The 72,089-nt window shown below is 42.8% G+C and overlaps 2 protein-coding genes across 3 annotated transcripts in view; both read right to left on the minus strand.

Annotated features, from left to right (window-relative positions):
• Window positions 1–1,367: 1,367 nt before the first annotated feature.
• On the minus strand, window positions 1,368–37,214 carry jcada (junctional cadherin 5 associated a). 2 transcript variants are annotated; one of them, XM_035414927.1, is made up of 4 exons: window positions 37,079–37,213; window positions 17,306–17,712; window positions 5,514–9,934; window positions 1,368–3,793 (listed from the first exon to the last, which is right to left on the minus strand). In XM_035414927.1, the coding sequence occupies exons 2-4, from the start codon at window positions 17,605–17,607 to the stop codon at window positions 3,759–3,761; spliced, it is 4,758 nt and encodes a 1,585-aa protein (XP_035270818.1). In that variant the 5' UTR covers window positions 17,608–17,712; window positions 37,079–37,213; the 3' UTR covers window positions 1,368–3,758. The 2 variants fall into 2 exon arrangements, with proteins under 2 accessions (XP_035270818.1, XP_035270819.1); XM_035414928.1 differs by lacking the exon at window positions 17,306–17,712 and having other exon boundaries at window positions 37,079–37,214.
• Window positions 37,215–66,174: 28,960 nt separating this feature from the next.
• Window positions 66,175–72,089, minus strand: part of mtpap (mitochondrial poly(A) polymerase) — an 18,981-nt gene continuing 13,066 nt past the window's right edge. Inside the window, exons 6-9 of the mRNA XM_035412115.1 lie at window positions 71,422–71,648; window positions 69,688–69,780; window positions 69,512–69,585; window positions 66,175–66,981 (exon numbers count right to left, since the gene is read on the minus strand). Of these exons, the coding sequence (XP_035268006.1) occupies window positions 66,640–66,981; window positions 69,512–69,585; window positions 69,688–69,780; window positions 71,422–71,648 (736 nt within the window). The 3' untranslated portion in view covers window positions 66,175–66,639. The remainder of the gene's footprint in view (window positions 66,982–69,511; window positions 69,586–69,687; window positions 69,781–71,421; window positions 71,649–72,089) is intronic.

Consider the following 72,089-nt stretch of genomic DNA (forward strand, 5'->3'; position numbering starts at 1 on the left):
GCCTTGTAGTACTATAACCAGAATTGTCTAGATTTGTTCCTGTACCAGGGAAAATTAACCAATGAAAACCTGTTTTATATAACTATGCTTTGGCTCAAAATGTATAAAAATGTGCTATGGACAAACAATTTTTGGAACAAATCCCCCGGTTCTATCTGAGAGCAGCTGGATTTCTTCCCTTGAGATCTAAATAAAGAGAACACTTTGTTTCATCGCACTCTGCCTTGTGGAAATCTTTTATAAGGAATATAGTTTAGTGTAATTTCCACAACAGGGCGCTTTCAGGTTACAGTTCTTGCCTTGTGCTCTAGCATGGGCTTGTTGAGGTCATGAGCCTTGGGAACAAAAATTGTTTTCTTTATTCTCAACTTCCAGGCTATTCTCAATTTTAATTAATATTTTGTGCATTCATTCAGAAAGATCTACATACTAAAATTTCAGGAAAAGACCCTTCTTCAAATGCCACTGAGGCTCACAAACTGAGAAGCTTTCAGTTGCTTGCTATCTTATTTGCAAACAGACTTTAAAAGATGAACAATTTTGTGATAGAAAAAAAGACTTGATATCTGTAAACAGCAACGGCTCAGTTTGAAAACTCCAATCCAGCATAACGAACATCCTTTTTTGCTCAAACTGTAGCACAGCCTAACAACTGAAATTCAGAAGGCACACACCAAAAGAAAAATTTGATTTACTAAATTAGATATAATTTGGTTACACAGAAAAATCTAATCAGGGATCTTTGCTCATGAGTAACCATGGAGCCTCTCCACTTCAAAGAATTCAGCAGTAATTAAGGAGGGTGAGCTTGACGGTGTAATGATTGAACCTCTATCACATTGAAGCATCCTGTAATTAGAAAGGGGAGGGAATGGTTGCGTCTCTGAACAATATCCTGTTTTCTGGAAATAGCACTGTCATTGGCATAGATACTGTATCCAACACCAATGTGAGGACTCCACTTTGTTGCTGTATCAAACCTGCATTGAACACCGCAGACACCCCACCGGATTCAGGGTGATGGACTCAGACAGCTGTGCACTTCCTCCATAACAGCCCGGCCTTTGTGCGAGAGACCTGGCTGAGTGGCTAATGTACATCGCAGTGGAGGGGGTGGGCAATGCCACCCAAAAACCCAGAGCACCCTGAAGTTAAGCTTACGAGGTAATGCTATGCCTCTCTACATGCTGGGTAAGCCCTTTGATTTGATAGACAGACAGCTCTCTGCCTGCACCAAAATCAACAGCAGGGAAACACGGACAGAACTGAGACACACATGAACAGACACACATTATCAGGCAGAAACGTATCACACAAACTGACAGTGGAAGGTGGCTTTCATTCTGAGAAAAAAAATATCACAAATGAAACTTTCATGCAAATGGTTTATTTATGAACTGTCAGCAGAATTATACAACGGTAGCACACTCATACCTCTGTATTTCATGGTCAATTTCATATCCATAAATACAGAGTTCCCTTTAAAATACTCTAAAAATAGCTTGTTTTGATTTAAATACTTGGCATAGTTTTGAAAATAAAAATATGCTATATGAAATATAATGGTTGAATACTGTGTAGAGTACCAAATGCAATTATATGCAAACACCTTTATTTCTCCTCCGCCCATCTCTCTCATCTAATGCAAGGAGGGAAGAAATGCCTATGTGTACAAAAAGCATTTAAAGTCCATATGAAAATAGAAAATATTACAACAGCAGTGTGCAGAATTATTCATGATGCACATAAAACCTCCAATACAAAAGATTCACACACCTAGTTACAAGTCCTCTAGGCATACGCTAAGCCAAGAGAGGGAGTTTGGGGAGTCAATGAGCACCCCTTTCCTCTACAACACTTGGAAAACATGTCAGCAAAGTAATCCCAGCCACATATAAAAACCGTCAAAGCCAGTCACCACCTTTCGCTGACCAACTGCTTTAGTGTCTCAGATTGATCGTGACTTGCTGGACACAACTCCAGAACATTCTATTGGCTGATCGCACTACTGTTGGGACCTGGAAAATGTGACAAGGTTTTTTTTTTTTATTACTTCAGGATAGAAAAGTTTGTATAATAAACTGTATGATCAACACCAAAGAAATGTAACTTTCAATAGATAACTTTCAGATATAGGAATCAATTTAAAAATAAAAAAGAATCCATGAACCAATATTCGACATAGCAATCACACGCTTGCATATAGTATAATGTAATGAATGCAATTAGTTAATGACCAAAAAATATAAAAAGTATAAATCTATACTGAGATGGTAATTAGCAATGTGCAAGGCAGTCAAGTAAAGACAAAATAGATAACAAATCAATTATACCGCTTTTGTTCCAGCTTATAAAGTGTATATATATAAAACTACGGCTAATTAGAGTAAATTGAATAACCACAAAACACAAACCAGAGTAGCTGCTTCATTGCTAATGTGTCTTGTCTATTTATTGTATATGTAACATACTATTATTGCCAAGTCTGCTTTCAGACATGAAATATTATTTTTCTTAGTTCGTAAAATGTATTATTCAATGGCTAAACTTAAAAGTAATCGTGTTTCAGACAGATATAAATCCAATACAACAAACCTTATCCTTCATAAACAAAATAGTGTGTGTTCTCGGCACACTGAATTCGAACTTCAATATATTTCATTCTTTGACACAATTTTTATAAAATAATATATATTCTTGTGGTAATATACAGTTATAATGCACTTCAAGTTTAATTGAAGTGGGAAAATAAAATTGAATGGTTAAATACAAAATATCTCTTAAAATACATTTAAAATATACTTTTTTACATTATGTAGATTAACATGTCAATGAAATAACAAAAATAAATATTTTGTGAAATATTATCTTTGCAATGCATGTTCAGAATGCTGTTTTGATGGGAAAAAATCTGGCTTATTTATCAAATTTTTGTCATGGAGGAACAGTAGGAACCCCTATTAAAGCCAGGATCTGTTAAGGACTCCTGTTCACCACCACAAACCGCCTTTGAAGAATCCCAAGCAAAGGGAATATAAAAATATTGCTCTGGCTCACTCAAATAAAATAACCAAAGGGTTCTTTATCTGGCCCCACCTGATCATCTACACCTTCAAAGATACCCCCACTGTACATCTAAGAGCTTTATGTATTGGTAATAACGCAAAGCATGACTGTTATTGAGATCAATGGCTGAAGTTCCTTGGCCCAAGGCAATGAAGTCCTCTTCAGCATAAGATTCATAAAACACTGAATGGTATAAATTTACTGCTGGTAACGCGGCTAATATCTGCAACAGAACAGGTCTGTGTCAATCTCAGACTCGCCTGCCTGTCTGTTAGTGCCATACAAGCACTTACATTCAAACATTCAATAGCTGTACCCTTAAGCTAACCCTAAACAGGTGTGTGATCAATAATGGCCCGGTTGGGTTACATATTAGGCGTGGTCAGAAAGGTGGGAGCACAATGCAGAATTGCATAACGTCCGTAAGAGGAAAGCCAAAGCAAGGTCAAGAGGAAGATGAGGGTGGTGAGGAAGACCAGAGGAGGGAGGAGAGCTGCACCCCGTTGTGGGCCACGCCCCTCTGGCAGTGGAACGGCGCTTGCAGCACGGCGGCGGACGTCCACGTAAACAATGCTTGCGTCGAAGTAGAAGGCCATTTCAGTGTGGTCTGGGATGAGATGAAGGCATCTGTAGTGGGAGGCCAGGGACACAGTGTAGCAAACTGATTCTCAGATGGAGAGGAAGCTCTCGCTCTACACTCTTTCAACTCGACTGGGGTCGTAGGAATCTGGAGGGGAGGGAAAAGAGAGAAATGGAAAACGGCTCTCATTCCTTTCTTAATGTGACAGTACAAAATGCATTTTAAGCTCTCTCTCTCTCTCTCTCTGTATCTCTTTGTCCCTCTCTCTCTCTGAATGCTTGAAGTAACTTGCACACCAGAATTTCTGGCCTCCACCCACCCCTGTACTCTTTCTCAGGCAGACTTCACACACCTGCTTGACACTACATTTCAGAAAAACACAATGAGCCATCTAAACAACAAGCACTTGGTTTCCACTGCAAGTTCCAGCTGTTTTTTTTTTCTTAGAGGGTGTGAATTACTGGGTGCAGGTCCCTGGGGCCAGACTGAAATTTTTTGCCAAGAATTGTTTCAGTCAAATTACTATCTACAGGAAACTTAACTGAAAACAGTCTCCAGACAGATCACTTTGGAGTACTCATCTTGAACTCAAATGCAAATATTCATATTTAAAATTTTCTATCTGATATATGTAAATGTAATCCTTGCACCACAACCTTGGATCATGTTCACATTTTTGAAACAAGAGCTCCCTCTTGTGGTAAAGCAAGTTTACTTACAGTGAAGAAATGCTTATTGCATGGTAACAGTGGATTATATAGAGAGGACTCAAAAACAGCTGTTTCTGTAAAATGTAAAACATACATGCAGGCAAATGCTGTAAATAAAAGCCGATTGCATGTGCAATTTTGTGTCATGCTTATCTTTTGATCTCAAATTCAAATTCCCTAATTACAAGAAAAAATAACAAATTTCATTCTACCATTACCATACACAGCGTGCGCATGCACACACACACACATTTTATGTGTATGATCCAAGAGAGCAGAACAGTGTCACTTCGCTTTTCTCACATGTATTACTGCTAATAAACACTAAATAAGATGGAAGTACTGATTAAATTTAAGTGACCAAGAAGGGATCTTTTCATAAAAATGCCTGAGGATATTAGATATCAGATTCTTGCAAAATGGCTGAGGATATTAGCTTTCATATTTCCTCTTATCTGAATATCAGTTTTTTCCTGTTCTTTCCAACGGGATAAGATTCACCTGTACCTCATTATAGCCTCACAACTTTAGTGAACCCACAATATCTCAGTACAGGACTTTAAGATTGGCAGACATACTTAAAATATAACGCCAAAAGTCTGCAGGCAGAAGTGTTCAATCCTGTTCTTCATTTTGCCAATATTCCATGGATTATTTTCCAGCTTAATATCTCATACAGTGATACAGGCAACTTTCTGAAGGAAAGGTCTCATGATGGTAAGTATACTGGGAATGCTCCTCAAATATTATTATCACCCTAGTTATGGATAACATATTATGGATTATGGATAACATAATATATTATATATTACATATATATTTTGTTGGCCTCCTACAGTAATTACAAAATTCCTTTGAATGTGTTTATTATAACACACATACACATAAAGTTTCTAATCTCACCTAACATATATAATAAGTACATTTCGATTCCCTGCCAACCTGTAACATGACACATGGAATACCTACCATTACAATATATATTTATATATACATATATGTACCATGTACATATGTATTTATATGTACCATATACAAAAATCGTATAATATATTATTAATAATAATATAATATAATAATATTTCCTCATATAATAAAATAATGTAATTATGTACACAACATCGGTCCCAGAATTTGTGTCTCCCCTATTGACTGACCTGAGAAGGGAAGCACCTCCTCCTCCTCATCCAGGTACTCTGCCTCATGAGAGTACTCACTGAGGTCCAGGGGCAGTGTGATCTCCCTCTTTGCCACAGTGGCATTGCGAGGCTGCGTGGGTAGCGTAGAATGGAGTGTGTCACTTGGGCCAAACTGTGGTATGGAGTTTCCATTGCCCTGCATGTTCCACTCCTCCTCGTCCTTGCTCTCCTCCCCTGAATCTAGGCTCCTAATGATGAGGTCCTCCATGTGGGATACGGAGCCCCTCTCCTTTGGCTGGAGGACAAGGTTCTCCATTGCCTCTTGACAATACAAGTTGGCCATCCCAACTGGTGGGGCCTCAACCTCCAGGGTCTGAAGCTCCAGGGCCTCTGCCTCTGGGACCTCTGCCTCCAAGTCCTCCTTTTCTGGGACTTCAGGCTCAAGAGCCATACCCTCCAGGGTCTCTGCCTCCAGAGCCTTAAGTTCCAGGGCCACAGCCTCCAGGGCTGCAGCCTCCATGACCTCAGCTGCCAGGGCCTCAGACTCCAAGGACACATCATTCAGGGCCTCAGCCTCCAGGGCCTCAACCTCCAGGGCCACAGCTTCCAGGGCCTCAGCCTCTAGGGCCTCAGCATCCAGGGTCACAGGTTTCAGGGCTGCAACCTCCAGGGTTTCAGCCTCTAGGGCCTCAGCCTCCAGGGTCACAGCTTCCAGGGCCTCAGCCTCCAAGGCCACAGCCTCTAGGGCCTCAGCATCCAGGTCCACAGGTTCCAGGGCTGCAACCTCCAGGGTCTCAACCTCTAGGGCCTCAGCCTCCAGGGTCACAGCTTCCAGGGCCTCAGCCTCCATGACAATAGCCTCTAGGGCCTCATTCTCTAAGGTCACAGCCTCCAGGACCTCAGCCTCCAGGGCCACAGGATCTGGGGAAGCACCACATCTCTGCATGTCACCACTCACATTCCGAGACACCTTGTCGTCGCTGCTACTGACAGCCACCGACAAGAGCAGCCTTTCCAATGTCCCACTCAGGCGGGCATCGTATCCAGGCTCCGCCAACTCTTCCTCCTCCTGCCTCGATCCATTTGGATCCACAGGCTCCTCACTAACTTCTTCATACTGGCTTTGCACTTGCAATGACTTTCTACTGGCTTTACTTTCCCATGGTACTTGTGTCATCACAGGCTCTGGTTCTATTGCCACTACAGGCTCAGCAGTGTCTGTCCCAGGCTTCTGGTCCCCTACAGCAAGCGACTCTGCAGGGACCTCTATTCCCAGGATCCTAGCAGCCCGTTCCTCAATCGACTCCTTCTCAGGGATCCCCTCTGCACATTGCACTTCATACAGATTGCTCAGGTCCTCCTTTGGTAGACTGTTGGCCTTTTCATTAATCAGCAGCTCCTCTAGGTGCTTCTCTGCTAATGACAGCTGCTTCTGCCAATCAAAATGATCAGAAGCCTCCTCGTCCGACACTGATGCCACTTCTTCATTAATTCTTCCATCTGCTGAAGGCTTGGACTTGACAAAATCAGCCTGTTCCCTTTGAAAATAAATCTTGTCACCTTGACCTTTAACCTCAATGATGTTCTCCCCACTATACCCGAATGCCAAGTTCTTTTTCTTTACCTTTCTCTCAGTCTCAGCTCTGGAGAGTGAGGGATCCTGTTGCACTGGATCCACCCCAAGTCCGAATGTCCTGAAGGAACTGTGTGGAGTCACGTCCATATTTCTTGCCTTGTACTCCGCTGCTTCTGCTCTCTCGTGTGACAGTAGTAAAGTTTGATATACATCCTCATAGTCAGGGGGGCTGGTGAGTGTGGAGACGTCCAGTGTAGACAGCCTGGGCCCCTCCGGCACTTCAGTGTAAACCGTCAGGCCCACATCTCTAAGCAGGGACTCCTTCAGCACAGGGATGTCTGAGCTTGGGACCACGCAGTCATCTACCACATCTGGTGAAATCTGGGAGAGGAGGCCACAGTCTCTAAAGCCAGGCTCGTTTGGTAGCTTCTGGAAGCTTACAGTCTTTGCCGGTGGCCTGGAGAAAGCACTCCTCACCTTCCCATACTCAGGTTCACTGTTCCAGTTCTCAAAGTCATGCTGGATTTTGTTGGGTTTTCTGGGGGGCACTTTCACTGGGTTGCAATCAAGGTTTTCTGCCTTACCATTTTCATGGTTGTCACTGGTTGTGCTTAGCTCTAAAATGTCCCTGTAGGCCTGGTCCAGGTCCTCGATGCACTGGTCCACGCTGGGCCTTTTGCTGATTTGCAACTGCAGCTCGTTGTTGAAGGACTCCAGCTCCTCAATGGCATCCCAGGGCCGTCTGCTGACAGGCTTCAGCAGGAACTGGCCAAAGGCCTCCTGACCATTGCCAGGCGACGGTTTTGCTGCACTCCTCTGAGCCAGGGGGCTGCCTGAGGGAGCTGGTGGCTCCTCTTTGGGCTTAGAAAGCTTACTGGGGAAGTTGGCAGTCCTGGAGAAAGCGCTGTTGCTGGATGGGTTCAGGCTCTTCTGCCCCTTCATAGGGTACCCAAATGCACTGCAGTCACCACCCACACCATTGTCAGCAATGATGTCAGTGGCAGAAGGGCCTTGTACATGTGCTTGCTGGTGTGGAAGGCCCTGAGGCCCTTTTGTGGCTGCGGGGCAGCTGGTCTGGGTCTCTTGATCTCGATACTGGTCCCCAGGCCAGGATCCAGAGTACAGCAGCTCCTTGTGGTTATTTGGATGAAGGGGCTGTGACTCTTTTCCAGGTGGGGGCCTCTTCGGGCCCGTGTCTTTCATCCTGTTTACAGTAAGTGTCTGCAGCTCAAGGTCGGTTAAGGATGTGCTCAACTGGGACTGGCTATGCGTGTCCTCTCTGCTCTGAGCGGAGCTCCCCTGATCCGGATTAGACTGATCCGGTTTCTGGTTGTTGTTCTGATCGCAGCTCTCTCTGTTTGGCTGCAGGTGTATGGGTACTGACACCAGGCAGAATATGGTCTCGTTGACCCTTCTCTTCGAGCTCTGCTTTCTCTCCCCTTCCATTCCAGGTTCTATTTTTTTCACCTGCGTAATGGTTTCAGGGAGCACCTTGTCCAGATTTGTGCTCTGCCCGGACAATCTTGTCTGAACTGTGGGAGATAGGTCTCTTTGATACTCATTACAGCTTTGGTTGGAAGCTAAGGAGTTGCCACTCTCTTTGTGCACACCACTGTACCATCTATTGCCATTGTTATGCTCATTAAGAGACCTTTTGTCAGTTTCAGTACTGACGTACTGTCCCTGTGTAGGGGGAAAGGCACTGTCGTGTGTTGATTGTTCCAACACTTTAGCACTTGGAAGCTCTTTGTTGATGTGTCTAATTTTGTCGGCATCGGTCAGAGCACTCCCACAGGGCCCTCCTGAGATGTGTCTCACTCGCGGATCATCAAAAGGCAGGTACTGGACCCACCCCACATTGTTCGGCGAGAGACCCGGGAGACCTTGTTTCCTGCAGGGCGCGCTCCTGTCCCTCGGCTGTTCCAGCCAAGAGCCTCCTGTTGGTCTAGAAACCCACCTCCCGGACTCCATGCCATGAGGCACCTGCTGAAAGGGTGCCCCTTTTAGTCTGAAGTCCGACATGTCACTGTAGTTCTGTTGGGCTCCCCTATGTAACAGAGGCCTCTCATAGGACGGAGGAGGTATGTACCCCGGAGGCTCCATGCCAGACCCAACAGACTCGGGTGCAAAAGAGTCCTGCCTGGGGACACAAGACCCCTTGTCTTTTGGGTGGGGCCCCTGGTCTCCAGCGAGCATCTCTGAACTGCCCCGTGTCTGTTGGTGAGCCTCGTAGGACGGAGGCTTGAGTGGCCTGCTGAACTTAGGCTTTGGTAAAAGTGCTCCGTGGCCGCCGGGCCAGTGCCCATTCTCAGCCCACCAATCCCTGCTGTGGTGCTTGTGGGGAGGCCTGTGGGAAAGGCTGCCGTTGAGCCGCTGGGCACCATAGGCACATTGGCTGTGCGTAGACACATCCACGTACTGCAGGCTCTCCGGTAGCAGCACACGAGGAAGGGACAGAGACTTTCCCTTGGTCCTGGAGTCAACGCCCCCATCCGGCGCAGTGATTCTCGACTGACCCTGGGTCCTCCGCACACTCTCGTTGTCTGACAGCTGCCGCCCCAGGGCCACTGCTGGTCTCCACTCCTCCATTCCCAGGCTCTGGCATTTCCTATCCCCGGTCGCCCTCCACTGGTCCCTCCCCGCCTCCCACTCTACCTCGTCCCAACACTGCCTCTCACGCCCACGCTCCTCCCCCAAAGATATCCACGCCCCCTCTGTAGGCCTGGTGAAGCCACTCCCCCTGAGCTCTCTGCAGTCTGCATAATCCAGCAAGACACTGAAGTCCTGGCCCCTTCTCCTCCAGTAGGACACGTCCCTCTCGCCCCTGGGCTGCGACTGCATTCCCCTGGTCCTGTCATATAATCTGCAACAAAAAATACAGCAATAAAGGCACAAAACAATAACAAACAAATACAATAACTGCCTTAATAATCCTTTTCTTTCCAACAGCTGATGTGTAATGGGTGTCTGAACACAAAATATAAATATATAAAGCACCTTTAGTTCTGGATATGAAAACCAATGTAAATAAATTCAATCGAGTACCAATTGTATAGTTACATATAATTCACATAAAATCTTTACATACACTTTTCCTATCTGCATTGTTTATAGGATCAGAGGATGTCACAGTCACAGATAGGTACCTCAAAATTTCCCTTCCTGATTGACATCCATCAACTGACCTTTGACTGAAGTCCTTGGCATTTATGCTTTTGAGTCAGTGCCACTACAGTTTTAAAAAGCTCAAAACAGATATTCGTCGGTTTGTCTGTCACAGTGTGACAGCTTGTGAACAGATAGTGAGTTTACGAATGAAAAAAGCATAAATTACTGAGGGCTTCAGTATGTTTTTTGTTCAAATTTTTTCTAATATTCCATCTTCCATTCTTTTACTGGGAACTGGACGCTTTTTCCAGGTCTCACATGAGTGTGATTTTGTCACTGACAACGTGTTTGAGCCATGCACTGGCTGGCAAAACCAAGTAATTATGGAAATTATGTAGTCATATCGTAAAGCCTCTCCTTGTTATATAACACAGGGAATTTACAAAAACTGCATGTCAAATTCAAAGGGAAAATGGATTTTTGTCGAACTGTATGTTGTTCAAACCTCTGAGTTTTCATTTAAAATACCCACAGTCACACTTTATTGGATGTAAAAAAAAAAAAAAACAGCAGACCAATGTTAATTCCAAAGTTTATTTGCCAGTGGTTGCGCTAGGTGACGGAATACTGCATCTTTGGAAGGCAGGACATTTTGAAATATGTGTTTTATAGTAATTCACTTACGTTCTGATAAAAATAACAATTTTCATAAATAACTATGTAAGTATAATATGCTAACTCACAATAACAACACAATAAATTAATGTTATTCATGATTTTATTATAATACAGAAGTGTGATGAAATAGTAGGATTAAAGTAATGAAATAAACTACAAATAATGTTTTGGCGTTCTGATCAAAACTCATTTTTGCCACATAGGCTAATAATATATATATTTTTTAAACTCTAGGAGTGATTTCTGTTTTAATTTACCCATGTTCAGTAAGCTTGCCAAGGTGTGACATCACTTCTTTGTCTTTTCATTCAAATTAAGAGCTTTCTCTTTGTATCTTGCCATGCTACAAACAGCTGATTATTATATTATGATCAGTAAAACAACGCAAATGCTAAACACCAAAAGACAATTGGCTCAAAGAAACAGGAGTAATTATTTTGTTGTGGCGCAGGTCTGGGTCATCATCTGTTGTAATCTTCAAAAAAGACCTTAGAATATTGACGTTTATACAATGGGGTGTTTTTGTCCCCCAACGTTTTAGCCTCTTTTTTTATGCATAAAAAAGGCAGCACCCTGTGTTAACATGACCGCGATTTGCTCTTTCAAATGCTCCAAAACATTTAGTCCATTTCTAGCAGCTGTTCTGGTCTGTTGTTTTATCTCCTCTCATTCTTCATGACTCAATCAGACAGACCAAGCCTGTCTGAGCGATGTGCTGGAGCCAGTGGCCTGACTCTCTTAACCATCTCACGCCGCTAATACCCTGCAATGTGACCTGCACATAAATCAGTCCAGGCCCTAATATGTGTGAAGTAGGTAATGTGTTGCATTGGAGTACTAGGTCTCGGTACTTGATTGTAAATCTCCATTTCCCGAAAGCAAGCTGGATCTCTGCGAGAATGTGTGTGTTTTCTCTTCATGCCAACTGCCAAGGCAGTCCTGTGCAGCACACCCTGCCACCATCCCTCCCACACAGAGAGGCTCCCCACATCCATAACTCTGTCCAAGATAAACTGGCAGCTACTTACGCAGGCCGACTGTCAAGTTCAAGCAAATAAACTACTTAATTTCCTGGAGGGGAATGATACATCGAGCCGTATGTTATTTTAAAAAAGGGGGGAAAAAACGTACTGCGAAAAAAAGCTATGGTTAAAAAAACAACACATGGCCGAGAATGCAACATCATAATGTGTCTTCAGGGCTATGTCATCTTACCATTGCTTTTGTATTAAATGAAAACGCCTACACGAACGCCTGTAACATTAGCAATGTAACAGTTCTGGCTCAGTATTATAAGAGGAACAAAAAGGCCTTAGGCTATTCATGTATATAATTCAATTTTAAAGTCAATCCAGTTTTGCTGAAAACACAGCCTTGCCTTTAAAAGCCCTCCAACTCCCAGTTATTTTGTTCAATTTAATTTCCAGTTACTTAACGAGTAAAATCACTGGATTCAGTTCAACTTCAAGTAATAAAACATGCAGAGCATTACAAAACAAAACAAAGTGATAAAACTGTGTTGCTGAATAATTTATGATCACAACAAGCTAGACCAGTGCAACAGAGAGTAAAATTTAGATTTAATTTTTATAAATAATTATTTCTGTAATTGCTGCCATGACTGTTTACATAGTTAAACCATCTTGATGAAGGTATGCATTTGTATATGTAGTCTTTCAGAATGCCTGTGGTGTAGGTGCAATACAAAAAAAAACCAAAAAAAAACACTGTGAGAAAGAATTACAAACTCAATTTTGTATTATTGGTCTGGAACCTACTTAAGGCTTACACTGGATTAGCAACATTATTTGACCCACCTACAATAAAAAAACAACTTAGCCACTGCAAATGGAAAATATGTTCTCTGCATAGGGTAAATATATTTATTCACTTATCAACAGTATTAAACTTCCTTTGTAAGAATTAGTGTATAAATGTAATAATGAAGAAAAAAGCATATTTGTAAGAAAACGCAACATTGCAATGTTATTTTGCCAAAAGGCTTTATGCATTATTCATAAAAAACTGTACAGCTGGAATCCATTGTATTACCAATTCAATTTTGTGTTCTTTGTATGTTTCCATTCTCTTGTTAAATGTGGATAACCAAAATGTCCCACTTTTAAGACCACTACAAAGAGGAGCTTAACTCCATTAAGGCAATGCCCATAGTTATTCTCTAAACATAAAAATGAAAATATAGCTGCAAGCAGCAATTACAGGGTTCCAAGCACACAACACAAAAAAATTGACAGAAAACATTATAGAACACAGACATCATAGACAGACAGACAAATGAGTAAAGGTTTCATATGGCCAGGAAATTGGTACATTATGGGTAATTTTGTGATAGGCCATGACCTTTTGATATGCTTAGAACCAAGGACTGCAATCAGCTTCTTTTACAGAAAATCTACCATAGGATGGTAGTTAATATGACAACTGAATTTCCATGCGCACCTCTGTTACACATGTCCCACACATATATCTCTATGTAGTGAAAGTTCACAGGTTGTGATCGCATAACATAATTATTATAATTAGGCTATTACAATTCTGCCGGTTCTCCCATATTCTAAATATCATCTTGACCCTGAGTGGTAATGATATTCTATGACCATCAATAATTTTTTTTTAACGAATATCATTTTATGTAAAAAAAAAGAACAAGAAAAAAAAAACTGGACAAAGCAATACATGTTCAAGCTGTTATAAAACATCCACCATTTAGATATGTTAGACTGCTCCATCATGTCGGTATGAACTAATACATAGGAATTTGTATGATTAACACTTGTTTAACTCAATGCTAATTATTTCTACACTCTTCTTTTATGTTGGCAGTCTATCCATAATTTGTGCCACTACTGCAGCTATCATTTTAGCTACAGTCAAATAAAATGAAAAGATTGTTTAAGTTGTGTTTATTGTTATACTTCTCATAATAGACGAGTGGAAGAAAAAGAGCAAAATACCCCAGGGACCACAAAGCAGTATACTGTAAGCCATAAACAAGCCATAAACAATTAAAAACAGAAATAAATAGAGGAATTAAAATTATATTTTTTTAAAATAAGACAATAAATGCAAAGTATGCATTTTTCCTGCTTCTGGGATTTATATCAAAGTCAAATTGGACCACATATGATCCATGAAAACCACAGATTGTGTTTTGAATAGGCTGTGATCACTTTGCTTAGGAAATTACAGAAATTAGCAATCCACTGTACAACGGCCTGTGCTTTAGCCGTAGACATGGTCTAAGCAGGCAGCAAAAGCTGACAATGGCAGACTTGACTGATCTGAAAATTGCAATGAGCTGCATCAAAATTACACTGCGCTATCCAATATTGGCTGCCACATCCCCAGTAGCAGCTTCCCTCCTACTTTGGTGCACAGAAAGTCACAAAATTATTAAATGGCTCAGGCATGTCAAAATTCATGACGAAAATACCATTTTACCAGTGCAATAGCTTGAAACACACCATGCACCAGAAAAAAGAGCCGAAGGTGTTAAGATTTCATACCCATATCATCATTTTTTAAATTTTCATTTTGGAAATTATAAGTGATTATAGCCACACTTTTCGGGGCCCCAACAAATTTCAAATGAAACGTTGGTATACAAGTTATTTATTTATTTGTTTACATTTCTTGTTTACAATTTCAGAAGTGTATGTGTATGTGTGTTGTTTACAAAGTGTGTTTGTTTGTGTGATTTTTTGTTTGTTTCTGCATGCATCAGCATGTGTGTGTGTGTGTGTGTGTGTGTGTGTGTGTGAGTTGTGTGCGTGTGTGCATCCATGTGTGTGTGTGTCTGTGTGTGTGTGTGTGTGTGTGTGTGTGTGCGTGCGTATGTGTGTGTGTGTGTGTGCATGTCACATGCCAGCGTGACACGCCTGGGGGGAGATGTGAAAGTTCTGGGAATGCACCGTTGGTTGCCACATGAAGAGAGAGAGAACGCACCCACACTAAACCGAAATGAAGTAAACAGGCATCTTCGCCCTTCCCCCTCACAGATTCCGGGCAAAAATAAAAATAAACAAAAACAACAAACTAAAATAATAAAGACTAAAAAAAGCTAAACGAGCGGTAACTTTTCAGTAACTTTTCCCGCTCATAGCTGGCTCCTCCTGCTTTTCAGCAGTGGTTTAATTTTGTGCTCTGACAAATACGCAAACAAAAACTAAATAAAGAAACGCGCTCACGCCCTGAGCTCCCGGCCTTGGCCCAGAAATATGCAGGGAAACACACCTTTCTCTCTACCAGCCAGACAACCCATAGGAAAGCAAAATCCAAGAAGAGATCTCATAGTTGTTTCTTTCATTTCTCCTAGACACAAATGAGCCATTTTTAATACTAAGGTGAGACCAAAGGCTTTTTCTCCTACTGCTCAAATTCAACTCAGGAGAAACAACCACATATAATCTCATTTATGTCTTACTCTGATCAAAACAAGAGATCTCTAAATGATCTTAAATAAGTCTAATTTAGGTCTCCTGAACATGTGACCATGAGATCAGAAAAAGAGCTCAAAGAAAACTCAGCTATGACTCCTAGGATCTCATGATTCTTCTCAAATATGTCTCAGTTTTCTCATAGTAACCTCATAAGAAACAACTGCATCTCAATTCAATATCCATTTGTCTTACTGAAGTCTCAAATTCATTCTCTCATTATCTCATCTTTTCTCCTAAGGGGGTTTTAGGGGCAACAATTCAGACTGAAGTTATCTCAAAAAGATGTACAATTGAGATCTTACTACTTTCTCAAGAGTTAAAGAACAGACTATCCTGAGCAAAAGATTTTTCCTCTGGGAAGCTGAGGCCATTCCGCTTCTCCGGCAGACCGAATGCAAGTATGTAGTGTGTTTGTGCGTGTGTGAGCATAATTGTGAATTTCTATCATTTAGAATGGTGAAAGGGGTCCATTTAATAAAATAGTAGCAACTCGGGCCTGTGTGCCAGGACGTTAGCTTGGTTGTGCCCATGTGTGGAGCTTGGTTCTGTGGTGTGTGCATAACGATGCCTCTGTCTACAGGTCAGTCGTGATTCCAGCCCTCTTCCCCTCTGTCTGCGATACAGGTCAAGCAGGCATAACTCACTGACTGCTCCGTCCTCTCAAGTGCCAGACTGTTTGTCTCAGTTTCTCTTCCATTAGCATGCCTATGAGATATGACGTGTTCTTATGAGTGTATGTCATTTCCCTCACCAGTATAGATCTGACAGGAGGAGTGTGTGAAAGAAACAGACAGTACTACTGCCTCACTGTCGGTTTTCTGAGCAAATGTGTCAGAACCAGACGCTATTCATTATGGACAACCAGTCAAAGAGGAGCACAATATACTGTTAAGCCATTATCTATGTCAGAGTTATATAAGCGCGCATGTCATCTTTATGATGGTATAAAATATCACTGAAGGATACATAAAGTGCCATACGTAACAAGTACCACCATCTAGTGGACAATGTTTATATAAACCTAAACATGACAAGTTATACACAAAATAATATAAGGTTATTGAATGCAGAAAAATACTGGTGCAGCTAACCCACTCCCTACAACACTTGTACATATCCCATGCCTTCCACCCTCACACCCGAATGAGGCTACATACACTTCTACTTTTATGCAACTGGAATTCAGAAATTAATGGACTGCATTTATATAGTGCTATTATCCATTAATATACACACAATTACTAAAACATGAGAGCATGCACATAGTGTTAGCTGTTTTTGAGGGAACCCAAACTGAAAACAGCAAGGCACAGTCCCAGACTCACAGCATCATTAAAGTCAGCGCACACGACACAACGTAATGATCGCCGGAACAGGACGGCCACCATTACACAATCTTGCCGGGCGGCACTTTGAGGCGAAATGGGAAGGTTCGTTCGGCTGACGATGCGCAGGACGCGTGAGGCTAACAGGTCGCATACGGGTACGGTTTTACCACAGTGATGCAGTGGAGTCTTGAGCGTACAGTACTGTTTACAGCACGTGCGCCCCCATGAGGCCGCCCAGGGTCCGGCACGCGCCTAAATCCCCATCTCCTGTCTTTTCTTGTCGGGGATGTGGGGTGCACAGAGGGCTCAAAAACACAAGAGCTCTCTGCACTTGCGCCACGGAGCAGCTGCATGCAAACTGCTCCACGGCTCAAGAGCACTTTACTGTGCCCCCCCCCCACCCTTCCTCCCCATTCCGAGTCAGGGCTACCAGCTCCCTGCAGCTGGAAAGTGTACCCCACCTCTCCCAGGCAGAGAGAGAGAGAGAGAGAGAGAGAGAGAGAGAGGGTCAGGTCTGACTGGATTGCTAGGTGAATGTGTGTGTATGTGTGTGTGTGTGTATTTCACAAAAGACACATAAAAAATGAAAATAAATAAATAAATAAAATCCAACAACACCAAAAAAAAAGAAAAAAAAAAGAAAAAACAAAGCAAACTCACCCGCTATCCCTGGTAAGAAAATCACCCGGGGGCTGCGTGTCGCCCTGGTTACCGCTGCCAGCTTTTCTCCTTTGGTTCCTGTCCTTGTGCTCATTGTCGTCGGAGTAGCTCCTCGCCGGCGGCTGCCTGCCGCACACGTAGGCCCCCGCGTCCGCCTCACAGCCGTTCGCCGTCCCGCCACTGGACCCCGTCTCGGCCATTTTGCGCTGGCAGTCGGCGTGGCGCGCCGTCTCGCAGGGCGGGGGGGCATTTTTGGGCGGCTTGTATCCGTGAGAAATCAGGAGGTCCTCCACGCTGTACATGTCGCGTTTTCTTCAGCGGGGGGGTGGGGGGGAGGCGGCGTTTTCCCACGCGCGGGTGACGCTACGAGCCGGAGCGAATCTGCAAGACGGCGGCGGAGGCCATCACTGGGAAAACACAAGCGGACAGGAGAAGGTGGCGTTAAACGCCATTGTCCCCCTCGTGTCCTTTTCTTGAGAGGACCGGAGCGGGGCTGGGGCGAGGAATTAGAGAACAAAAAAAACAAAAAAAACCGACCCCCCCATATTCAAGCCTGCCTGCCGCTGTCTCCCCTCTTTTCAGACCCATGACGATACGCTTCCGATTCCGTCGACGGACCGGCGATGCTGAACGCCTCCCATACAGCGGCTACAAAAACAGACTGGACGAAATAGCAAATTCAGTTATTTGGAATAAGTGGAGTTTTCCCTCCGAGGCAAACTCCTGCGCCTCCTCCAGCCCACGGGCAGTGCAGAGGAGCCGCCGGCTGGCTGGCGGGGTTTTGGCACCACCGGTTGGGATTCGGAGGACGGTAGCTCTTAGACAGTTAGCGCACGGTTCTTAGCACTGCCGCGCGTCTGCTTGCGAGGTTGTTTATCCCCCCCCCCCCCCCCCCCGAACCCCCAACCCCTCCCTCTCTCCATCCTCATCGTAACCCTAATCTCCTGCTAAGAGAAAAATAAAAACGCGATCCAGGAACAAAGTGCAGGAATGCCTGAGCTCGGCGTGTGGATTACGCCCCGTCCACGCAGTGATGAGTCCGCTGAAGAGGCGTTTAAAGCAGCAGCACGCTCCAGCCGCAGAGACGTCCCACCCCCTGCCCACCCAAACAGCCCAAACCTGCATTAACCCGCACTCTGAAGCCCGTCTCACTGCAGGAGGGGCCGAATGATGTGGCAGAGGTCAGAATGGAGAGTCCCTATGAAGGGTGCGGGTACAGAGCAAAGGGACGAGCTTTAACGTTCATACACAAGTTCATTTACCTGGAGCCTGTTCAAAAGCATAGAAGGTCTGTTAAGTCTTCTACTGGGTGTCAAAAACAGCTCATTCAAGATTCATATATATGAGCAAGGATGACTTTTCTTTAAAAAATCCTACATCATCATGGTGTGGGAAGAGAAGCGAAGAGACCACCGCTCGCTGTGAAGTAACCGGAGAAAATGTTCTCTGATTGTAGAATGTGCAGCCTTGATATTCTGAAAGTACAGCCTGCTTCAGCTCGCATTCTTAGCATCAGGTCCATTTAAAAATGTTTCAAAGTAGCTTCCCGATGGACTTAAGCCTTGAACGGGTTGAAGCCGGTGATACAGAAGCGATTAACCAGCTCTGAGCAGGCGGAATTCTCCTCTCTTTGTGAGACGAGGCCTCTAATAAGATTATCTTTTTCATTTAAGACTTCTAAACCTGTTAGTTTTGGAGGATTGACTCTTGGCTTTGATTCGGGCACTTTTTCATGCTGAACCGTTTCTTTTTTTGTTGTTGTTAGCCTTTCATTTTAGTGAATTTGTAGCTATTTGTAATAAAAAGGGCCTATTTTTTTATTAGTAATATTTTACAGAAATTAAACAAACTTTTATGTTTTATCCAGTTTAGGCATTGAATGTCGGTTAAGCACTACTAGTAGTGTTTAAAGCATCCAGAAGCTCTGTGTCAATGGATTTAGAAGTTTTGGGAAATTTAACTTCATAATTCACATAAAGGTTTTAAAGCCCAAACTAGACCTATGTCCAGGTCAGTTAAAGGGCAGCTTTTCAGATGTAGCCTGAAAAACATTGAAATTGTGTAAGCCTTACCGCAGAACAAAGTGTTTACAAACCGAAAACAAGTCAACGTGCAACTGATTCGCTTGCTCGCCCGTGGGAAACACCGCTATGAAACAGCAAGTCCTTCACTCGCGGCTCCCGTAGGGCTGTGTTTTCCATAACACCACAATCTCCTTTATTTCCCTCCTTTGATAGCTACCAAGAATGACGTTAGGTCAACACAGAAGCATTTGACTCAAAGTGGTCGTCACGCCCTTTTCCTTCCTCTTCACCGCAGACATTTCTTTTTTATCTGCGCTTCGGCTGCGTCTGGCGACATATTTAGCCACTTATCGGTTTATCCCTGGTGCCTCAGCGCGGCCGAAGCCGTGTTTACGCTCCTCGCCCGTGTGCCGACGCGGCCTCGCCGCTTTCACTGCGACCAACACTGCCAGCCCGTCAGCTGCAGGGACTCATCATTTCCACCGGTCATGACCCCTGTGGCTTAATACAGTGCAAAACATGCCCCCATTTAAATATCACTAAACCCCTTATGCAACAGAATTTCCTTTGAAAAGAAAAAAAAAAAAACCCAGACTGAGAAAATGTGTGCAGCAACGCTTGACTTGTGATCTGCATCCGCAATGCTAGACATGTGAGCCACAAACAGGATCCCTGTTACTTCTTTAGCATTAGGCCTAAATCTGAAAACGCAACAATTTTAATTTCAGTAATAAACTGAAATGTTCAGCTCTGGTACTGCAACATGTGGCAAATCATTAAAATCATTTTTAATTGTCTGACATATTTTTTCAGAAATGAATGACCCTGGCTTATGGCACACATAACACAGCTCAGTATGCTAAAGATAAATAAAAAAACATATTCAGGGCAAAAATAAAAGGGTAAACACAGTGTGGAACTCAATCCCTGCAAGAGAATACATCTATCTACATAGAACTATATCTTAAATATCTTACAGGCAATTAATCAAATGGAGATCTAGCCTATTTTGGAATGTTAAAAATATGATTTTAAAAAGTAAGCTGGTCGATAACCATTTTTCTAGAATTAAGGCCGACAGAGGTGGTCGACATGAGCCGCCTGTAGTGGCTTCTTGTGAGCAAATTTCTCAGTTTTTTGCAAATGGAATCAATTCAGACAGGAGGTGGAATATGGCTTCTCTATTTTGGTGGGATGTTTTTATTGCTCAAGTGCCATGTTTTAGCTAAATCTGACTGTGGGAAGTTACTAGCGCCACTGACACAGACAGCACCACTAACCACTAAAAGTTCAAAATTGAAATCATTTCCTTTTGAGAAAAGAACCGACACTTAAAAAAAGCAGCCTGGCTTGAAAGCAGTTGCTTAATTTTCTGATTATATAATCCCCAAAACTATCCAAAACTTCAACTACTGTGTTCTTTGAATATTATAGAACATCATTCTGCCTGTAGAGAAAATTGATCTGATGATAGACATAAATAACAAGTTTAATAAAACATGCCCTCACAAATGTTGTGTGAGTGAAGAGATAAGGTGTCTTATACCTTCACTGGGATTACAGAGGCAGTTTAGTCCTATTTAGGCTACAAAAAAGAATTTTAATTAATATAAATAGTAAATAAAAAAGCGCTCACTCCAAGTTCAGACACAATGGAAAAGAAATATCTAAAAGTATCTAGTGTAATCTAAAGAAGACACCAAAATACACAGTAAAATATAGTGATTCTGTTCCATTACAGCTCCTCATTTTGTGTTCCATCTTTATTAGCAGCAATGAAACACCACACCTTCGTGTGAAGTAAAGAAAGTCCAAGCAAGAGCCACGTTGAATGAACTGTTTAAAATTGTGTAAAATTGTTTTTCATTTTCTTCTGACTCGTTCAGTCTTCCATTGTGGTTTCCTGCAATTTTGTTAAAAAGCCCTGCTGAGCCACTAAAAACAACACAAAAGAAATAATAAATATAGCCTATATAAAGGGCCCTAACAGCAGCGGTAAGTTGCAGAGTATCCAGCGGGGTTTTGTCCTGATTAGAATAGACACCTTGCTTATAAATAGATATTGGGGGAATAAATACACTTTATGTATCCACATAAGGCATTCGGGCCTGAGAGCGGCAACAGCACCAGAAGGTCGGGAGATTTCGACAGCTTCTAGGTTGACAGTTTGGTGTCAGCTACCGGTTCACTGCATGCACGAGGCCCACATGAATCTCTCATCGAATCGCCCACATGAATCGCTCTGATCTAGAGTCATCTGCACTTGTGCAAATGCAGAGTAAAGAGATATCTGTGGATATCTTTATGGAAAAAAATTTCATTTTTAAAACATTAGTATCCAGCCATGACGTCATTTATTCCCATACTGGGAGATTCTAAATGATAATTCTTTAAATGCGCAGTCATTAAAATGACTGTGGACCCACTGACCCTTCGCTTAATGTTTACACCTGCTGTATAAATAGACTGCAATGGCACGTGGATGAGGAAAATAAGCATGATGTTAAGCAGTGAGAGGCAGACCTGGTTATAGCTGTGCTAAGCATCACCCTTTCCCAGAACCTGTTGCAAACTACCCACAACAATTTTAGACAGGACCACATTATCTTAGTTAAGGCACAACAAACCATCTGAAACACTACAAAATATTCCTGTTAATAGCTTTTTTTTAATAAAACTCCGTAACATTGAAAAAATAAAATGCATATCTACATAAAGATGTAGCTACACTTTGCTTAAGCTACTTCCAAACTTTGTTGGCAGTTTCTGGAATGGTCAACGTTCACTAGCAGCCACATGCCATCTAAAGTGTTTTTAGGCTCCTACAAAGCCCTTCTTTTCACTGTAGAGCCGAGCTGATGCTGCAGCAGTGGTAATTAATACTCTATTTTCATGTTTGGTTTTTGCAGCTCCATCCAGTTCTCCTGAAGGCACCTTCTATGGTGAAGGTTTTCATTGGCTCTGTCCTGTCTACATCTAGCCTAACACTTCAAGACAAATAAACCTATAACACTATCCAATTATGAATTTTGTAATATTGCATAGCTCCATAAAACATGTATTCCACTTCCAATGGTGAGAATATTTTGATTAATAATGTTTTGTTGCAATAAAATTGACGACCCTTCTATAGTTTTATATTTCCACACTGTAGCCTAACTTGCGGAGCAACTCTTATTACAGGGAGCACACTACTGAACACTGCAAGCAAGGCCATGGCGTGCGTCTCACTGAAGGTTATTCTATCAGCCAGTCCGCACACATTCTACAGCATTGTGCAGCACTGCCTTCGAGCCGCTCAGCTGGTCATTCGGAGGGGGTTTTGTTTTGTCAGTGATGTCATACAAGTCAACTCTGCTTCCTGAGGATGTGCGCCACTCGAGGGGTCTAAATCACAAGTGTTTCCAATCAGTGTGCAATCGGCTACCCTCTCCTGTGTTTTTTGTGCCGGGCAAGGAAACCGTCCAGCAGAAACGCGCCGCTAAACAGCCGTATTTCACCGGAGATAAATCAGAACCGAGGCGACAGCATCACAGCAGCCCTCTGCCCTGTGGCCTCTTTAACATGGCGTCCTCCACAGAGTCGAAGGCTTTGCCAACGCCGAGGGCGCTGGCGCCATTTCACGAACCGAACCACTTTGCCTCTGCAGTAAGGTGCGGTTGCTGTGACATGGAAGGTTAGCTCCACAGCTAACACCTGCAGGTCTACAGTGCACCCATTTTAGGAGCATTTAATCCTGAAAATGTGTGTGCGCTAACAGGAAAAATAAGCCAGGAGCACATCTACTAAATGGGATGCTTTAGTGTGCTCCTAAATTTTTAAACTAAGGAGGACATGTGCTCCTTGGAGAAAATGTTTGCGTAGAGCCCAGACCTGCCATTGCAGGCTAAGGCTAAGGTAAGGTGTAAGGTGCTTGCGAGAACTTGATTCAGTACAACCAACATGATGGTTTTCTTCAGAAAGTGTCTTGAAACTTTGAAAGTGTCTACTGATGCAACATGTTTCATAAAAAGTTTGCCTGCAACAGTTCATTCAGGATATAAAATCCGGACGTGGTGTATTATGTTTCCACAAAACTATTTTTTTTAAAGCACATGGTTTGAGGTGGGGTTGTGGGTTGGTGTGAGGCTAACAGATTAGATTACTTCCCTGTTAAAGTGGAAAACCTCAGGTGACAGCATTCACTCCAAGCAGGGCAATTCCACATCCTTCTATATAAATAAAAGTGATTTCATTTTGGTTTTTTTTTAACTACATACCATCAGCCATTGGTGAGCGAGGCACGCAAAGCAAACAACTGGTCTGTATAAATTTCACAAGTGATAGCTTAACCTTGCTTTCTTAAAATGATGGCTTTTGCAGATGAAAACTTTGTAAGAGAAAAAAACCTAGCATCGATTGTTCAAAGCAAGCACAGAGAACAGGACCACACAGGCTGGGAACACGGGAGGTGTGTCCTGCACAGAGATGCAGTGGAACAGTGCTGCACCTTCTCCTGCGGGCCCCTGTGAGCTGACCAGCTGTTTACTGCAGTAACTTGGAATTGTGAAATCCAGCTCTTATATGGAACAGTTTAACCACCCGCTCGTTCTTGGTTAACAATTTTCATGTCAACAGATTATTATTATTTTTTTACTTCTTTGCATAAGCATATGCATGGTAAATTTGAGATATTTTTCTCTATCCCTGAAATTCCAGCACAATGCTAAGGGTATTAGAATCAATGAGCAGTTATAGGGACCGGGGAGTTGGTATAATATTAAAACTTTTAAGCCACAGAACTCTTATACTGTAGGTCTGAAAATGTTCTTGTTGTGCTAGCATCCATTTCAGCCTCACTGTGCCGTGCTGGTGCTAAATAGTTATGACTCACTGTTTTTGTTCAGAAGTGAGTTTTTTCTGTAAAGTTCCAGAACACAAAGAATAAAAACCGATAACAGCATTTCCTCCGACTGTGTACCTGATTTTCATTTTCCACATATTCCTGGACTCTCAATAGATAATAGGAAAATGGTGTTAACCAAATTCAGCCATTGCAGCAGTTGCTTCCTCTGCTTTCAATCTATATATTTCTGGATAAAGATCCCACCAGGGAAGCAACACTGAGAAGCACAAACTAAAAACACATTGGCAGTTTCAGTAGTGAAGTGACCTCAGTTAATGTACATAATAAAGAGTTAGCATTATGAGTTAGCATTACCATGCCAGGGAGCAGACTACCTTGGCAGCACTGCTGGAATGGCTGCACATCGTCTCCACCAGGGTACTATTCAGAAGGCAACAGCTCCTTATTGGTCAGCGATGCAAGGGATTACACGATCAATTAACCCCAGAAGGGACGACTGGGAGGCCACAGCAAGAAAGCCACACTGGAAATCTGGCTGGGACAACGGGGTCAACACCCCTACTCTTTGGTAAGTTTTTTGCGATTTTTAATGACTACTGTCGGCCTGGACCTGGGCTCAATGTCCTATCTGAAAGGCTGCACCCTCTATGTCACCATACTAAACTAAAAATGGCCCCCTGCTGGCTCTCCCCCACACCGCTTTCAACCTACTGTACAGACTTCATGGGCAGATCTCCCATGCAGTTATTAACCAGCTGCTCAGTCAGCAGCAAGCAGGCCATGAGGTGCTGGTACAGGGTCAAATGACGCCATTGATTAACTTTGCCATTAAAAATCCTCGACTGGGAAACTTGGGAATCCACAAGAGCAACGGCACGAAGTTACAAGGTTAGTTACAAAAATGACAAAGCTTGGTTTAATGTGTAAAGGGCAACAATGTCCTCATGGGCCCACACCGTCACTCATGTACAGTACTTAGCCTACTTCACACACAGTTCTCTGAACTGAGCAGTATTGCTTTCCACATGTCTGGTGTGGCGCATGTTCCAATAAGGTGATTATGTTAAATTTTGAAAGAAGTATTTTATATAGCTACTATCTAGCCAGTAGAAAGCTAGTTTGTGGATCGATTTAGGCATTTTTTGGAAAATATCACATTATATAATTAGCCGGGGAGTAAACAACATTACCTAGACTGTTAAGCTATCGACCTAAATCAAATCACAATAAATGCAGTTAAGAGGTCGAGCACTAGCTAACAGAATGCACGTTGCTTCATCAAATTATAGCTCTTGAACTAATTTAAACCGAACTGAAAGTTATTTATTAACCACCAGGCTTATACATCGGCTAGGCCACTGACAAGGACGATACTGTGCCCAGTCACGAGACACCACATTCACTGGAACACACAGTCACCTGAGTCCCATTACAGTCGCATCTTTTATATGTCGCAGAGGGCCATGGCACCTTATTGCTGGAGGTAGAGTTACCCTGCATACTTAGGGTAAACGTCCCTATTAAGCCCACCAAATCCGCTTTTCAGACATTTTTCATGTATACTGCCCCAATTTAAGTGAGAACATTTTAGTTATAATGAAAGTCTAATCTCTCATTTGAAGTGTCAATAATTCATTTATACCAATTTCTAATGTTTTTATTGTTTAATTAGTCAAAATATGTCAAAAGTCTGGCATGGGCTTAATGGGTACCTAACGTACCCTTTAAGCCCATGGGTGTTCCAAATAAGCCCACTTCATGATTTGTTGATAAATAAATATATATTTAAAAAATCTTAACAATACAAACTTGTTCTATTCAAATCTGTAATCTCTTAGCTCTCAATAGCTATTTTCATTTTGTCTCCACTCCTATCCTATGGCCTGTAAATGGCATTTGAAATAGGCATGACCAGCCTTTTTGCTGTGTTGTCAACACAGAAAAAGCTAAACTTACAACATGTCTTCTTTGGAATGTAGCCAAAAAAATATTTACGAACAAAATCAAAACTATAGTGGAAATTACTCTTCAGTACTTCATCTTTCAATATGTGTTGTCATTTTGTCTGTATCTCTATCCTATGGTGCGCTGTTGGCATTTGAAATTGGCCAAAATTTCTGGTCCAGTCAGCTGGTTGAAAGTGCAGATGTTTTTATGAAGATTTCTGAAGACCGACTGACTGAATGAAAAACAATTTCAAGTTCAATACTAATGTTCTAAGGATAGTAAATGAGTCAATTTCAGGATTTACAATTAAACAATAACTTTTCAAATGTTAATCACATTTAGGATAGTAGTTTGAAAACATTGTAAAAACACATTTTAAAACCATTCAGTTCATTGTGGAGTAACATTAAAACATACAGTTCATTATGAGGAGACATCAGTCATAACATATTGAAGCTCATGTATCATTAGCCTATAACTTAAAATAAACAAGAAAGATGTCAACATTTCTGCAATTTCTACTTTCTCCTAGACTAAACGTAGGCCTATGCTCTTTGAGGTGATTGTATCGTTTTAGTAAGGCTATCATTTGCTCCATGCTCCATCTTAGTAGTGTAACATAACAGGTTATAGGGTGGTCTAAGCTTTATTTTATTTGTTTGCTTCAATCTTTAGCCCACGTTGTGGTTGTCTTTGTCTTACGCTAGCAAGTCGTTCATGGCTTTCATCTTATTTTTGTAGATTTTCAATGACCTCATGATTGCGCAAATAGAATGGTCCAGGTCCCTACAGCCCTGCTTTGCAGAGGATGAACTTGCGCTTCTATCATGCGTGGGCATGAACTGTAGTTCTTTCGTGTTTTAGTCATCTTAAACTAAAACTCATCTGAAAAGTAAAGATTAAAAAATTATTGCTAATGTTAAGATAGAACACAGGCCTATCCAGAATGAATTGACGTATGCAATATCACTGATATTTAAATATGGGTATTAATTATCTGAATTATGGAGCTGATTCATCAGGTGAGGTCAAAATTAGGGAGGAAAATGGTTCAGAGGTCAAAAGGGAGAAAATCCCCATTGAAACACAGTAAAGTGGGCTTAATGGGAACAGGTGGGCTTAAAGGGAACATCAGTGAATTTATGGTTAAAGACAGAATATTTTATTCTACTCACATGACATTAAAAAAACAACTGTATGAAATACATCTATATATGGTGCACTAACATAATATGAAAAGTATAAATTGATCATGTAGAGAAGTAATTAGCTATACTCATTTACATCCACCTCAGACAGTGTGATTTTTTTGCTAGAGTCCCCTTTAAGCCCACCAGGTAAAAATGTTAATTAAAAAATAAATAAAGATAAACATACACATTTATTGTCTATTTAACAGTATAATAATATAAACTGCATACAAAAATATAAACTACACATGCTTATCATGCTTTATGTCATTGCAATGAACCATACTATGTAGCTACTGTATTGATGCAGCATGTGGTCTGTTTGCTAGTGTGCTAAAACTCATATTTTGATTTCAAAAGACACAATATTTCTAATTCAGGTAATATTCTAACATATGTCTCATTCAAAACACTAATCACTTAAATTTTGATAACAAGTGAGTACTTTCCAAAAACAGGAGTAGAAATATACAAAAAATGTTATTTTCTGAGGGTACCAAAATCACCTAAGTTTTTTTGCAACTTCTTCTGGGATCAGCAGGCACATGCCACACATACGCTTCGATAACTCAATATTGACAAATGTGATTGCCTTACAATAAAAAGTGTCATTTACGTAACAAGCAGCTTCATTCGAAAAAACATCACACAGCAAAAAATTATGATGTAGTTTTTTTTGATTTGACTCAGAAGTTGCAAGTGGGCTTATATGGTACGTGGGCTTAATAGGGACGTTTACCCTATGTATAAACCCCATATAGTGAGGATAGTGTGGGATCAGAGAAAAGGAATACGGCATAAAGTTTCGTTCACAGCTGAAAATACAGTAAAAAAGGATTCACTGTCACTGGCCCAGGTCAACAAGGACTTTAAATGGTTGCATCCTTATTTATCTTTCTGGAGGAACATGGAATGTTCCATGATATCACATTATGGTGGTCATGGGGACTTTGGTCACCTGGCACCTATGTTTGGAAGTTTGGAAGGCCCGAGTATGACTGCACCATGCAATAGCAAATTCTGCAGATCCTCGGGCAGACATTTAGGCTATCATGCTTGAATACTTTAATTTCTGTGCAATCAAGAAGCTATAAGTGAAATTACAAGGAAGGGGCACCCATTCACTGTATAATAATCTCTGTACTCCAGTATTGTAATGGCAAGGAGTACTCAAGTCATACTCAAGTAAAACCATATCATATCATATCTATAAATCATATCAACAAAACCTACACATTTCCAGATGTGTGGGTGAAAACCAATCAAGGGGCCAAAAAAGTTCAACATCATCACATGCACTTGGTGTATAGTACCCTAGTCTTCAAAAAAAACACACGTCTCCTTAGACCTGACAGATAAAATGAGAAACCTGTGCGGCAAAATGAGCCAATTAAAATGAGAAAATGGGCCTCCTTTTCCTTCAGATTTAATGTCAATAAGACAAACAACATACTAAAAAAATTGCATTATACCAAGTATCTTCCTAGTTACAAAAAAATATCTGGTATAAATTATCTGGTAAAATTCTATCATCCATTATAATTCATTATCTGTTAAAAATGCATATATTAAGCCAAAACACAGGCTGTGATATTTCACCGACTTCAAGGAATTCCTTTAGAGCAGGCTCATCTACCGCCACACGATTGCCTCATTTATAAAGGAAACACGCAAAGGGCTTGGCAGCGCAGAGTTCAAAACAGAGCCAAGAAGCACATGATCGCATTTACAGTGGAAAAACATCCAAGTCCTGAGCAGGGTAAATCACTTGATATACAACTCTGGAGCACATTAAACGCACGGCATCGTTTTCCTGTACAACTCCAGTGTGATGCTTTTTCATCGGCCCAGCTAGTCTCATATTAATTAGTGCCCATCACAGGCTTGTGCAGCCTCAACGCGACAGTGACATGCTTTATAAAACTCAAATGCCCTGATCAAAGGGATTGTGCACATTAGCATCACACTAATCAGGACTAGACTCTGCTGGCCATCCAGGGGAAAAACTGAACAGAATAAGATATAAGTGATTTATACAAATTCTTCATGGTCCAATAATGCAGCACATCAATTTTTCAATTTGAAAGATGTTTATATTACTTTTATACATTCTCTTTTGTTATACCTTTCATAAACATTGCCAGAAAGTCCTCATTACTAATTCAAGTAGCCTATTTGAAAAGCTTTTTGAATATTCTGATACAAACTTCTGTATTCAAATAACATTAGACCATACTGTAGATAGTCAAATAATACTTACAGTATATTGTATATTTCAGTTTTCCTAAAAGTTCTATTTGCATTTTGATTTTCTACTCCATTTCACCCGTTACCAGATTCTTGTTGTCACAGCTGAACTTGAGCACAGATATTTATTTCTAAGGTGTTCAAACAACAGCAGTCCAGTCTTCTGACTAGGAAGTCATTTTAAAAGATGGTATGAATGTTTGCAATAGCCACTAGCTAGCCAACCAGCAAAATACACAAAACAGATTTCAGTGTTAACTGAAAGTTGCTCACTCAATTTTATGCTTTTAAAAACACATTTTTTTACAAAGGGGCTGGGTGGCTCATCAGGATAGTTCAGAATGTTTGATATCCAGCCCTATTTTTGTCTCACTCATGATGTTGTCGATGGTTAGAGAACATTTTCACGTCAGTCCAGCCTTTGCATCATACCATACATGGAGCTCCAGCTAGAGAGCAACAAGGTATTCATCTGTTATTGTACAATACTCTATGGAAGTTTCTATGTGTAGCTGAGTAATACTTGGCTATACAATAAAATATTTGGCAGTAATTTGACTTTGACATTATGAAATAACAGCTTGAAATCACTATTATAGACTGTTGTGGGGTTCCCTTCACTGAAGGTGCACTGTGGAGTACGTTAGTATTGGAGCTGCGTGAATGTTGCCACTTCCATTATAACCTGTGACTCACAAGCAGGAACTCCATTTCCAGTAAGCAAAGGCTGTACTGGTGTGGAACTGTTCTCTATCGATCAACAACATCACGGGTCGAAATAATGGGCTAGATATCAAAAATGACAAACTATCCATTTAAGGCACTGGTGTAATGCATGGAAAGGCACCACGTTCTAAAACTGAATCCAGGCCATGCCCTGCATTGACCAATGTATTTATATAAAACTTTCTGAAATATTACGTTATCTAACAGGCCAGTTTAGGCTTGTGGCAAGTTTCTTCTCATCAAAATATAGGTTCAGAATATGTTCATCTTCCATCTGTAGGCTAGTGTTAATGGCTCAGAAAGCCTGAATGTAATCAATACACTTTTTAAACTGTTACTTCGAACAATAAGAATAAATGTTTCCGTCCTGCTTCAAAGATCACACTCTATTCTCTGTCGAAAATAGCTCTATTCTAAATGAGAGCTAATTAGTGAACTTAACCAGCAAGTGCTGTCCCATGGGTCAGTTGTTGCATTAACATAAATGCGACGTGCAGATTTGCACAAGAGCTCTTCCATCTGCACCACACATGGCTGTATACATATGTGCATGATTGCCATCGTGAGTTTAATAAAATGCTTCTCACTGCATTATCGTCAGCCCTGCATTCCTCTGCTTTGCCACGTGAATCCAGATGTTTGTTTTTTTGCCTTCGTTTTCCCTTGTTCCCTGCCGGCACCGGCGAAATGCAGCCGTGTAGAACCCAAACAAGCAGACCTGTACAGCAGCCCCGTCACCCTCACCCACCCCCCAGCTGAGGAAAAAAGTATTGATAAAAACAAACTATTGATAAAATGGCGTTGCAACCTCAGCAGTGAAGAGTCTATTTTCAGGCACACAAAATAGTAACTCATTCTACAGAATATCCAAAAACAACATGTGAATAGAATTATTATAAATCATTACCATACAGTATATCATACTTTTTTGTAAGTCAGAATTCAACGGAATCATAATCTGAAGCTATTATATTCTCTAAAACTAACAATTCTGCCATTTATTTTCAATAACATGATGGGCCGTTATTGGCTTCTCCATCAGTTTTCAAATAAACACATCACTAATGACAGGTTTCATAATGTATACTCCTTTCAACTGTGTCAAGTCTTTAACCCACAAGTACATTACCTATCAGTTGTACATCTTGTTCCAGATGCACTTTCTGATTAAGTGATATTGTGACAACAATTTCACACATGGTCAATATTCATCACAATAAACATCAACTTCTGAGAGTAAAAATTTAAAGCAACACATCTTGGAAGTTCAGAATATGGGTGGCGTTTTGGTAAATCTGAGTAAAATTGTTGTGGAGCAATTCAGTTCACAAAGATAACAATATTACTCACAGCCACCTAGAGTACTGCCGCGATATCAAGTTCTGCAATACAGGCACTGTTTGGCTGGAAGTTTGAGCCTTATCTCTGGCTTCTTCGAAGGCTGCTGGAAGTAGCGAATGTGTGACTCACTCTGTGTCTGTCCAACGATCCTGTAACATAGCCCAACCCTTTCCTCTGCTGCTGGAACAAATGAGATACTTTTCCTCAAGCGCCTGACGGGCTCCACAGCAGTCCTCCATGTGCAAGGCATCAAAAAAACACACCCCTCAGAACTGCACTGTAGGGGGAACAGCTCAATGTGTCTCGGGTCAGTGCTTGACTTTCGGCATGGACAGACCCCTCCCACACCCCAAAAGCCTCCTTAGGAGCTTAGGCTTAATGTGTTTTCTTTTTTGTTGATGTTTTTTTTTTTTTTGAAACACGGCACAGGAAAACAGTAGTTTCCTCTGGACTCCTCTGGGCTGAGTTAAAATCAGCTGCAGACCAAGCCTCATGTCTAGAGATCGCCCTCCAGCTTTAGCGGTGGGGGCCACCAAAACAAACCAGGTGGGACACAAGCTAGCCAATTTTTCAGATGGCAGTGCTCTCCTGTAATGAAACAGTAACACAGGCCAAGACCTAAATCACAACATACGTTACTTTGAGTTGTCAGTTGCTCAGCTACATTACTGAGGAACAAATATGAAAATTTAGCCGATTGCACTTGCTGCTCTATGCACCGTTTCAGTTCCCCTTTAACTTTGAAGACTGTATCAAAATGTCTTCCGTCCGATGTTTGTTTGGCATTTTTGAGGATCAGTCCTGTCTAGACAATCTGTCTGGAGTATCATGTCAACCAGGGGTGAACTACATTGCTTCAGGCTCTATACCAATAAGCACCACATTTCTTGAAATAATAAACAAATAAACATATCAACTAATTTTTAAATGTAAGACCGATCACGTGGAGCTTTTGGCATTTTCATAAGAGGTCACATAAACCTGACAGGCAATACAATGGAACTCAGACAGTGAAATTAGCAGGACCCTGGTCAGGCCTGTGGGCAACGTACCATACGTTGGTACTGCTTCCAGTGAAAATGAAAACACCTGATGAGCTAAGTCAATAACACTTCCACATACATAACCCCATATGCAAAATGAAGGAAAATCTGTAGAATAACTTCAGTAGAATAACTTCAGGAGAATCCACTTAATTGTATGAAAGAGTGACACAATACACAGAGAAAGTCGACAACCACGTGTGCCAAGCACTATGGCCTCCACTATTTTCAACAGAACCAGAAAAGTTTCCTTTAAATTTTGGTGGTTTTAGCCTATGTGTTTCTAGAGCAACTGTCAGTATTTAGGAAGCATCTGTGGACTTTTAAGGTATTTATAGACAATTATGCATTGCAATTGGGCATAATTACATGAAACTATCCAGAATATACGATAATGGTTTGTGCAAATATGCTGTTTATAATGGAATGAATGGGGAATGGTTTGGGATTTGACTACTCTATCGAAAAACTTAACTTAGGGTTGTAACTAGGCAGCTATTTAATAGGTGACTTAGTTGATGCGCCAGTCTTAACGACTACTTGTATTTTTATTTATTTTTATTTTTCCATAGATTGCGTTGTTGCCGTTCTCGTTGTTAGTGTTAATCAGTTTAACCACCAGGGTCCAGGTTGAACTATGCGGTTGTTCCCTGTACTTGGACCGGTACTTCTCTCTAGGGGTTTCGTCATACTTGTTCCTGGTTATGGTTATACACTTTGTTGTACGTCGCTCTGGATAAGAGCGTCTGCCAAATGCCTGTAATGTAATGTAATGAAAAAGAAAAAAAAATTTCAAAAAAAAAAAAAATTATGTGATGAAATTAAGTGGATTCTACTGTATTAACCTTCACGTTATTTGCCTATCTGTGCAAATTGAACGGAGGAATAAAATTCTGAAAAGCCTTTAATGTTGTGTCAGGCACAAGTAACACCTATGACAAAAAGGATGGTGCAAGCACTCTTTGAGTGCATACAATAATTTTAAAACAGTAAGCTGGAATTTGTGTGGATACATTACGTTAACACGTTCATTAATATAAAACACATGGTTAGGAAAAAGAGGTTGTGTAAGTGTTTTGCTCATGAGAAGATATGATTTTTTAAAGTTTTCCTCTATAGAGTGTTAAAGTCTCATCCACTGCAAAAAAGTGACTGGACGTAGGAAGTAGTTTGAAACAGTGGGATGTCCCATAGAGGAAAACTTTTAAAATTTATTTTAAAACTTTCAGAATCTTATCATGAGCAAACAATTACACAACCTCTTTCTCCTCACAATGTGTTTCGCATATAAGTTGATTGCAAATATATATAGACTTACGATGTTGTTAAAAGACTACAAAACAGACATTTAGCCTAAGTCATCGAGCTCTCGCTAGCCAACAACTGAAGATGAGTGGAAGATGTAATGTCAGTAGGGGCAAAACTGCCCCCTTTAAAAAGTGTCCTTCTCTGATCACTATATTGCTGACATGCAGTCAAAGGGAGTTTCATTGCATTCCAAAGCCGATTATGAACCAAGAGAATAACCAGGATGCTAATAAAAAATATGAAAATATAGTCTATTTACATTTCTCAAAATGGAAAAAAAAGACTTTTTCAGATAAGAAAGCTCAGAAAAACAATCACATGGATCATTCATGATGTACGTCTGTCTATATACCTATGACAAAAATATTTCCCATGTAAACTATACCTAGCTTTGCCAAAGTTTTTAATTCTGTAGCTACATTACAAGACCAGCTGCAATCATCTGTGTGCATTATCATCCTTTCTCAGGAAACAAACCTTACTTCACTCCACGTATCACAAGATAAGTAAGCCTAACCTTTTTTTCTAGTAAGATATTCCACGATTTTCCCTTTAAACATGTTTTCCCACTAAAAAGCTCACTGGATTAGAGGTGACAAAAACAGATCAAAGTGAACTATATTATTATTAATAAGGAATCTACTTGCTGCATGAACTTCATATAAAACTTAGCTAAAGGTCAGAGTAATATAAAATAGCACTCTACACTATAACCTATATTCTTCATGCTGACCCTGTACCTCTGGCTTTACAATCCATGAATTGGCGTTCCGTCTCTCTTGACCTCATCTTGACTTAAGCCCTTCTACCATTTAAACAGTTTGTATGTTTAGGGGGTTCCAGTTTCTCCTTTGTCAACGCTGGAACATATTTCATTCCGTAGGCTAATTCTCAGATACAGACGACTGAAACTTATTCTAAGTTCAACATCCGATGCAAGAACAGCCAAGTATAGTAAATTATTTGAAATGAGCTTCGAATCAGTATCTTAGTAGCCTACGTGCTGTAACGTTCAGATAAAGTTGTGTTTTCTCCAAAAGCACTCCCACAACAGTGTCCAAAACAATAAGGCTGAAATTCTAACGTCTACAAAGCAAGGCAAGTTTCCTACGTTGCTCATTAGAATTTATTTGAAATTTTCGTCTACATATTTACCCTTGTGCTGTCTACTGATTGTTTTGACAGCGTGCGGAAGATCATTAATGGTGCTACTTTAACAGCAACTATTGCGAACAAACTTCCTGTAAGGAAACAATAAAAATCTGTACCATAACAATAGCCGAGGACAGCCTGCTCTGCATCTGTTACATAATCCGAAATTCAACTGATGCGAAAGCCCAACCAAGCACTGAACGTATCGAATGTAAGGTGACATGCATGGGACGCAAATGCATGGATGCTAGGGTCAAGAAAGGCAGCACGATATACACACAGACAGTAGCTACATTAAGTAGCCAAATAAAAAAGTAGAATAAAAAGCCTCCCAGGGACAACCAGTGTTCCCCCTCTCAGAGCAAGGTTGCAGTAGCCTACTGCAAGATGAATTGGGGTTCCGTCTCTCATATCCTTCCTCTATATGCAGGACCGCGTTAGTAGCCTACGCAGTAAAAATGTCCAGTGTTCATTCAACTCTGAGTACATATGGTCCCACTCCGGATCAGAACGGGACCATACGTATTGTACTCTGTAAGAGTTGATATAACACACGGGACATTTGTGTATCGCTACTGAAATTACGAGTACAATAGAGCACCACAACTCAGGTTGTACTAGTAGACACCCCCACAGGTCACTGATGTTCAGCTTGCATCTCTTCTCTACATAATTCTGGGTCTCCTTGTTACCCGCGCTCCATTCATGTCTAATGCTACATTGGACCAAATCATTAGTAAAAAAGCACTGATTGGCAATCCTGATGGAAGTTCGCTACACTCATTAGTAACAAACTGGCTACTGTGTCACAGTTGTTCGGGCAACTAAAATGATTCTTCACTCCAGTTATAGCCTACACTAGATAGTGACTATCGTAGCTACGTGGTAAAAATCTCCCCCTTGGTTCGTAAAGATTTCGTCACTTGCAAACACAAAATGTCTTAGACTGCACGGAATCTGTCTGACGTTCGTTTTTTCCCCATATGTTTGGAGTAACTAGCTAGGTGTTAAAATCCTGCATCATTGTTAATTCTCATTAGCTAACGTTAAATTATTCTCTTTTCAACTATATTTATTTCTAAGATACGGTGGCTAGATATATCCAAAACATATCATGTGTCATAAAATCAAGGTGGTTTTATTACTAGCAATCTAAACGTTGGTAGCCACGATCAGCGATGACAGGTTGTGAGCTTAGTTAGATACATTGTCTAACTGTTAGTAATCCAGTCTCAAGTAGAAAGTTAACCTGCTATAAAACGCTAGCTATAGACTAGCTTCTAAAAAACTGGCTATCTTTACTATGGTTACCACTATGGAGACCTTTGAGAAAGTCAGAAAGTCCCCCAAACTGCTATATTTCAAATCGGCATATGATATATTGCACGCTGACACGTTAGAACACGAATGCACTTTTTAGACAGCAACTTGAATATAATTTTAATTAAGGTAGTTTTGACACGCATAGCTGGTCCGCTAGCACTAACTAGCTAGGTACAGTACTGTATGTAAGCAAGTTACGTTAGCTACGCTGCCAAATGCATATCCCAGTCCCAAAATTATGTTTGCTAGCCTAATTCTGATGGACGCATTCAAGCAGCAGGTAGCTTGCAAAAAACGAATGCCGGTAGCTTCTCGTATACCTACCACATAATGTTGTCTTGTACTGAAAATGTGAACACGATTGCCAGCTGGACAGCAACTTTAAAAACCGTTAGTTATGTCAAGCATTTTCAGACGCAGCTGAAGCTAACACTGTCAAGCTAGCTAGCATTAAAGTATAGTGCATTTCGCATAAGCTTGCTGCCCTGAGATGTGGAAATATACAACTGAAAAGCAAACATGCTATGATCCAATCCAAAGAACCACAACCACCAACAATAAATCACAAATATACTCATCTTTCACAACAGTTATGCGCAATTAACGAATTAGAGTGAGCGGCATACCTGGAGAGATGCTCAATACTACCGTCCTGCAGTTGCTTGCGCTCAGCTGAAGTCAGAGCACTGTACACGGATTCTGACGTGCATGCCTATTAGCTGAGAGAGGCAGTGGGTAAAGGAACGGGGAGGAATGAGTTTTCCACTATGCTCAGTACTGCTGTACTTATTTAAAGGGTAACGAATGGTTCCTTGCACAGTGTGAGATATTTTTAAAGAATGCGCTGGAAAAAATATTGTTCAATAGCCTAATAGATATAATAACTTGAGATGATTAAAATTTAATGCCATGCTGTGGTTAACCTAGTAGGCTAGGCTACACCTTATCTATGAAATTGTCCAAAACGGTAAAATGAGTACACCGAAATGAACTGTGGGAATATCTTTCTTTCTAAAGTGTTCCTAAAACTTTTGTGTCGTTTTTGACCATTTGAGTTCTAATTGATGTAATTCTGTTTTTTAGCACTTACGGAGTTGTATACTTAGAACCCACAAAAAAGGATTTTAAAATAAGCTTCTGAGAATGCCTGAAAGCAACATAACACTGAATGATGAAAGCTGCTTCCGAACAAATATGAAGCAGTAAACGAAACACACGAAAAGACATTGAACTTCTAGAACCCCCCTCCACCCCCCGCACACACACACACACACACACACACATAAAATACCTGAATGTTTTTAGTACTAAATGCTCACAGATGTAGCGTTGCTCTTTTCCCCACTACTTAAAGAACAGAGGAAACAAGGGGTGCCATAATATTGACACAGATGTTGCATATAGCAAAATCTAAAGGAAGAGTTGTTGGGAAAACACTGTCTACTGTCTTAACCTCAGTTTTCTCTCAAAAAGGAAATCAGCTAGATCTTTCATCTATTTATGCATTTATTTATTCTTTTTTTTAAAACTAAATGTGTGTCATTATTTTTTGCCAAGTTTAACAGCTGGCCATTTTCTCACATATCCTCCACTGGTAATAACATTAACCATTAGGTGTATCTATACTATGCCCAATTAATCTTGAGTTACCTACCAGATTTCTATCACCTTCATGGAAATCAATCCATTGTTTGTGTCTGTTGCCCCCTAACACCATTAAGATAAAAGAAAACAGCACTGAAGGGAGCTATAGGATGTGCAGTGAGAGGTCATGTCTGTATTTTTGAGGATGAAATTGACCTCTTGTGGATAATTAGTCTATTACACTGCCATAAGTCCCATGCTGGCAGTCATTTACACAGTATCCCAGCAAAGGACTGGGTCTTCTGAAACTGGGCCGTGCTTTCGCCAAAAATGAGAGAACAGTTTTTATGGCAGTGAGTAATGAGGATTCCACAAATTATGTGGCGAGATCAAGGCGGTGTAAGGGCTCATCCATTTATAAATAAATGCTAGTTCTGTGTATATTCTTAGCACTTGTACTGACAACCCATTTACCAATGAATTGTTATTCTTCATTGGATATGAATCCTGTATCTCTGAAAGAACTGCACTTTATCCAATGTACATTGTAGACTTCATAGACATAAACTTTGTGGGGAGGGTTTGTGGACAAAATAACAAAACAAGAGAAACTTTGTGGCTCAGAAGATGACACAGAGTAACAGGCTCTGAAAACAAATAAGAAGCCATTGTTTCCTGGAACCAGCAGTTTAGAACAGGGAAAAGGAGATTATCTGTATCCATGAAAATGTCATTTTTAAATCTAGCCGCATTTACAATAAAGAACAAATACATCATTAAATCACAGAAGAGGTACTGTTAACAACCAAAATGGATTTGTGTGTTTGTTTATTTTCCAAATATAAATGTGATTTCTGTAATTATGTTTATGAAACAGCTTTGTCACAATCCAAAAGTACATTATGTTTTAAACAGAAACCCAAAACGAAGTTGAAAATATAGTATAACACATGAACATATTGAGCAATAAATGTTACAAAAATATGAATTGTAAAGGAGCACATCATATGAGACATTTGGGGTTCAATTACACAAAGAATTGGCTGCCAATAAAAATAGCAGGTTATTCTGTCCAAGCAGAAATATCATGTCAAGAAATAACTTTATTAAATTAAGTAGACATGGAGGGTGTGGATGCTACAGATGTACAAGGAAAACCATCAAGTTCTGAAAACATGGAACCAGCATGTTTTGGACAAACTGCCTGTATTTTGGTGCAGTGCAGTATTTTGATGGACACCAGCTATAGAATATGACAGCCTCATTCATCTTTCTTTATTAGGTCACCAGTTATTACAGTGAGGCTTTAGGTCATTCTTTTTTAACATGGTTGTGATTTTGTATGTCACTGCCATACCGGTCTCACAGAACCTCCATTAAGAGCAAAATAAACAGCATAAAGCTGTCACCAATATGACCCGACTGGCCTGAAGTCAAAAGCTATTCCCATTAAACATTTTAACAAAATTCAGGTTTATGGCTTTTATGGTAGCAATGGTGATCATAGAGTGCCTCTTAGATTTTTACACCAAATAACTTATTTCACATCATGATGGGCTTATGGAAATGAAAGATTGCAACCGAATCTACTTTTCTCTATCAGGAGTGTAAAGAGCCTTGGGTGTGTGATTTATGTTTTGAAAAACCACTGGAATGGGCTAATGAAGTTGATAAAACCCAAATTGGTTTGGAAGTATATTTTATGTCCATAAAAAACAGTCCTTTATGCAGGATAACTTATTTTGCTGACAATTATTATTGCACATTTTTATATCTCATCTATTTATTAAGCTGATAATTCACAGCAGATTTTTTTATGTGCGGCACGGTGGTGCAGTGGGTAGCAAGAAGGTCCTGGGTTTGGATCCTGGCCTGGGCCGTCCTGTGTGTACGCTGGGATAGGCTCCAGTCCCCCCCCCCCCCCAACCCCCCCCACACCCGCGACCCTGCCCAGTATAAGCGGGTATAGATAATGGATGGATGGATTTTTAATATTGAGAACATTTCTCAGGTGAGCACTAGTAAAATACCCAACTTGCAAGCTTTTTGCTCCAACTTCAGGCCCTCACCACTACACAACAATATACTGCATTCTTTGCCCAAATAATCACTTCCCATTGGGTTCATTTTCATGTACTCCAATTATATAATCATGCTGAATACAAACAGTATACACCAAGTTGTAAATGCTGACTTTTTTGTTTGTGTGTGTGTCTGTGTGTGTTGTGTGGGAGTATGAGGGGTGTCTAAGCGCATACTTCTGATTCCTCCTATGAAAAGAATAGAATACAGTTGCCTCCGCTTGGCTTTGCTATAATAACAAACCTTGTATGAAATGTCTCTCCTACACCCTGTAACCCTCCATTTCACATCTGTAGTCTGCAATGAGCCTCTAATTTGCTTGGACTATTTTGGGATTTTAAGGCCGTCTTGTGGCCTCTTAGTTCATGCAGTCTATCATATTGTACCACAAGCTGTCCTGACTGGAATGACTGTTCCAGTGAAGTCCCAGCTCAGAACGTCTGGTGCTCTCGTGTCTGCACTGGTGGTACATGTATGTTGTACAGTAGCCCCCCGGGACCATACAGAGAACTTCTTTGTATGCCCAGGTCTACTCTTCACATGGAATACCGAGTAGTAGCTGAAAAAATACATGCAACGGTTTTTTACGAAAAGAGTTATTATAAAGAAACTTACACACACACACACACATGGGCAAGGTGTCAAGATAATAGACAAGAGCGTATCTGCAGTATATATACAACTCCCACTTTTACCCAGTGAAGTAGGATGGATGCATAACGTGTGAATGAAATTCTGATTTTTTCAAAGGAGGGCACATCAACTAGGGTCGGCTCTCTGTCTGTGTTAATGGACTCTTGTTTGTGGTGCCACAAAGGTATTATGCAGAGAAAAAAGCTTTTATGACTCATTTTAAATCCATAAATAATTAATTAAACAAAACACAAGAATATTTGATGATAAGAATAGGCAAGTCAGCATATCTAGGCCCATTCTACCTACATTTTTTATTTTTATAGAGATGCTTTTGACATGTATGTTAACAACTGGTGGATTCCTTAGTTACACAAGCAGTAAACCACTGAGCAGTAAATTATATCTTATACAATCAAGCAAACTATTGAAGATGTTCCCATTCTTATTCACATTACCAGTGATGACTATAACAGGTGAAAAAATATAAGGTGATTTATATGTTGCCAAGAATGTCAAATAAGTCCTCGTTCTACTCTGTCCCATCACTGCGGGAGGGCCTTCATCTCAGTGCAACTTCTTTGTGTGTCCAGAGGTGGGACTTTGCTGCTGAAAGGTTTCTAAATTAAACAAAACAGCCCTGCCAGGTTAGGTTTATTGTTCATTCTTGTACTAATTTTAGAAAAGAGGCTAAAATTATAAATCATGTTAAAATTCAAATAACATAGCTACATAGAACAGTGTAACCACCTTATCCTCTGATCTGGAATCAGCAGATTGAATAGGCCGCCTCTTCACAGAAAATACAGCAGAATGCATGTCGCCTGCAGTATCAGTGCTGTAACAATACAAAATAAACTTTTGGCTTTTCATTATGTGCATATACGTGGGACATCATATATTTTAGAGGTTACTGCTACACTGAGACCTACTGTGAAAAACAGCAATCACCAAGTGAGATATGCAATCATCAAGTAAACTATACAAGACAACGTATAATTAAAGTTTACATAATTATACTTCATGCATGCAAAAGTAAAGTATTTTCTCATGTGGGCCAATCCATTTTACAAAGTCATGCATAACCTCTGGAACTCCAATATGAAGCGTTAATGCATTTTACCCTGCACAAGAAGGCCTGCTTGTTTTCTAAATCAGTGTCTCATGCAAATCTCTTGGGTTTACATCCCACACCGAGGCAGGATTTAGGAGGGGCCTTTGCCTCTCTGAACGCAAACAGACATTCACAGGACCTCTGTAGGTCTGTGGAAGTTCAACAGCAGATGACTATCTACTCTGCAGCCTCCGCACCTCCGCAGTCGAAAAAAAAAAACAAGAAAACGCCCCCCACACCGACCAACAAAATAAATTCTAAATGACTGGGTTTGACAGAGTAAGCACTTTCCGTAACAGGTTGCAGATGTTGGGAGCCGTATGTGGCCCGCCTGGTGTTGTAATAGTTTCTGGAAAACGTTGTCCGAAGAGATCACAGAGCCGGAGGGCTTTTGTTATCGTCAGCCGTGGAATTTGGTTATTGTTGGAAGGTAAGAGGACCACAGTGTGGTATGCAGGCTCCTAAAGGCCCGTCTCTTTTTCGTTGGAAGTTATAAGGGCCAGTGAGCTTGTAACCAGAGGGTTGGAGGTTTGATACCTGGGTGGGACAAGATTTACTCATGGACAAGGTGCCTTACTTGAATGGCTTGAGTGAAATATCCATCCATATGAAAGGTAAATTCCCCTGGATCAGGGTGTCTGCTGAGAAAATAAATAATGTAACGCCTCATATCCATCCCTTTACCCCCAGCCAAATGGCCCGAGAAGCTGATCCTGAGATATGCTTTGATGTGCTTTGCCTTAAAACAAGTCGCTGTTTTTAGGAGACTTTGGTGAGAGACCCAATGGTAATAAACAGTGAACGGTCAGGGCGGGATGATGAATTGCAGAAATACGCAGTGAAATTGGAAAAGTGACAAGAACCCAAGTGAACTAAAAAACAAAGCTCTTCATTAATCAGAACTGTGTTGTGCTTCATTCATCAAGATGGGTGTGCCATTCAGATAGAAATCAAAAAAAAAAGCAAAGCCATGCAGTCACAACGGAGAGGAAATAATGAGAGGGAACAAAGTTTGATGTAGAGAGGGGTTTTACCTAAAATGGACAGTATATATGTGCTGTTCAGTGAGAGGATAAACCCACAGGTGTGGCTGAGCACTTTGTAGCAATCATACTAGATCTAAATCTGAAAGGCCAAGTACAGGGTGCATGCTTGCTATGGCCAAAGGTTCCTATCTGCCCAATAAAGCAAACATATCAATAACTATAAGATGCTCTGCTGTTAGTTGGTCAAAAAAAAGGCCTAAGTACCCATTGACTAGATATTTAACAAGATTAAATTCTACCCAGAGAATTTGAAAGGAAGTAATATAACCGAGCAATGCCAGCATTCTACAGGTATTTGATACCACATGCGTGACAGAGAACTTCACTATGACACTGGGTGTTTTCCACCCATACAGCACAGATAATTAAGGCTGTCTTGTGCAGGTCACCAAGTGCCAACTATGACCTCACAGCCTTTCCAGAGGAAACTATCCAGGAGCTGAAGGTGTAGCTTAAGTACGTAGAGAGAGACGTTGTGTGCAACAAACACTGTAGAATAAGACAGGGTCTCAGCAAAGGGGGTCTGCCACAGGAATCAAATGAAACCTTCATTAACCCAAGGGGAATTGGTTTTTTGCTTTTTGCACATAAAATATAAAAAAATGACAGTTCAACGTTCAACATGAAGTAAATGATAGAAAATTTTACTACAAAGAATTACTGGGGGTTGCTTCTTCTTTTTGTAAAAATACTATTCAGTAATTTCCATAGGGACAAAATGAAATTAAAGATTTGAGCACTCTACACAGACACCCTTGCAAAGACATTATAACACTGCAGAATTTAAAGTACAGTATATGCACAGAAAACATGTACACACATAGTTATATGAATGATTCTTTCGCATGGCTCTGAAGTCTCATGTGTCAGAAGTGAGACCTAAAAAATGAAAGGCCAATCTCACGCTCACACGATCTATGTTTGAAAGTAGTGAAATGTGTTATATTTCTGAACAAACTGTGCTGTCTGCCCCCCACTCCTCTGCCCCACTCGACACTGAGTCTCCACTCCACTGACAATGTATCTCACTGCTCACCCCCCCATATCCACAACTTGCTGTGAGTCCAAACCAGTCCAGATCTCAGGCATTGAGATTTTCCAAACTTGAGCTGTTTGTAGCAGTTAGCAAAGATTTAAATGAACAATATTGCTTTTCTAATATTCATTTTCTGTGGCAAACAAACATACCAGCTATGCAAATAAATGAGTATCACGCAGGAAATGTACATGAGGAAACTCTTGCTGCAGCTGAACATTGGTCTTCTTCAGCAAATACAAATACATGTTCTTATACTCAACCAATCACATACACACATCACTAATGCAGTGCCTTTTTTGGAGTGGCAGTCAGATCTCTGCTTTTTCCACCGCACCCCTCTTACTACTGTTCACAGAATTGTGCCCACTCTCCAGCACCGCAGCCCCCACCCTTTGTGTGGATCTGCTTCTAGTTACTGGAGGGGTTTTGATATTTCTCCCGTTTAGTAGGGGAGATGTATTGTGCTCCTTGTCTTATAGGTTAGTGCATGCTGGTATGTGCACAGAAGTACCTAAAGCAGATCCATTCACTGCCAAACCAAAACAATTACATTACATATTCATTAATATATTAAATCTAAATGCATGAGTTCTGACTGAATATGTGTTTTCATAACTGGAGTGTAAAACTGCAACCAATGTCATGTTCAAAGTGCATGTTCACATGAGTATGTGCTTTAAATGAATTTTTAAAAAAACATTACTCTGCTGTTATATAAAAATACCAACAAACCCTTTGGCCCACCCAGTCCCCACCCAAAATCTAGTGCAGCTAAGACAAAAAGCAATTCTAAAATGGATCAAACACTCAGCTGACCGAACAGTCCAGGCAACCAGGGTCTGACGCAGAGGCCGGAGGAGGGATAGGGGTGGAGGGAAGAAGGCGCACGAGTGGAGACAAGTCAGCATGTGAGCCTGTTTTTCAGTGTCAAGTGATTCCCGGGCTGGTTTAGAGTGATGTCACCACACACGCCCGGTACCAGGCACAGCCCCCACCGAATGCCCCCCCACCCCCTTCCCCCTTTCCACCCCACTGCGAGGGGAGCAGCAGCCCCAGCGCTGGCTCTTTGGTGAGGCATTTAAATGTGATGAGATAACACACATCTGGAGTCATACATACCTCCTGCACTGGGCCAGGGAGCAGCACGGTCTGGCTTTACTGCAGCCGGTAAAGAGCAGGAGTTTTCTCTGGGGTGCAACAGATACCGTGCACGGTGAAAAGTGGGAAGCAGGGGGGGGTCAGGTGTCACCCCCTGGCCCCAGCCAGCCCGTTGACATCCACACTCCCACACAACCCATGCACAAACACTCGGGGGGACAAAAGAATGGGGTCACTGTGTGCTTCCCCGAAATGAAAAGAAAAAAAGTTATTACAGTTCTTTTAATGCAAATGTGGTTGTTCCATACACAAGATAGTATTAAAAATCTGAGCAGAAAACTAAAAACTTGAACAGAAGTGCGTGTACATTTTGTCTGTAGGTAGATTCAGCAAGGGTATGAACATTTTATGATGTGAGGCCCCTTCAACATTCTTTGAGCTAAACACCATTTAAAAGGTGGGTAAATTTACAGCAAAAGGGTCAGGCGCTTAAAATTTGTCTCATATTCTCACTCGCATTTGTGTAGTGGTCCATCAATAGCCTGAATTATCAGCGGTCACATTATTGCAGAATTCTGTGTTTTTTACAGAGAAAAAAGAGCCAAAAGTCATATGTAGATATTCTTTTCTTGAGGATTACAATGAGCGATGACCCAGACTTGAACCACAACAAAATATTTACTCCTGTTTCTTTGAGCCAATCATCTTTTGGTGTCTGCTATTTGTGTTTATTGATCATAAGATTTACACAGCCATTTAGTAGCATAGCAAGATGCAAAGCAAAAGTGTTTAATTTGAACGAAAAGTGAAAACGAGATGTCAGGCTCTAGCTAGCTTGCTCAACATGAGTGAGCGAAAATTTGTTTTGATCTCAACACCGAAGTGTCATGACAAATTTATGAATGACGTGTTTTATTGTGTTATTATTGTATGGTGGCATATTGAAAAACTTTTTTTTTTTCAGTACGCAAGTGAATTAGTGTAAAACACAAATTTTGAAATGTCCTCCCTTCCGAAGACGCAGCATTCCAAGGGCTAGTGGGACCACTGATAATGCTACTGTGGTTCTTGTTCTCTGCCTGGAGGATGAAACTGCAAGCAGACAGGCTAATGAAAGAGTGTCCTTGAGATTAGAGTAGTAACCTTCAGAAAGTCTGTTCCTGCCCCGTCCCCAACTGTAATCTTGTCCGATTGTAACCGGTGTGAGGTTCCTGTCAAAGACATGCCTTGTTCTCTGCTTTAGACAAAGAGAAAACCGAGGGGCACAGCCTATGGTACAGTAGGTAACCGAAAGTGGGCGCAAGGTCACTTTTAAAGTCTTTCAATGGCTGATACTAGTGCCCTGGATAGGAACACAACGGTACTGTGCAGTTGGAAATGCAGGGAAATGCAGGGAAGCCATTCCCTGAACAGAACGCAGGGGATGATGGGCTCACTGTACATTTAGGAGTGCATCCAAGGAGTGTCTTCATCAGGTATGTTGGGTGGCAGTGCAGCATTGGTAAGGATCCGGGCTTGTATCCTAGAGGTTGCCGGTTTAATTCCCAGGGAGGGTACTACTGATGTACCCTTCAGCAAAGTATTAGCCGTATAAACAGATAGTATGCAAAAATGAAAAGCTGTGTACATTGCTCTAGATAAGAGTGTCTGCTAAATGCAGTGTTTTTTGAGAGCGGTCACTGGACATGAATAACAGTTTTTGGAAACTGGGGGGTTGGGGGAAGGGGATTAATGCTCACTTTAGATGAGGCCAAGCCTTTACTTTAAGCAATGACAACACCCTCAGCCCCATCCCCGCACTGAGTATCCAATTAAATTATAGCAGTCAGTCCTGAATTCTAACACTGAGCACTCCACCAGCTCGTTCACGCCTCTGGCACAATGCAAAGGAACAGTGAGTAGAAAACAGCTGGTGCTCTGTAAATAACTGGCTGAAATAGCTATATTCGCAGCACAATGTTCAACAATCCACATTTTATTCATGCTCCAATGACTCAATCATCCAGACCTTTCACATACTACAGGGATAATTTAGATTATATCTTTCCTTTATGCATTAAAATGGAATTTAATTGAAACAATATGGCGAGGGGGGTACATTTGTGTGTAACACAGAATTTATTTTCATGATTCCATTGGAAAACAAACTGCCGGTGATTCCCCTAACCCACGGTACAGTAACAAATCTTTTTATTTTTCATAAATGGTCAATTGTAATGGCCCATTTCAGCATTCCTGGACTGAACCCAAAATCTCTGTCACTGTTCCCAAAAGGACATTAGAGTCATTGTCTCACCCATGAAAGCTTAAAGCTGGGGGTGGGGATGTGGGGAGGGAGGGGGATACGAAACAAACACATACTAGATACACACCGGATGGGTACATAAGATTCTCCCGCTGAAGCACTTGGTGCTGATCTAAAATCACATTTCAGACCAGGAAGCTGTGAGCCTTCCCCAGTTTACTCCCAATCCTCTGCCTGCGCCCGTCAGTTAATATCAGACCTCTTCTTACTTTCGGCCCATGAACCCTCGCCTCATACCAGATGCTGTAATGTGCTTCTCGAGCATTGCTCTACGCTGCTATGAAAGCATGTAATTCGACATGAGGGCAGTCGTTTGGCACAGGCAGCTCACTTCCAGTCTGTCTGCCACCCGCGGGTGGTCCCCTCCCAGCCGTGCAAGGGTCGTCCATCAGGGGAGGGGGGTGAGAAAAGATCTGCCACAGGCATAGGAGCCGTTTCACAAAAAGCATAACACAGAATCGCCATTAACGCGTTGCCAAGTGTCAGACCGTGGGGAGAGGCAGAGGGGGAACGTGAAACCACAGAACCCTTCTGGTTTCAGCAAAAGCCACATCAGTATATTGGAAACAAAATCACTGCATTACATTATTTGAAGTGAATCAGCCAGCGCTTCCGCGTTTGGACCAGGAAGGCTGCGCTGATCCGTCGAACTGGCGCCGTGCTCCGGGAGCGACGTGTTTTCTGCATTACTGATCGCTGGAGGAATCCGCTCAATCCAGACAGACCGTGGTCATGCTCTTTAAGTACAGCCTTCCAACCTTGTGGTGGGGCCATTACGGGAAGGAGGCTCGCTACGGCGATCCTGAACGGTTACATGAGGGAACAATGAGAAGAGAAGAAGGGAGGAAAAAAGAAAAGCGGGACGTAGCTGCCTCAATGAGGACGGCACATTGTGCTCGTTCCCTAAACCGCTCACATCTGCTTCCAGATCAAAAGAGGAGCCGCCCGCGCAATGAGGGATGAGGCTCGCTCACCACGTGCTCAGGGTCTCAGGTCTGGATCCTCTTCTTTTTTTGGGGGTGTTTCACAGTGATGAATCATAACCCAAGGGGTGCACGAGAGTTTCCGAAAGTGTCTTCACCTTACAACCTAGCTGTGCCGCTAGGAATTTTATTTTACTTGAATGCAACTTCCGTGTAATCGTCTCTTTCCTGTGTCGATTTTATGTGACACTTCAAAAAGAGAAATTGCTGATTAGGACAATAAATTCTTACTCCTACTGTATTCTACTGCTACTCTGGAGCACAAAAAGTGAGGTCTGGGGTAGTGGTTAAGAAGCGTGTCTTGGTACCAGAAGGTTGCTGGTTTAACTCCCTGGTTAAATATTGCCACTGTTCTCTTAAGTAATGCACTGCTGTGATGAATATATGCCTGTGTGTATGGATAATAATGGCCTATATAAAAATGTGAGCTATGCTCTGTGCTCTGTGAGCTGATCTACTAGGGGCATCGGCTACAAAAAAAGAAATAATATACTATTATGTGTTACATCATAACGGCATTATGCCTAAGCGCAGATTACGTAAATGGACACCTACACAACCCTGAGCCTTTGCTGGACTTGCCCTACAGCATAATTCTCTTCAACAGGAGCCCAGCATCTGACGGCTCGTGTCTCCGATGACTTCATCCTGCGGTACTCTCAAAGACCACTCTGCACCATGTTACACACAACGCTCGATCCGAGGTGTTTTACAGAGCGACAGGGGGGAACCTCACAGGCTGCCTGCTGCAATGACGGTGGTCAGGTCAGGTGCTAACTCCTCCGACCTCCACCCCCACCGTAATCGAAGAGAGCCAGGATCACAACAAATGAGGTCAGTTGAGAGCGTGAAATGCCCCCGCCCCTGGAAGTGTCATCACGCAGAACGATCATTGTGCTTTGGACCTGTTCTCCTTGATAAAGTAGCAGACTCAAAAGGACCCTCGAGGGCCACAGCGCTGCAGGTTTGGTCCTTTCTCTCCTCCTCCCTCTCTTTTTAAAGTACCAGATTGAAATAACCTGTGATCAAAAGCCAGCCCTTCCGGGCTCCCCTCTCCCTTTGTGAGCGAGACTAATCTGCAGCCCAGCTGTGGCTTGTAAAAGCCTGAGACATTACACTGCGTCACAGACTGCGGACGCGTGCATTGTCCATGGAAAAAAGAAATGGCTCAGCCCACTCCCTTTGCATGTCTCTCGTTTTTATTAGCCCCTTATTTCTTCTTTTTTCCTTTATTCCTCAGAGCACAGAGGAGGGTATCTCTGTTTAGGAATGACACGTTTGGCAGTTACAAACAACGGATTAAGTTTGCAAAGTAATACATAGACAAAGGATTATATATTATGCTTCATGAAGCAGTTCAGATTGAACACTAGGCTCAATGTTATATCAGCAGTGCCCAATTCATTCATTAATTTATTCATTCATTCAATCACTTGGATTATTTTACAATTATTTAATAACTCCATACAAAATAAAATCTGACCGGCTGACTGATTCATTATTTGTGTAGGATATTAAATCAGGTATGACTGCTGACCTAGATAATACTTATAATGTTTGCCCACTATCCCCATAAACAGTGTCCCGATTCTCCAAGGTCTGCAATGAGAGTGAAGAACACCCCAGTTTGAGCGAGCATAATGTATGCGTTGTGAAAAGGACTGTTCACTGTTCAAGCTGCTAGCTCTGCATTATGCCAGAGTTACTGTACATTACAGCTCTCCACAAGTTATACCCCAGTCTGGAGAAAACAGTGCAAAACTTCATTGTGCTATAAAATGCCAGCTAAGTGAGAGCTCCAACAAAGTGGGCATTGTTGGATCTGGTTGGTGGTCAGCTTCACTGGGTTTCTTTTTTTACCATTTATTGTGCTGCATTTTATCATGTTCCCCATTAACTCTTTAATATCCCACTGAAAACAGCAACAAAAAAGAAAATTGGCCTAGACAATAAAATGCCTCATAAAAGCTGAATGTAAAAATCAGTAATCGATTGTCTGGGACTAAACAAATAAGCAGGGACTGTTATTATGGAAACAACCAAAAAAAAATTTGGAAAGCACAATTTAGAAAGGCCATGTTTAGAATTTAGAATTATACTTGTAGGCCTGTCACATCATTGCAACCTCCTTTCCCTATTTAGGAGACCACAGACAAGAATGTGCTGTCCTCCGAAGTGCATGCTGCCAACTGCCTTTCGCTCGACAGTCTGCCAACTGGGGCTCAACTTTCTTACAGTCTCTGTGACAGAGGAGCACTTTCTTGCCTGGTCAGTGTAGACTGCAGATTCATAACTAACTGGATGTAAATCTAAGAGCTGCCTTGTGGTACTGCATGGCTGCTGGCACAGACACAGGCAGCATATGACATCAGACTATGGGGAGCATCAATACAGGAAAGAAATTCCATGCCTTAGCAGGACAAGCCTTTTGACAGCCTCATAACTTTTATTCTTTATAGCAGGTAGCCAAGAAGTTGTGGTATCGCCGCATGTTGTGTTAAGCACACCCCTGGGTTAAAGCATCGCATTAATCAGCGATTTTTCCTCCAACAGCCTAAGCAAAACAAAATGAAGAAATATTTCATATTTTGAGAATGATATCTGAAGAAAAAATAGCATCCACCCACACAGATGCGCACATAAACACAATGCAGACAGCACGGGGACTCCATGTTTGGCTTTACAGATTGCTTACACATGCTTCCCCTTGGCTGACATGAGACACCTCAGCAAAGCCTCCTTCTCTGCACAGGACACACACCAGGACCGACAGGCATGGAATAAGGCAAGCAACCTGCGGGGAGGAAGCGCCACTGTCCTCCAGCGCTACACAGCAGAGCAGCAGCACTGCAGAGCAAGCAGGTGTGCGGGTTCACCGAGGGTAAACTACCACTGACAGAGTACAGATGTGGCCTTTTCACCACAGACACTCCACTCACCACAGACTATACAGGTCCTGTTGGCTGGCAACTTACTGTTATTAACTGTTGCATTGTAGTATTGCCTGACAATTGCGCAATATTACTATTTTGTGTGCTTTTCTTAATAAGTGTCGATCCACGTATCCTGAATGGTGGGAGTATTAATTCACCTACGGTGTGTATCTTTAGTGACTTTAGTACTGGTAAGTGGGTGGTTGGCTAAGTTGCTTTCTGATCTAGTCAAAATCAGAACCTGTTACCCCTTTTGAACATATGGTGTGCTGCACAGACTGCTGCTGCACAGCCAGCCCAGATTGTCTGACCCTGACCCGTACCTGGTTTATATCAGTTAGCCTAGCACTTAGACTGCTGATTCAGGAGGACAATGTTGTATATAAGATTTTTATGGAGCTGTATGTCTGATAGCATATGTGAAAATGTATAAATTTATGGTTAAATTTATTCGATGCTCGATTAATATAATCAACTACATTCCAACAAATATCTCCAGTAAATGATTCCATATTCTCTCTGCAGCAGGAATTTTCACAGCATTCTTTTTAGGCTTTAAAGGTTTTCTGTTTTGCAACTTTATTTGCCAGTGGTGCCCAACCCTGTTCCTGGAGATCTACCATCCTGTAGGTTTTCAGTGTAACCATAACAAAGCGCACCTCATTCAACAGCTGTCAAATGTTTTTACCCTTAGCTGTGTGGTACCGCTGTTTAAGACGATCCCATTTTTGCTTGGACATACATAATGCTTTTTTTATTTTCAAATATTTGACAAAAAGTCATGGTATTTTGTAACCTCCACAATGCACATTAAAGTAGTAAACTAAATAGTTTCCAGGTTCAGAAATGGTGTCTGTTCTGATATTTGTTAAAGTTCATGAGTAATGAACAGAAAACTAAGCACTTCAAAAGCATTCATTTCAAAATAATTCAGTGACACTAAAGACTAAAAGACTAATTGTGGTTGGTTGGGGGGGGGGGGGGGGGTGTAATCCTATTGTTTAAAAGCACATTATTATAATTTTTTTGTTTTTTTGTTTTCTACAAACCGTATCAGTCATTGACCTTTGTGCTATATAATTAAGCAACTTCAAATGTATAAATATAATTAAATTCAAGACAAAAAACTGTTAGAAACAGTTCAGATAGAAATGGAAATCATTTTTCCCTGAGAAGGTTTTGTTAGTAGGAATGCGGGATTCTATTTCAATCTGTGAGTCTAAGAGGCTTGACAGTATGCCTTCACTATCCAAAAATATCAAAGAACCTCTTGTAATTGATTCACAGGGACCCTCTATTTCTTTAGTCATCTCAAGAACTTCTTGTTGTGACTTCAAAGAACAGAGCCAAAACCAAGCCAGAGGCTGAAGCCCTACTGGAGACTGTGATCACTGCTTTCAGGTCTGTATAAAAATAATATACATTAAGGATATGTTAACCTGTAAAATCAGCTGTCCTGAACGGTCAGGGTTAGGTAAATCAGCGATCTAAATGCAAGGCTAAATGATTAATTCAACAGTGACTGTTAGAGTGGTTCTCAGGGAGCTGACAAGATTCTGTTTACCCACAATGCCTCTGGTATTCCTTTTCAGGCACACTGCAGTGTGAAGTGCCTCTTCATTAAAGGCACAGCCGGATAAAGCGGGGACGAAGCATTTTCCTGGCTTAATCCCAAAACAAAGCAGTGACCTGCTTTCTCCGTACCCCTTAGGGTTCTTCAGAACACTGTCCTTCACCCCAGGCCCCCCATCTGGAAATCAGAAAGATTTGCCTGCCTTCACCACAGTTCCCTTGAAGTTACTGTGGTGGGTTCACAGCACATGACAAAAGGGGCAACTAGCTACAATGCTTAGCCTTCGCTAAACTATAAGGACTAACAAGAAATATCTGACAGAAGGGGAAGCCCCTACTTCTCATCCCCCTGTCCAACCCTGCAGGCCTATTCCTCGCTCCGAAAACGACACACAAAAATCGCAGCTGGTGGAAAAATCTCGTCGACCTGGTCTGGTGCTCATCCCAGCTCCAGGACCGCATCTGCTACCAATGGCTCACCCCCCATCTGTGGGAGAGGCTCGCAGGTTTTTTTTAACCAAAGAAGGAGAAGATCTGAAGAAAGAGATCTTCTCTTCATCACCTCATTCCCTGTGAGTATACGTACCTCTCTTTCACTTTGCCACTCTACCTTTCTCTGCTCTCTCTCCTACTGTCATCGCACCTCCATATAAGTAAATACGGAGAACAGTGACCAAACACAGGGGTTCTCCCAGCCCTCATTTGGCTTCCACACAGTCATTACCCCCCCCCCCCCCCCACTTCTCTTAATTATATTGGGTCTAACATTGGAAGTGAGTGTGGAAAATTCCTAAGCTGTAAGATAACTCACTCCTGGACGCCCTCTCCAAATTGAAGGCATGTGTGGAATTTCAGGGCAGATACAGAAGGGGGATGGAGGGGATGGAGGGAAGGGGGGGATGTGGGATGAGAAAACTGGGGTGCTATTGCAAGAATGAGCAACACCTTTTTCGCTCCACCAGCACAAAGGCCATTTTAAGTTTCAACCCTCCTGCACATGCCCTGAATGCCAAACTAAAAAAAGAAAATAAATCTGACAACCTGTCCGATTGACTGGAAATTAGAAACTACTCTCTGACATTTAAAAGCCAGGAGGTGGATCATGTGTGTCCTGACTAATAGGTATCCTATAATACACTTAGCCTATATGCCCCCCCCCCCCAACATTTAAGAAAAGGATAAGAATGCATGTAGAACAAAAAGGAAACAACAGGTGAAAACAGTTACTTTTCATTATTATGGAAAAAGTGAACAAAAAAACCAGTTAGTTTTTGTATGTTGTTAGTAGTTGTATGTTAGTAGTTGTACATGCTAGCGCTTTCTTTAGCACTTTGTTCTGCCAAACTATTTTGGCTCCTGTGTGGCCTGCTGTCTGGTATGTGTCCACTGTCAGCAGATAGGGCTATCATTAGTGCTGTCAACATCTATAAGCGGCATACCTCTCCCAAATCCATCTGGCTTGGGATGGGGCTCGATTCAATGACTTGGCATTCCACCTGTGAAAAGAAGTTTAAGAGTTTGAGGACAACAGTGCAATACACCACTAAAGTGGGTCCTAGTTTCCCTTTTTCGTCCTCGAGGGCGGAGCGCCCAGTCATAATTGCAGGCCTGATACCATCGATGCAACTTCCTGTGTCAGCTTTAGAAGGCACGCTCGAGCACGCACATCTGCTAAGGCAAGTGCAGCTGGCAGCAAGTCCGCGGCATGGCCTTCCTGTGGAGCGATGAGCAGGAGGAAGGTACGCTGCCAACTGAAATTTTCCCTACCTGGGCAACTCTATAATAGAGTATGTGGGACACCAGACTGCATTCTGCACTAGTTAGGATTCCATCTGGAGCATAACTGCATCGAGGATGAGCTCAGCCTTACACGCCACCGGCGAGCCCCCGAGCCGCATAGCTCCACTAATGGAAAGATGGTGGACATCCTCTATGAAAAACATACTGAATGCAGCGATCCTGAAACCAGTTAGGGAAAGGCAGAACTATGACACGCAGACGGACCAGCTGGCTTGGCTGGAGTTATCTATAAGCTGTTTATACACGTGTCGAACTCCCCGCAGAGTTTAAGCTGCCTCTATAGCTGAAGGCCTTCCTATAGCCATCCCCGCTATTGTACAGGTGTGCCAAGCCAGTGCGCGGCCTCACATGAAGGTCCAATTACACGCTGTCGGGGGGCCGGATGCCCAAACGGCGGAATCCGTAAAAAGTGTGCCCACAATCTCATTACAGCCTTCATGTGAGTTTTCGTCTGGGACGAGATCCTTTGATTCTGTTGCACAACATACATTTCTGTGGAAAAGGAGTGGGAGAGTGGTCATTTTGATCTGCAGGGGCTCATGCGGTAGACGAGCGTTTCCTGTTGGGTAACCGTTGCTACACATGGTTAAGCAGACAAGCTGTAGGAGTGTTTATCCTTGTTACTTTTCTTCTGAGGACTGAGAGAGGGCCACAGCTAGAAACCTACCCATATGCTGTCCCGGCTTTGACTTGCAGGCCCCCGGCCTCCGAACTGCGGGCCCCATCCCTGGGGCCTTCTGGTGGCAGGCTGCAGGTTCGAGCCTCCAGTAAGAGCCAGGCTGAATATGGCCGATTCAGAGAAAGAAAGGAATGTCTGTTTACTCTGCCAACATAAGCCACACTTGGCACTTCCCCAGCATTCAAGACAAAATAATCTGAAGGCCTTCGGTGTTGTGTTTAATTTAGGTTTTTCTTCTCTTGAGTAGGGACAGCCTAAAAAAAACATTCTGTTGACTTGAAATACTTCCTCTGCAGTGGTTCCTGAAAGACTTATCGTATTACTTTAATAAATCCCAAAAGTGTCAGCAGCCCCAAGGTCAGGTCCTCCAGTGGAACTGCGCTTGCGAGGAACCTTAATGAGGATAATCACAGCCAGTCAGGAGCGGAAGCGCGGACTGTCTCCTCCTGGACCGTGGACAATGATGTTCTTTGTAGAAGGACCGGAATGGGGGTCTCGAGCCTTGAAGCAGTAAACAGAGGTTCAGTTACACCACAGAGACGTAATGAGTAGCCTGAAGCCTGATGGATATTGTGCGTGCTGCAAGGTCTTCAGGGACCTGACCACAGATTCCCAGTGTCAACTCCACACTGCAAAGAGAATGATGCTGCTTCTTCATCAATTTACACAGCTAGCATTTTCCATATTATCCTCTCATTCAGCTGCCTGTTTACTGAAGCAATCTGAGTTAAGTATCTTGCTCGAGGGTACAACAGTACAGTCTCCTGCCAGGCCTTGGACTGCAACATATATCACACTGCCATTGGATATCTTTATCCAGTGTTATTTACAGCACTAATAAGTCTGTACATCCTGTAAATCCCCTACTGATGAGGAATGTGCATTTTTTAGTACTATAGTTGAGGGAATGGGCTTTGCTGGACAGTGCAACACTAGTGTCACAACTCAAGATTCAAGCCTACAACTTTAAAACTATAAATATGAACACATAACTTACAGACACCACTTCCAATGATCTAGCCTGTACACTGCTGTATTCCAACCGTTTTTTTTTTTGTTTATTTTCTTTCTCAGACTAGGGATTAGCCTGGCTAATGCGCCTGGATTTTACATGACCCAGAGAACCTCAGACACATTCCACAGGCTTAAAAGGATTTTGTCTTGGAAAACAGGTTAATAATAAGTTAATTAACCAGCCCTGTTGACCTAGCAATCAACAAGCATATGTAGGTGGCATATGGTAAAAAGGGATTTGAATTATTTATTTGTGTGCAAACAGCAGGACATGCCTGCCAAACAAATGTTATCTCACAGTTCCAATTCTTTACATTTTAGACAAATTCCATTTTCAGTCATTCTGTCATTCAAAAAGAATCCCCATGTAGGTGATCGGAAGGAATATGTGCCTCTTCTGAGACACACCCCAAACATTAATCCAAACAATGTTACATCACAGGTGGCTCAGGTGCATGGATGATAATGAAATAGCTCAAAAACTCTATAAGGGCATGGGTTTTAATGGACCACAGAAACTGGGTTGAGCTTAAGCAAGGCTTGCAAGGCCAAAGGTCTTGTGCAACTCTGTGAGGTCATCATCACGTGGCTTACAAGCCGTAACCCTGTAAAGTGAGTGTGGAGTTTAACTCAGTCCTGGGGACCCTGGTGTATGTGGACTTTTGTCCCAGCTGCAAAGTATATTTCAAGTGCATAATGATCAGTATAATCATCACCTGTAAAGATGGCAGTATTATTCACAGTTCTTTCAATTACTGATTAGTCATTTGATTAACTGCAAAAAATAAAAAGGTATGTTATGTATGTACTCTGAAAGTTTGGATGCAAGGTTTCTGGTTACATCACACCTGCTTGTGTAATCCTCTTGTGTAAGCATCTTCTCAATTAGATTGTGTACAAAGGGTTCGTCGGGAATGAGTCTGGGAAGCTCTGGTCTGCAGGTTAAAAAAGCAGAGCCATATCTGAGCGATTAACAGCGCTGCCTGTGTGTGACACAGACAACAGAGCCCGTCCCAGCATTCCCTCTCTCTGCCCTCCATCTCCACTACGTCTGCTGTCTGAACTCAGCCCACCATTTCTGCTGGCCCAGGCCCAGTAAAGCAGAGCTCAGCTCCAGCTACAGGCCTGAATGAGGCCTCCGACAAAGGAGTTATTAAAGCGAATCTCTTCAGATGAGCAGTTTACTGAATGGTTCTGTTGTTTTTTAAAGGAAAAAAAGAATGGAGTCACTGGGATAATAGAGGACAAACTGTACAAATCTCTGAATGAGATTTTCCTGCTATATTTAACAGTTGGTCCCGCTCATTGCATTTTCCCCTGATGGACAGATAAACGTTTCATTTCGTGAGTTTCTATTTATAACGGGCGATTCAAATACATTTTGCAATGAAAGCGGAGGAATGACCACTTTGCAAAAAGCAAAAACTATTTCAGGAATTCCACCGCTACACACAAGTGACATCTGAAATTAATTGTTCTCAGCAGAAAAATGAACCCTCTGTTGGGTTGAAACGGGGGGGGGGGGGGGGGGTGTCCGAAGTAAAGTAATTCCACAGAACTGAGCAGTTCCACGCATGGATGACGAGGGAGGGGGGTGATCTGGCATATGGGACTTAAATTCATTGAGTGCTTAAAAATAAGCGCTGCTCTGATTGTAAAAACAGAGCCAAAGGCCTCTGTGCTTACGGTGTCCCAGAATGAATATCATTACGCGCGATTCGGCCGGGGTCCACGCAACCCCGAGCACCGCAGGAGGATCTGCGCACATGTTCCCGCTGCCCGAACGCACACGGCCACCATCCAGGGAGCCCAGCGGAGCAGGATGTGAGTGCTTGCGAGAGCAGTGCGCGACGGAGGATGGGGCCAGACAGCACACAAAATTTACTCATGTTGAATTCTGATTAAACTGAGATGCCCATTGTAGCTCCCAAAACTCTTAGAGGTAAGTTCCTCCATTTTTCCTTAAATATAAACGGGTTCTCTGTCTCCTCCAAAGCAGTTGTTAAAAACCTTTGTGTAACTTTTGATTCAGATCTCTCCTTTCAGGCCCACATTAATAGTATCATACAAGTGGCTTTTTTCACCTAAAGAACATATCTAAATTAAGGAAGATGTTCTCCCAGGATGCTGAAAAAAAATGGTTCATGCATTTGTATCCTCTCGGCTTGATTATTGTAACATTGTACTGTCAGGTTCCACCAACTTGGCCTTGAAACGTCTACAACTTGTACAGAATGCAGCTGCTAGGGTCCTTACTAGAACTAAGAAATTGGAACATATCAGCCCAGTGCTTAAATCTCTGCACTGGCTGCCTGTCAAAACTAGAATCGACTACAAGATTTTGTTAACGTATAAAGCTCTAAATGGTTTGGCCTCTTTCTATCTTAGTGAGTTACTTATTCCTTACTCTCCTCCAAGATTACTTCATTCACAAGATGCTGGTTATGTGAAAATTCCATGTGTATCTAAAATTACAATGGGCGGTAGAGCCTTCTCTCAAGTAGCTCTTTTCCACCAACGCAAACCTAGTTCTGGTTCTGGGCTGCTGTAAGTGCCGGTTCGCAGTTGGTTCAACTTGCGAACCTTCTAAGAACCGGTTTGCTTTTCCACGGGTTAGAGAGCCACGTCATTACGCCACTGTATACGTCTGTATGTCTCCGCTTTCCCAGCAACATCGTTACCTATTAAAATGTATGTCCTGTAAAAATACAGATAATAAACTGTCCAAATGTTAAAAAAAAAAAAACCCCAACTTCATACATATACATTTAGTTATATTATTACAACCTTATTTAGTCCCTCCTTCGGAATTTTCGGAATTCAACACATCAAAATGCCGCATTTTCCCCAACGCTGCATAATTCGTAAAAATTATTTGCCGTTTTATGAATTATGCAGCGTCGGGAAAAATGCGGCATTTCGGATCGCGAAAAACTGGACGGAGTATTATTTACTATATCAACTTTAAGACAAGCAACGTGCTCGGAATGATCTCATCGCGACCCATTAAATCCATTGGTGCCGACGTTGCTTCATAATTTCAAACTGCTTTCCTAACGGTTATTTTGCGTCCTGCGACTTGGGTTACAACAGTGAATATGTATGGATTCCTAGACGTGCTGATAGCGACCACCCTTTCTCATATTAACCTCAAATACGAAAGACAGAACACTTAAACTGTATGCTAGCAAATTTATGTAAAGTTCCATTCATTTATATGGGGAGGTCGATACCCATACGCTTAGAAACCAAAAGCTAGAGCTGGACCACCTCTGACTTATTTGCCGGCACAGAAAAACGTCATGAAAGTACTGGAAAAATAACCACTGGAGGATAACAAGAACATTTTTTCCTACATAACTAGGTACAGGTTGTTACCGATATTTCACCTATTTCATATATAGTTGCAAATCAGTTTACGTTTTCCTGTCTGTCAAATGAAGGTGGTCTCACTCTACCTGGCGGTCACAAAGTTTTAACTTGTCTTGGTTGGTCACGATAATCCTGCCCCCAGCCCCTGACGTAAGCGGTTCTTGGTTCTAGACCAGCTAAGAGTTGGTGCCGCTTTGGAACCAGTTTTCCTAGCCAAGAGCCGGTTCTTTTGCTGTCGAAAACGGAAGAACTGGTTCGCGATTAGGCACCGGCTCCGAACCGGCCCTCGAAATGCCTCGGTGGAAAAGGGGCAATAGAGCTCCTGTTTAATGGAACCATCTCCCTACATATGTGCGGGCTTCAGACACACTCTCTGCCTTTAAGTGTAGGCTTAAAACTTACTTCTTTAGTCAGTCCTATAGTTAGCTATTCCTATAGTCCTATAATCCTGTCAAATGGTCATGTATAATCATGGAGTCTATGAAATTAAACACTTATGTCTGGGCTTGGTAGGGACCTTAGCATTAAGTATCAAGCTCGCATCAACGGAGCAGACACACTAGTTCGCTTAGCCTCAAGTGTCAAGCCGGCCCTATGGAGTTGACACAGTAGGTAGCTTAGCATTAAGTGTCTAGCTTAACCCTGTTTTCTCTTTTTCTCTTTCCATGGGGCTCCCACCCCCTACCTCGCCCTGAGTCCAAAGACCACGCCAGCCTGTTTCCTCGGCCTGAATCCACGGGATCACTCCAGTCCTGCCCTTCGCTTCATGGTCATGGACTGCTTCAGCCATGTTCCTCCTCTGCCCATGCCTTAATGCTGTCTGGAGCTCCAGATTTTATTTGCTGTCTACTACTTTACACCCGACTGGACAGTAGAAGATGGGCTCCCCCTCTATAGCCAGGTTCCTCTTGAGATTTCTTCCCATTGGGGAGTTTTTTCTCGCCACGTTTGAGGATTTTCTCCCCACTGGGAGATTTTTACCTTATGTACCTGCTATTTGGGGGTTCAGGCCTGGTGTTTGCTCTGTTTGCTCTTTTTGCTCGCTCTTGCTTTGCTACTCTGTAAAGTGTCTTTGTGACAGTTCTCTATAAAAAGCGCTATACAAATAAAATTGAATTGAATTGACAGGGCCAGAGCAGCGCACGTTGGCAAGCCCTCATCCTGACTACTGGTGGAGGTCTAGTGGTGTTTATCAGTCAGAGTCAGTAGATCAAGCGTCGCCCAGGGCAGGACTGGACTTTGGTGCCCAAGTGCAGCACTCAAGCTGATGATCCATCCAGCATTAGGGCAGCAAGTGTCTAACAGTGTAGAAGAGTATCTAACAAACCGTACTGTTCAATCATCGCAAAAACTCTGTGAATTCACAGATAGCCCAACAGATGAGGAAATAACCGCTATTAATAGTAATATTAAATCAACCCAAAAGGGACAATATGTGCCCTGTTAGAAGTAAAGGTACTTTGACAAGGCGCATGTTTCTCCACATAAGATTTCAGACACCCAACAGAAAGAGCTCTTGACTGAATCTGCTGTGGTAGAGAGAAAGGTGAACACTAGGACTTGAGCTCTGCTCCACTGGATGATATGAAGTAAAGCTCGTCTTCACTGGAGAGTTCAAGCCCATTTTTTCCAGAGTGACTCACCACTGCCCTTTCCGGAGCGCTCCTTTGGGCTGGGAGCAGCACAACAGCCTTGTGTGTGTGCGTGTGTGTGTGAGTGCGTATGTCTGTGTGTGTGCGTGTATGTGTGAGTGTGTATGTCGGTGTGTCAGTGTGTGAATATGTATGCGAGTGCGAGTGTGTACGTCTGTGTGTGTGTGTGTGTGTGTGTGTGTGAATGTGCATGTGAGTGTGAGAGTGAATGTGTGTGTGTGTGTGAGCATGAGTGTGTGTATGCGTGAGTGTGTGTGTGTGTGTGTGAATATGTCTGTGTATCTGTGTCCACCCATCCTTCCTTCCGTCTGTACCCTCATTATTAATAACTCCACACAAGCACAGGTTATCAATGAGGCTTTGAAAGACTCTGAATGGGGCTTGTCCCACCAGGAACCCACTGCGTGTGTGGGCGAGTTCGGCGAAGCAATGTGCGCGAATGGCACAGCTCCACTCATTGAACTGGAAGCGCTGTGCCAGCCACCAATTACCCAGCCATGGCTGGAGAGCAGTTACGACGGCGCCAATGGTGTATGCTATCATTGTTCAAAACCTCCGGCGTGCTCTCAACGAGAAATGCTCGTGAGATAAATAAAGGACATATCCGTGCGAACGGTTCCGCTTTAAAATGAAAAAAAAAAAAATCTATGGAAAAAATAACACAATTGTCTGTCCCCCGCCCCCCAGACAGACAGATTCACTCTCACCATCAATGAAAGTGATGCTTTCCTTCCTCCTTGTCAAACCCAAGGCAAACAGGAGCCTGGAGGGGAGTCGGAAGGAAGAGTCAAACTCCTTCAACCTGACGACCTTTAACCAGGCGATCTTTAACCCCAGCTCAACGCCCTTTGCCCTTCCCTCACAGTACCCAGACGGGCCCTGAAGGGATTGGTGTGTCTCTCCTTGCTCCGACTGCAGAAGCCAACGCTAATGGATTGGTACACTGCCATCGAGACAATTCATGGAACTGTACAGAGGAAGCAAACTGAGATTGCCTTCCCAAACGTACATGCTTTTGTTTGTAAACGGTACAATCTTGAGAGGTAAGCTCTAAGAATGAAATGTATCCTATTGTTTAATAAGGAACATGTGGTGGAAAAGAAAACCCACTACAGAATCTTAAAAAAATATTTTCTTGTTCCATATGTAGAATCTCTTAAAAAAAAAACAAAAAAAAAAAAAACTGAGGAACGCAAAAGTGCATATTCTTTTAAAAGGATCATTTATACTACTCTGCTACCCTCAAAAAAAAAAACAAAAGAGGTCGTTAAATATTTATTCAAAAAGACTTCCAACGTGAATGGGCCAACACCAGTTTTATTTCTGCAAATAATTTTTGTGCACCCCTCCACAGTTTTCAAACCTCAAAACCACCTTTTAAAATTCTTTAAAACTCTTGGGGGATGATTCAGTGTCGAAAAAACGCTACCCATAAGAAATCAGGCCATGACCCATGCGTTTCAGTAAATGTATGGTTTCATCTTGGGACAAGTTTTATTAGGGAATTATTAGTCAAGCCCCCCCCCCCCACCCCCACCACCACCCAGCACCTCTCTAGCTCTGGAGAAATTGCACATTGTGTCACATAATTCATGTACCCCCAACAGTGCTACCCTTTCACCAGCACATGCACCCCAAACAGCACACTAATCACACTGCTGACAGGAAAGCACTGTGGGGCAGCTGGAACTGCTCTGACTGGGAGGCAGACCTCAACATGTAGGCTACAGCAAACCTGAGCAACCAGGCTGGAGCTTTAGAATGGAACCTGAGCAACCAGACTGGAGCTTTAGAATGGAACCTGAGCAACCAGGCTGGAGCTTTAGAATGGAACCTGAGCAACCAGGCTGGAGCTTTAGAATGGAACCTGAGCAACCAGGCTGGAGCTTTAGAATGGAACCTGAGCAACCAGGCTGGAGCTTTAGAATGGAACCTGAGCAACCAGGCTGGAGCTTTAGAATGGAACCTGAGCAACCAGGCTGGAGCTTTAGAATGGAACCCGAGCAACCAGACTGGAGCTATATTGAAACTACAACAATATTTGCATTTTAGGCAAACGCCTCTCGTGTTTCCATACTAGCCCACCTGCACACGACAGCCGTTGAAGTTTCAATATAGCAACTTGTTAGCAACTTACTTTTTTAAAGCACATAACAGCTTCGAAACCCATGATTGAGATATCAATGGATGCAATTTCTCGTAGAACAAAACATGAAACGAAAGGGGGAAAAAAGCATTGGAAATCTGAAGAAGGAACCCATGGCTCAAAAATGCTGGGGTTTTAGTTTCTGGGTTTTGGGACTACAAACTGTAACACTCTATGCACTATGCATTAATTTCAACTCTTACATGAATCCCCACCTACCCCACATACACATCCATTTGTACATTACAGTACAGCACAGGGATAATATAAAAAAGTTACATGTACAGTTGAGGCCAAAAGTATACATATAGCTAGGCTAAAGACATTCAAACTCAATTTTTCTCCACACATTTCATATTACCATACATTTCCTGTGTTAAGTCAATAAGGGTATCTACTTTATTTCCATAAGAAGTCATTCCAAAAAAATAGCTATGAGACAGATTTATTTCAGCTTTTATGTACTGTCAGGTATTCAGTGGGTCAAAATTTTACATACACTTTGTTAGTATTTGGTGGCATTGCCTTTTAATTGCTTAACTTGAATCAAACGCTTGGGGTATCCTTCCAAAAGTTTCTCACAATACTGCCCATTCCTCCTGACAGAACTGGTGTAACTCAGTCAGGTTTGTGGGCCTCCTTGCTCAGACATGCTTTTTCAGTTCAGTCCACAAATTTTCCACGGGATTCAGGCCAGGGCTTTGTAATGGCCACTTCAGTATTTTCACTTTGTTGTCTTTAAGCCATTTTGTTACAACTTTGGAGGGTTGCTTACGATCATTGTCTCGCTGGAAGACCCAGTTGCAACTAAGTTTTAACTTTCTAGCTGATGTCTTGAGGTGTTGCTTCAGTATTTCTAGATAATCCTCCTTCCTCGTGACACCATCTATTTTCTTAAGTGCACCAGTCCCTTTTCCAGCAAAACACCCCCCACAACATGATGCACATTTCATAGTTGGGATGATGTTCTTCGGATAAAAAGCCTCAATTTTTCTTCCACCTGACCAGAAAACAACCCTCCAAAAGGGTAGGTCTTCATCCTAGTGATCACCTGCAAAGCATTCTGGCCAGTCTTGGAGTAGGGGCTTCTTCCTTGCGCGACAGCCTTTCAGGACATGACGATGTAAGATTCTCTTAATGGTGGATGTAGATACTTTGCTACCTGATGCCTCCAACACCTTCACCAGTTTCTTTGTTGTTGTCTTGGGGTTCAGTTGAACCTTTCGGACCAAAGTTCATTCAGCCCTGGGAGTTCATTTCTGACTCCTTCCTGAACGATGCAGTGTCTGTGTGGTCCCAAGATTTTTTATATTTGCATGCAATTGTTTGTACAGATGCTTGTGGTACCTTCATTTGTTTGGAAATTGCTCCTAAGGAGGAACCAAACCTGTGGAGGTCCACAATTGTTTTTCTGAGGTCTTGACTGAGTTGCTTGGATTTTCCCATGGTATCAAGGGCAAAAAGACAGTGGCCCTAAAGGTAAGCCCTTAAATACAGCCACAGATGCCAATTAACTCCTAATTATGACAATGAGCCAACGAGAAGCTTCTAAAAAGTCATTTCATCAATATTTGGAATCTTCCAGACTGTTTAAAGAGACAGTCAACTTGGTGTATGTAAATTTTGTAAAAAAAGTAAATTCTGATAGTGAATCAAAGCGAAAATAAATCTGCTTCTAATCAATTGTTTTAAAATTACCCCTGATGTGAACAAAGTAGATGCCCTAATTCACTTGCCAAAAGAAATGTATGGTAACGTGAAATGTGCAGAGTTTGAATAGCTTTAGCCTAGGTGTATGTGAACTTTTGGCCTCAACTGCATACATTTAATACTTTCTCAGAAAAATTCCAGTAAAATGAGTCAATTTACTCTTCATTCTTTCTCCACGCCTGCAGTAACCGAGAGAACGTAGCGGCCCCCGTCACTCTTCCTGTGGCCGCTGAATCACTGTTGTAAAACAGCCTTCTCCCTCGCCCTGCGCTGGGCTGAGCTGAAAAACGGCTGTCCGGTATGCACTCCACATCCAGATAAAAAGGCCACAGAGACCGGCCCCCTCTCCCCGCGTCGGAAATCATCCCCCGCGCGGCGTACGCGGTCCTTTACGAGCCGCGCTGCCCCATCAATCAGTCAGTCGCACTGGCATCAAACGCACCCTGGAGCCTACCCAAATAAATGCAACTGGCACAAAGAGGGTTCTTCGTTTGTTCTAAATGGAATGAGATCTCTGAAGCAGTGAGCCCCAGCCAAAATTCGGCCCGGTGCCGTGAGGGAACGTCCTCTTGCGTGTACCGAATGTGTCAGCTGTTCCGTGGGTCTGGAAAGGTCGCGTCCGTCACTCGGGCTGTACTCCACATGGGCGCTAAACAGTGGGAGCGGAGACATTCTGAAAGCACCGCAGAACGCCCTTAAACCACAAGCCCTCAATCTTATCCAGAACGGGCCTGGGTGGGTGCAGGCTTTTGGTCCAACCAAGCAGTTACCGTACACACCTGGTTCTACTGATCAACCACTAGTGTCTTTGCTAAAGACCTTGATTAGTAGAATCAGGTGTGTAATTGCTTGGTTGAAGGAAAAGCTATGGACTCATGCCTTAAACTCACTTGCTCCGGCATGGGACCAACGTTTTCCAACTTTTAAAGAGCTTAATCAAGTTTAACAAAGAGACAGAGGCAAGAGGAAAAGTTTATATTAATCTGAGAACGGCAATCAGCTCTAAACCATTCAATAATAAAAAATAAAAAAACTAAACTCAAAGGTGTTTTACTTGTATGGTAAAAGCATGTTCAGGAGTTTGAATGGATGGTTAATACAGTTAAAAATGTCCATTTTGGGGTACATTTTGTATAAACACACATGGGGTAAGAAAACTGCAGAACAAAACTTAAAACTAAACAAAAAAAGATGTTGCCTGCCATGTGATGTTTGAATGTAGTATTTCTATGTACGGCCATCTTTACACATCAGTGAGGTAAAGGAAAGCAGAGTACTCGTCCTTGTTTGCAGCAGCAGGATACAGCGCTTGGCACAGAGCGCTCTGTTCTTTTCGGAAAGCTTTGTTCCCCCCTGCGCCCCGTCAGGAGGAACTCCCCCTTCGGTAAGCTAAGTCCGTGGGTCCCTGCCGCAGAACGCCGCCCTCTAGTGGGGTTTGGCGGAAGAGCCGTTTTTGCCGCTCTTCAGGGAGTCCAGCAGGCTCTTGATCCTCTCGCTGGCCGGCTCCCTGGCCTTCCTCTTCCTGCCCTTGGTCCTGACCGACTGTGACAGGGAGGGTAGGAGGAGGGCGGCCATCCCCCACGGAGAGTCCCTGGCGGGGCCCCGCCCGCTGGCCCCGCCCTCCTGCAGCAGCCAGGCGCTCTCCTGGCACAGGGTCACCAGGCGCTCCAGCTGGGTGGCGTTCACGTTCTTGCTGACGTTGAGGGACGGCTCGAAGGGGTTCTGGATGTGCAGGGGAAACGTGTCCGGCTTGTTCTGCTCCTTGCCCTGCGCACAGAAGGGGGCGCAAAAACATATTCTGTCCCCAACATCTCTCAAACCTCTACACCCTGCCCCCCCTCCCCCACTTCCCGCTGCCCCAACCTCCACCTTCCTCATTCACGCACCCTTCCCCTGATCTCTTTCTACTCATTACATTACATTACATTACAGGCATTTGGCAGACGCTCTTATCCAAAGCGATGTACAACAAAGTGTATAACCCTAACCAGGAACAAGTATGACGAAACCCCTAGAGAGAAGTACCGGTCCAAGTGCAGGGAACAACCGCATAGTTCAACTTGGACCCTGAAGGTTAAACTGATTAACACTAACAACGACAACGGCAACAACGCAGTCTATGGAAAAAATACAAGTAGTAGTTAAGACAGTTAATGCACCTAAGTACTCCTGCGAATTGGGAGGCGTGTTTGGACACCGCTCTCCTCGGTCTGGTTTGAGAAGAGTGAACTCTTCGAGACGCTCCAGTAGGGAGCAGTCGTAAATCACAGCGCTGAGCCCCCATCCTACCCCGCCGCCTTCGCCAGTGACGCCGCGCGTCCGCACCTCCTGGCCGAGGCACGCGCCCGCTGCACTTGATGATCTGCGGTTCCCCTGGTGACCGCGACCCTTCCTTCTCTGGGTTTGGCTCTCACAGAAACCGTGGCGCATACTGCAAATACCTGGCACTCACCGGATTCAGCAGTAGGTTTTTTTTTATAGAACTGCATGAAAACTAGCATACTGTGTGATGTAAAACTCACTGAAAAATTTTGAGAAATGAAACCTGTCCTGTGGTCAGTGTGTGATATCTCACAGGATTCATTATGACCTGAAGTGTAATTACGCTGAAAATCTTTCCCATAACTCTCCCCTGCACCCCGAGTCTGAGTAAGGAGGGCTGGAGCTCTGGGCGCCACCAAGGCCCAGAAGCTAAGCGGGGAGGAATGCTGCTGTAATTGGGCTTTGAAGACTGCAACAAGGCCCCATTGAGTAAGTAACACGGCTCCGACGTGAGAAAAACAGAATCAGAATCCGAGTCTGGATAACACACTCCAGTCCAGTGTGCTGCTGAGGTCACGGTGGGAATAGTGGGGGGTCAAGGACAGGACGGGACAGGACAGGATGGGTGTGAGAATAAGACCGATTTGTCCTCGCTTCTCCGTTTTGATTCCAAATACTAGAAGCCTTTATTCTGCGTGAAGGGGAGGCCAGAGGTGGACATGAACCATCCAGCGCACAGAGCGGTGGTACCAGGGCTTTGACAGGCACAGGGGACAAACAGGAACGCTTCCTCTCCACTGCCATCCCTGCAGTACAGAGTGCTGACTCAGCCTGAGGGGTGAGCCCCAGTTCACACTGCTTACAGACACTACACAGAGGGAAGGAACCGCTCAACAGGCCTGCATAGCGATGACAACAGGAAGTGAATCCTCACTTTCCTGTATGAATCTTTATAATATTTTTTATTTTTATTTATAAAGTCTATAGAAGAGAAAATTAGGCAGAAAACTGCAACATTTACAAAATAGGCTATTTGAAATGTTAATTGCCCAAGACGCAAGAGTAATCCCACGTAGGCGTCGTGTTAAGGAAGGAAGAGATTAACTGTATTCAAAAGAAGGAAGGAGCTCTGCTTTCTAAGGTTGCAAATCTGTCTACAACATGTCCAGAAATGCAAAAGCTACAAGGAAAGCTAATCTACTCAGGTTTAGCAAAAAGAGCCCAAGGGGGTATTGGATAGAGTTTATAAATTCATAAAAGGAATTACAGTGGACTACATACGATTTTTCAGGAGTTCTCCTCAGTATTTTTTAAAATTATTGTTTGATTTATAGAGTTGTTAACGTGTGGAACAGCCAACATGACTTTCGCTGATAAAATGGCTGCTGGGGCGCTGCCGTCGCAGCATTCCTGACGGGAGCAGAGGGTTAAAGACCGTTACGAGCCTCCCTTAAATGCAGACGCGCTAGAAGCCAAGTTTGGGCACAGTACGGACCTGAGGACGAGATAAAAGCAATGGCTTATCCAGCCTACACAGCTCATATTTGGACATCGCCCTCTAGCTGTAGAATGAGAATTGCGCCCAGGTCGAGAGAAAGGATTTCGCAGTGCCGGCCCACAGAAGCTGCAGCTGCACGGGGAACGTTCCGGCGGAAATACCGCGCAGACACCCACAACGGGCGGCTGAACTGTGAGCAGCTTTAACGCCGCGCGAACGCCCCGCGCCGCTAGGTCGGCCGCTTAACCGCCTCCCCGGGGATTGCCGTCGGCAGCTTCCCGGCGCCAACTGGCGGTAATGAGAGTCGCGGGAAGGTCCGCGTCCGAACCAGGGCCCCCCTACAGGGCGGACCCACGTGAGAGGACCGCAGCGACGGCCCCCGCTCACGGTGCAGAATAACAAAGACTCGCGCGCCTAGGAAACGGATTCTGATTTTCAACGCACATTTTTTTTAAAAAACTGACTGCAATTAAAGGCGTTCTGGGGATAAGCACGTCTCTCTCCTCTCTCTCTCTCGCTTTTCCGTCCATCGCTTACCTTCCTGATGTTGACGGACATCCGGCTGAAGGCGAAGTTGCCGTAAAACACGAAGAACTCCTGCAGCAGATGCTCTGTGCGGCACAAGAAGTGGAAACGTTCCATTAAAAAGTTCAACCATCTCATTAAATTAACGCTATGAAAATATATAAATACATTTTTAAAAAATCTCTCACCCAAACTTTCTGTGTTTTTCTGATCCCGCACCCAGCTGAAGTCGCTGACGAAGGTGCAGTCATTGCCTTCAATGATGCATTTATCCCCAGGCCCTGGGACAGGAGGGTGAGAGAGGTCAAATGACAGATTTTAACTTTCACCCGTTTCAGCTCCGTGGCCTGAACGGACTCTTACAGACACCCTGGGCAGGGGCTGCGAGGAGAAACACACTTAGTGAGTGTGACCGCACAGGTTTCTGATCAGATCAGACCCATCTCTCATACAATGAGAAAGGAAAGCCATTTTCCCTGCAGTGTGATTCGGTCTAGCACGTTTTAGCCGGCATTAGACAGACAGCTTTCTGGAGTTTCCTTGTATTATTTCAGTTTAAATGCATGTTATTATTGGCCCAGACAGTTATAGTGTGCGATGAAGGTTATGTTCCATATTTACAGAAGCCTCTGACAACCTGCTGCTACAAGGCAGCTGTTACAGCAATGTTATGCCTCTGCAGCTAAATACCCTTCATCGCACACATAAGCTGCCAATCAAAAACACTAAAAGGGTAATAACACCCAAAACTCCAGAAAGTCAACTAGGCTGATCCCTTTGAGTCAGGGGTGCACAACTCCGGTCCTGGAGGGCTAGTCTGCATGCTGGTTTTTGTTCCAACCAATTAATGACAGCTCCTTCTTCTCTCCTGCACTCGAGCACAGTAAAATCTTCAGGATACACTCGCAGTCTGCGGCTGTAGCTACTGCTTATACAACTGTCAGATCAAGCTATGAACCTGCTCAACCCATTTTAACTGCTGTGATAGATCCCATATTACATTTCTGTTACACCCATTCTATTGCTGTTTTACGCCAGGCCGACCAGTGGAGGAGGGGCTTCTACTCTATGGCCGAGTATCTCCTGAGATTTCTTCCCATTGGGGAGGTTTTTCTCTCCACTGTTTGAGGGGTTTCTGCCCACTGGGAGCCTTTTTACCACATGTGCTTGCTATTCATTCATTAAGTCTTTTCTACTACTCAGTAATAAGCCCTTGTGACAATTTTACGTAAACAAAGTGCCATGCAAATAAAACAGATTTGATTTAATTCTTTAAAAGTAGAAGTTGGCACAAAATCCTGGAACAGACAGGCCCTTGTTGTGCACCCCGCTTTAACTGATGTATTAACGACCGTGCCCCCAACTGAAGTTCCACCAACACAAGATCGTGCTTCATCAGTAGCAGTATTAACAGCCCATTAGTTTAACAAAGCACATCCCAGGCAGTTGGGCAGACTTAGCATCAGTGTCAACTGGGTCAAGCTCTCAGAACCATAAGGTTATTATGCACGTTTCAAGTGAGGCCTGACCACCAGCTGATATGGGCACCTTATCGTGTGAGGGCAAAGGGTGCAGTCTTTACCAGGGGGGACTGTGACTTTACTGTTGTGCTAGCACAATGTTTGAAGGAGCTTTGGGTTACTATGATACCTGCTGCCTCTGTGACTCAGCTATTGCAGTGTATTTCAGCGCGAAAATTAGCAACAGCTAGCTACACACATTTCTGGGGGGGCATGCATGCTAGTCTACAGTCTTCCAAAGGCAGACAATCAAACACATTAAGAAATACATGTGAACATCTCAAATTGGGAGAGAGATGGATGTTGGGAGAAAGAGCGTATCGTGGCTGCGTGCAGAAGAGCGGGAGGGCTAGTGGGGGGGCAGGCGTGACCACGAGGCAGCGGTGGCGGCCGTGGCGGCACCTGCGAGGTCCCGGAGCTGGTCCAGCGTGGGCAGCACGGCCGGGCTCCTCCTCTGCAGGAAGAAGATGACCATGGCGGTGAGGGAGAAGTTGGTGAGCCAGGCCCCCGGGATGGTGCTGGTGAGGCCGTGCGTCCGGGCCCAGCAGCGCAGGCTGAGCACCATCGCCCGCACACGCTTGTCCAGCCCGCCGTACAGGTACAGCAGCTCCGAGCTCTTCATCGCCACCCTGTGGACACACGCGGACTGTCAGGACGGCACGGTGTGCTAGCTAACGAGAAACAGGAAGCGGAGTGGCTGCTTGGTAGGCTGCGCTGCGACAGACACCGAGACTTGAATCAATCACTTCTCCTCCTAAGCGACCAATGAAAAATTGGAACTAGCTGATAAATTGAAGAGTCAAAATGCTCCCAGAGAACACTGAAATAGTGTCTTATCAGGATGAGCCGGCCGAAAGAAATTTTGATTTTCATTTACAGTTTACATGCATACAGGACACCCGTTTGATCATTTCCACAATTTTCTTTCTATATGCAAAAAAATATTACATTTCAATTCCAGAGAGTTAAAGGTAGCAGTAGAACAGTGGCCTTGAAACTTCTAATCAAACACAACTAATCAAATCAATGACAAAGAAAAGAGGTCACGGGATTTAAAAAGCGAACACGTG

The sequence above is a fragment of the Anguilla anguilla genome, chromosome 4 (assembly GCF_013347855.1).
Source record: "Anguilla anguilla isolate fAngAng1 chromosome 4, fAngAng1.pri, whole genome shotgun sequence".
Classification (NCBI taxonomy): Eukaryota; Metazoa; Chordata; class Actinopteri; order Anguilliformes; family Anguillidae; genus Anguilla; species Anguilla anguilla.

Bases quoted from the DNA above. Each gene is read 5' to 3' on its own strand.
- jcada (XM_035414927.1), bottom strand. From the start codon at position 17,607: ATGTACAGCGTGGAGGACCTCCTGATTTCTCACGGATACAAGCCGCCC. The intron at 9,935-17,305 runs GTGAGTTTGCTT...TTTTTGTTGCAG, and splicing joins TTTCTTACCAGGGATAGCGG to ATTATATGACAGGACCAGGG. The intron at 3,794-5,513 runs GTCAGTCAATAG...CCTCCCCTCCAG, and splicing joins GGAGGTGCTTCCCTTCTCAG to ATTCCTACGACCCCAGTCGA.